Source organism: Solanum verrucosum, unplaced genomic scaffold (assembly GCF_900185275.1).
Source record: "Solanum verrucosum unplaced genomic scaffold, falcon-dt-bn FXZP01000072.1, whole genome shotgun sequence".
NCBI lineage: Eukaryota > Viridiplantae > Streptophyta > Magnoliopsida > Solanales > Solanaceae > Solanum > Solanum verrucosum.
Genome location: NW_026020208.1, coordinates 1182156 through 1254244, shown reverse-complemented (window position 1 = coordinate 1254244; position 72089 = coordinate 1182156). Strand labels below are relative to the sequence as shown.

General features: G+C 31.0%; 3 protein-coding genes and 1 non-coding gene across 4 annotated transcripts; all 4 read right to left on the bottom strand.

Moving 5' to 3' along the window:
* Positions 1-28871: 28871 nt before the first annotated feature.
* Positions 28872-50440, bottom strand: LOC125830174 (uncharacterized). The gene is made up of 10 exons (XM_049509371.1): positions 50336-50440; positions 49396-49938; positions 47844-49232; positions 47435-47759; positions 46862-47340; positions 46363-46724; positions 46044-46187; positions 35419-35572; positions 34864-35157; positions 28872-29006 (listed from the first exon to the last, which is right to left on the bottom strand). Exons 1-10 carry the CDS (start codon positions 50438-50440, stop codon positions 28872-28874), a joined length of 3930 nt encoding a protein of 1309 aa, XP_049365328.1.
* TRNAS-AGA (transfer RNA serine (anticodon AGA)) lies at positions 45783-45864 on the bottom strand. Its single transcript has one exon. It is a non-coding gene; the product is annotated as a tRNA-Ser (tRNA).
* Positions 50441-53512: 3072 nt separating the features above from the next.
* Positions 53513-58302, bottom strand: LOC125830282 (uncharacterized). The gene is made up of 10 exons (XM_049509499.1): positions 58291-58302; positions 58059-58178; positions 56997-57578; positions 55529-56908; positions 55118-55442; positions 54765-55026; positions 54469-54685; positions 54016-54377; positions 53745-53891; positions 53513-53639 (listed from the first exon to the last, which is right to left on the bottom strand). Exons 2-10 carry the CDS (start codon positions 58170-58172, stop codon positions 53531-53533), a joined length of 3498 nt encoding a protein of 1165 aa, XP_049365456.1. The 5' UTR covers positions 58173-58178; positions 58291-58302; the 3' UTR covers positions 53513-53530.
* A 2762-nt stretch (positions 58303-61064) lies between these two features.
* Positions 61065-67704, bottom strand: LOC125830247 (probable metal-nicotianamine transporter YSL7). The gene is made up of 6 exons (XM_049509460.1): positions 67299-67704; positions 63549-63712; positions 63117-63214; positions 62882-63016; positions 62459-62648; positions 61065-62377 (listed from the first exon to the last, which is right to left on the bottom strand). The coding sequence occupies exons 1-6, from the start codon at positions 67702-67704 to the stop codon at positions 61271-61273; spliced, it is 2100 nt and encodes a 699-aa protein (XP_049365417.1). The 3' UTR covers positions 61065-61270.
* Positions 67705-72089: the final 4385 nt, after the last annotated feature.

Genomic DNA, 72089 nt, shown 5'->3' with positions numbered 1-72089 from the left:
ACAAGGTATATTGGGTCCTCTCGATGGGACGTATACATCGGACTCCATGTTTAGCTCACGTGATTTTATGTCGGTTAATAGTAGCTCCCATAGTCAGACTCTAGTGCATTTGACAGGTTTCAGATATATTTCAGTATTCAGTTTCAGCATGTTTGTACTTGGTCATTGCATTCAGTTTAGTTCATATTCAGTATATTTCAGTATCTTTATCATGTTCATATTATATCATTTTGCAGTATGCTTTGTTCAACTTTATCCTATCATGTATGCTCAATACCTTTCAAGTACTGACGCATACTTTGTGCTACATTTTTTCGTGATGTAGGTTCAGGTCCTCAATATTTAGATCATATGTAGATCGGTTTTCGATCCGTATTCAATAGTATCAGTGGTGAGTCCTCATTCTTTGAGGACAACAGACATGTTTCTTTTACATTCAATCTTTCATTTTAGTTTCAGTTTTGCTAGAGTTAGCTGGGGGCATGTCCCAACATCTCTAGTCAGTTAGAGGCTTATTTCAGACATAGTATTAGATTCAGCTTTAGATTTGAGTTTGATCTTTCAGTTGTTTATGAGCTCTTAGTACATTTCATATATTCAGACTATTATTGGGTATTCCCCATAATTCAGTTTAGCTTATGATATTAGCTTCATCACAGTATCTCCTATCTTAGAAAAATGTTTGTATGTTTATGATATGCCAACTCAGGGTTAGCTTAAGGTCACTCGTGATCCTAGGTCCCGTGTTTACGTCAAGGAGGTTGCCTCGGGACGCGACATTTTCAAAATAATATTTGTTTCAAATCAATATATGTTAAATGAGAATAGAGAAAGATAGAACTGCATTAGATGTCCTCAATACAAACTTGATGCCTTCCATTGTACAAGACTTTGAAAATGTATACATATGAAAAAAGTTCAAATGTATACAAATATTAAGATCATACTCATTCTAAATCCGCCTTCTATTATATAACATGAGTGATTATGCAAGAAACACAAAATGCTTTCTACAACTGAAAAACAATGGTCGATTCTCGTCTAGCCACTAAGGCAATACTAGCATCTGATCTTGATCAGTACTCCCTTCGTTCATTTTATGTGGCACTAAAGCATAAAACACATACCGGAAACCCAAGTGGGGGATAGTGTGCCTAACTAGTAAGGCTATTGTGTGCTTTAGGTGTTGCCATGATTTCCTTATGTGCATGTTCATGGAGGTGCTTAGGTCTTGTTAGGAAACCTGCAGATACATAGCTCACGAATTGTGAATGATACATTACGTAATGGGAGGGATGTATGTGAGAGGGGATTTAGATATATCTGAGAGGAGGGAAATGTATTCTAGAGAGGATAAGAATGTATCTGAGAAGGAATTTTTATAATTTTTTTTAAAATGGTAGGAAATTTTAGAAATTATTGTATTCTTTTTAAAAGAAGACTTGGGCTTTGGACATGGATCTTGCATGACAATTGAGTTTATAATGTATTTTTTCTCGTCATGGAAAATTGACATGTAGGTACAAGTCCTACCTATATATAAAATTGACATTCTTTTATTTGGGCCGTTGGAGCACTGTTAAGTTTATATGTTTCTATCGTAATATCCACAAGTTTTACCCATAAATGACTTCATTTTCTAAATTACTTATGCATTATTGTTCAAGGGCAAAATTAAAATCCAGCTCATTTAAAGGATAAAAAATAATGATCAATCTATTTAAAAGACAAAAAGAACAATTTTATGAATAGGATATATGGGGCTATTTACATTGTTATGGATTTGGCAAACATGTAACAACACTTCTATCAACAAAGCATAAGACATCATCCATAAGCTCAAAATCATGTAATTGAATGAATACAAGGAGTATAATGATGGATTATTGTGATAATTAATGATGGATTACTGTTATTTTATACATATAAAAAATAATGATAGGTTAAAAAATTTATTACGAAAAAAAATATGTTAAAAAGAATAATATGATTATTAGAAAAAGAACCTTTTAAACCCAAAAATAACAATGGGGGCGTTTTTGGATCAATAACAACACGTACACATGCACTTCCATATGATTTGAAATTAGGCTTTTTGTTGTTTTTTAAATGGGCAAACTACATAAATCCCACTAGTTTAGATCCTAATTACTAAGATTTCCGATAGTTTCAAATATTACTTTCTCTACCATATTTCAAGTTTAGGATACATGATTTTGAATCCGACAGATACATGTATATGTCGAATTTTAAAACTGAGATACGTATTTTATTTTTAAAATTAATTGATTGTAACTGATTTCCTTAGAGGAGTAATTGATGATATTTAGAATACATGGACAATTAATTCTGGAAATTAAATTAATCAAATATCTTAATATAGGACAAAAATCAAGGAGTGTATTTATATTTAATTAATTTCATTTATTATTTATTTATTATTCTTTGAAATAATAAATTTATCAATATTATTATTAATAAAAAAACAAAAACATGTATATCTTGATCATGTAATTTGATTAATTTTATTTTATAATAAATTCATTAATTTAATGTATCTATTATTAATAGATGATGTATTCTATAACTAACACTTAGATACATGAGTATCATACAAGTACATTCATATGTATCTTAGAAGTATCTAGTATTAATTTTGTGTATTTGTTATATGTGTCTATTATTAATTTTATGTATCTATTTATATGATCTAATTTTAATTTCTTGTATCTTTTATATGTATCTAGTATTAATTTAATGTATCAATTATCAATTTCATACATTATATTCAAAAACATGTATCTCAAATAGATAGTAAGTATATACATAAATTATGTGTATCTAAATATGGAATGTAATTGAAGCGCACGAATTTAGGACCAACTCACGTATTTGTCTTATCATTGATCCAAAAAAAAGTAAAAAAATTCAACATTCTTCCTTTTTTTTTAGCATCTTTTTTTCCCCTCACAGATAGATAACACCTTAACTCAGATACATCAACTCTTAACTAGATACATGTGCACCTGATGTGTATCCAACATTGTTGCATATCTAATAATGTATTTGTTATGTTAAGTAAAGCTTGACGTAATTCTTCCTTTTTGATTGAGTAGTTCCTATACTTAGATCTATTCTCGGCTTGAATTTTAACGGATGAAGAGTCAGTCCCTGCAATGAGAAACTCATGAGTGAAAATAACAAATAAAAGTTGTTTGATTTAGTATAATATTGTTAATGTGTAGTACATTTAACAAGAATAATCTTATTTTGAGAATAACCAGCCATTAAAGTATTTGAGAAACAACAAAATGAAAAAAATATAAAACCTAATTTGTAAAACTTTTTAAAATTGAACCTGAGAACATTATGAACTTTAACTCATATACAAAATCAAGATACGTGAGAATAATAAAATAATAGAAACAAACATATATGTATAATGTTGTTTTGAACATGCAAATATGTATTGAGAGGATGAAGGAAGAAAGAGGGAGAAGATGAAGAAGAAAAAGGGTTGGTGGACGTGTGGGGAATGGTAGATGTGAAATGTGAATATAAAAAAATTGAGTTGTTAATGTGGACCATTAATTAAGGAGTTTAAATTTAAGATAATTATCCAATACCATATTTAAGGAATTTGTGTACCTAATTAAATTTTTTAAAATATATGGTATAAATATTAAAAGTGGTAGTATATGTAATTGTTTTAAACTAGAGGTAAATATAGTATATTCGGTACTGATGTATGTGTAGTTATGTAATTTTATCTTTTAAATTAGGCAAAAGGCATAAATTGCCCCCTAAACGTATACCCAAAAGTCATTTACACACTTTAACTAATGGGGTGACCTATTACACACCTTAAGTACATAAAAGTATATTTATTTCCCCCTTCCGTCACCCAACCCAGGACATTATGTCTAGAGTGAAAGCCACTCGCCTCTTAGTTAAGCCACGTAATAAAAGACCCCAATCCGATTCATTTGACCCAAACCCGTTTCTTTTGACCCAAACCCGTTTCTTTTCACCCAAACCTGATTTTTTTCACCCAAATCCATTTTATTTTACCCTAGTCCATTTATTTCACCCACCCGTTTCCTTTCTCTAAGAACACCAAAACCTAATCGAAAAAATTCATCTGTAAATCCTAATTTTAGCTAAAGATTTCTTCGATTTTGTGGTGTTGTTGAAGCATCCTTGTAGTTATATTTGAAGAACATTGTCGATCGAGGCGTTCATCGTTTGGTGGAAGCAAATCGGTGGTTACTAGGGTTTAGTGGGTACAATCGAGGCGTTCATCGTTCATAATTTGTTGTCGTCTCCATATTTGAAAGGTCAGTCAAACATTTCTAGGGTTACTTCATAGTTCATACTTTTTAGCTTAGGGTTATTTCGTCTTTATTTTTTTTTCAAGTTTACTGTATGTCGTCTTTCATTCACATGATTCCCCGTTGTTGTTGTATGAATTTTGTTGTTGTATATGTTTTGTCGTTGTTGTTGAGGGTTAACTAATAACATTATTTTCAGGTTAAAATGTCTTTTGAATTGATTACTTTGAGATTTTACCACGGTGGTGTTATTAAGATTGGAAAAAAGTAATACAAGGGGAAACCATATCATAGTGGAGGAGTTTATGAGGTTTTAGATGTTGATATAGATAGGTTATCTTATTTTGAATTGAGGGATTATCTGAAAGAGTTGGGGTATGAACCTGGACAATGTGTGTTGTATGTAAAACTTCCTAGAAGTACTGCTATGTTAGAAATCAAATTTGACTATGATACTACTTTAATTGCCGAGTGTTTGAGTCATGGAGATATTTTGGACTGTTTTGTCTGTCACTTTGTTGCTGATCCTGTTTTGGTCCCACCTTTATTGGAATATGGGGAAAGTGGAGTAGGTGAGGGAGCATCTCAAAACAGTGGGCCTAATGCATCTTTTGATGCTGAATTAGAACCAACATATGAGGCCCAAGAAAATGCCACACATGAGGCCCAAGAAAATGCCTCAAACCTTGCCTCAAACCCTGCCCCTGCTTATGCCCCTGCCCCTATCTATCCTTCTACTGATCCAACTCTTGACCATGTTCATCCTTTCTCTGATCCAATTCCTGACCATGTCCATCCTTCTAATGAACAAGATTCAGATAGAGAATCATTGAATGGGGGGGGGGATTTAATGGGAGTGATGTAGATGATGAACTAAGAAGTTTTAGGGAGGAAAGGAGTAAAAGAAAGAGAAAGAAAAAGGGAGAAAGAGCTCCATTGCCTGATCATGTCAAGTTAGGAACAAAAAAAACGGGCCAGATGCTGGGTATGATGAATCTACAGGTGGTAATAGAAATAACTTAGAAGGCAAGTTAGCTGGTGATGAGCCTTATTATCCCTTAGATGAAGCTGCCAGTTTTGAAACAGATCCAGATGCTTTCAGTGATGATGAAGAAGAGGTTCAACAAAGAGAGAGAGTTAAGCCAAGAAGGAGAAAGAAGGTGAATAGAGTTGTATTTGATGCATCTTCTCAGAAAGTAGTGTGGGAATTGGGTCTTGTATTTGAAAGTGTTAATGAGTTTAGATCTGTTGTTACCAAATATGTTGTTGCTGAACATGTTGCAATTGAAATGTATATTAATGAACCAACAAGGGTAAGGGTTAGGTGTACAGTTGGTTGTCCTTGGGTTTTATTTGCTAGCTTTGATTCTAGGACATATAATTTTGTTGTAAAGACATACAATCCAGTTCACAAATGTGATCCTACTAATAGGAACAAGCTTTGTAATAGCAAGTTCTTATCTATTCACTACAGTGAAAGGATAAAGGAACAACCTGACATTAGAATCTTTGAGTTTCAAGGGCTTATTAAAAAAGAATTGGATTTATATGTTGGAAGAACAGTGTGTAGGAGAGCAAGAAACAAAGTATTATAGGACTTAATGGGTGACTATGTTCTTGAGTTTGGGAGGATTTTGGACTACAAAGATGAGTTGCTAAGAACTAATCCAGGTAGTACATGTGTAGTCAAGCTTCATGAAGAAACATTTGAAAAAGGTAGAAAAATGTTTCAAGGCTTCTACATATGTTTTGATGCAATAAAGAAGTCCTTTTTGGCTGGTTGTAGGAGGTGCATTGGTTTGGATGGTTGTTTTCTAAAAGAAGTATCTAAAGGTCAATTATTGGTTGTTGTTTGTAAAGATAGGAACAATCAAATGCTACCACTAGCTTGGGCAGTAGTTGAAGTTGAAAATAAGTTTACTTGGGCTTGGTTTGTCAAACTTCTAAAGGAAGATCTTCAGTTGGGAGATGGTACAGACCTCACAATCATATCAGATATGCAAAAGGTTAGAATATTTATTGATTTTTTTGATTTATTTCATGTCTTGAATGCCATTTATTTATAAATGTCTTAGTTTCTTAGTTTTATGTCTTGAATTATCTTATAGGGTCTTGAAATTGCCATAACTGATCATTTGCCAAATGTTGAGCATAGAATGTGTGCTAGACACATTCTTGCTAACTGGTCAAAGAGATGGAGAGGTCTTGAGAGAAAGAAATGTTTTTGGAGGTGTGCAAGGTTTACTTTTGAGGCTGAGTTAAAAGATAACATTAGTTATATGAAAAGGTTGGGCAATAATATAGTTGATCACTTGTTGTATTATAATCCTGAAATATGGAGCAAGCTTTACTTCAATTTTACCTCAAAATGTGATGTTGTAGACAATAACATGGCTGAATGTTTCAATTCATGGATATTAGTAGCAAGGCATAAGACTATAATTACAATGCTTGAAGAAATTAGGGTGAAAATGATGAAAAGAATAGGGCAGATGAGAGAGTTTTGCAATACTTGGATATGCAACATTTCTCCAATGGCAATGAAGGTTCTACAAGATAACACAGCTAAGTCTATGAAATGCAGCATTGAATGGAATTCAGATACAGGGTATGAGGTACTTCATGGACCATACAGACATGTAGTTGATATTCAAAGGCAAATATGTAGCTGTAGAGCATGGATGTTGAAAGGCATACCATGTCCTCATGCAATAACTGCTCTTCACCATAGGAAATTGGACCCAATCAACTACATTTCTCATTGGTATAACAGAGAAACATACATGAAGACATACAACTACTTCATTCAGCCAGTTATGAATCTGAAAATGTGGCCAGAATCACAAAACATCTCTGTGATACCACCTCCTGTTAGGAAGATGCCAGGAAGGCCTGACAAGAAAAGGAAGAAAGAGCAAGGTGAAACCAGTAAAACTGGAAAATTATCCAAAAAAGGAATTGAGATGTCATGCAACACTTATCATAACAAGGGTCACAATAAAAGAAAGTGTCCTCTTGGTGCACCTGCTTCTGGCACAAGCTTTACTGCTGGACCAAGTTCAAGACCTGCTGCTGGACCAAGTTCAAGACCTCCTTTTGGCCCTGCTGCTGCACCAACATCAACACAAACTGTTGTCCCTGCTGCTGCACCAACATCAATACAAATTGTTGGCCTAAGAGCAACACCTAATGCTCCAACTGAAAGAGGAAGGGGTAGACCAAAGGGTTCAACAGAAAAGGTGATATAGTTTCCTTTATTTACTTCATGTATAAGTTTTAAATAAGTTTCTTTACTGAATATTTTGTTATTTTTTAGGGTAGTGTTGCTAGCAGAACAAGAATGGTTGGAATAGGTGCACTACACACACAAAGTGGTGCTACTATTATTAATGTAAGTTCCCTATTTCTATACTTAAATATCATTTTTTATTTTTTCTTTAATCACAAATTAAGATTATTTATATTCATTTGAACAGCCTGGAATGCCTAGTGAAAGATTTAGAAATGTGAAGTCTTCAGCAGTTGTCACTGGAGATCTTGGACATAAACCACCATGTGGTGTGAAATGGAAGGGAAAACAAGCTATGACATCAAGCCAACTTGAAGAGATGAGGGGAAGAAAACAAATGGAGACTAGGTCTAAGACTGCACATTTGAGCCTAGAGAGCTCTAATGCAGTCTAACTTGTTTTGGTAGATTTTTGTTGGTAATGCAATGTAGACATTTGTTTTGTTGGGTGATAGACAATGCAATGCACTTTATCCCTATTCAGTACCCTTATATTTAAGACAATGAATTGCAGTTGTGACTGCATTTTGATTTGTGGTGTTTGGTTATGTAACTGCTTTGACATATATTAACTTCTATTTTGATTAATGATTATGCAGTTATGAATGTCTGTTTATGTAACAATATTGCTTCTTTTTTAGTGATGGTTTCTGTGTTTATGGAGGGCAATAAGTGACTACTTAAATAGTGGCTACACAAACGTATAGTTTAGACAGTTGAGCAGATAGTTGTACACACTAAATATATAGTTTATGACCAAATACAAAATCAAATACTTGCAACAATAAATGAGACAAATTAAGCTAAGGGAAGCTTTGTAAATTCTTTTCATTACACAAAAGCCTTACAAGTTCAACACAATATTGCAATTTTTTGGTACAATAAGAGATCATGACAATTTCCTTGAATGTCCTTCTCCTTTCAGAAACAATACTCTTTGAAATACTAAACTTACACCTAAAATACAAACACACAACAGAGCAATCCAAAGTTGTTTCTCCCTTTTCTTGGACTTGGCCAATTTGTTTTTCCATTTCTTTTCAACTGCTTTCATCTTCTTCAAATCATCATCAAAATTGTCCATTTTTGACTCCTTCTTGTTCATATCTATTTTGCTTTCCATGGATTTGGTCGACTTAGTAGGCTTGTTGATTTCCTTATCCGAAGTTTCAACTTTTCGAGAAGATTCAACACTATGTTCAAGCTCCGCAATTCTTCCCAACAACTTGGGAATCACAAATTTGGATCTTGGATCAATATAATCATCTTTCCAAAGCCAAAATCGCATGATCTAGCATTCTTGAAAAACAAAACGAATCATTCTATGGCTCTTGAAACAACAAAATGAATTATTCAACTCTTAAAAAAGATTAACTTACCCCATAGTAAGGACAACCCCAATATCTTCTACTAGGATTTCTCGAGGTCTTAGAGGTCAGCAAAGGCAAAACAAATCCGTGTTTGCATCACACCTCTTCCAATTCATGATCTTCCTCTTGTAAACAGAGCCTAGTCAAGCTTATTCGAGCCATTGTAGCACCTTAATAAGAATTACCGCGAATCAAACAACTAAAAATTCAAAATACGAAATAGATAGAAACAAATCAAAATGAAAAAGAGAGAAATGAATCAAAATGGAAAAGAGATGAATGAATAATAATGAAAAAGAGTTACCTTTGATTCAAAAGAAGGAATTTTGAACTATGTTTGAATTTAGGGTTCTTGATTCAGATTTTTGGGTGAAAATTTAGGGTTTTTGTTCATTAGGGTCGGGTGGGTGGGTTATGTGAAGGGAATGGGAATATAACCGTTGGGTTAGATTTTTTTAATTAAAAAAATAAATAAAAATGACTTTATTAGCGTGTTGACGCGCTTAACATGTGGAGCGAAATGCGCCCTGGGTTGGGTGACGGAAGGGGGAAATAAATATACTTTTATATACTTAAAGTGTGTAATAGGTCACCCCATTAGTTAAAGTGTGTAAATGACTTTTGGGTATACGTTTAGGTGGCAATTTATTCCTTTTGCCTTTAAATTACTTGCTAAGACATAGTCAAAGCTCATAATTTATTTTTTTTGTAACTTTAGCAGTGTAAAGTAAAAAAAAACTCACATAGTGTAATCTATATTTATTATAAATATAAAAGAGAAAAAAGGTCTAAAATACTCTTCAATTTTACAGTTTAGAGTTGATAATATCATTTGTTACGAAAATGGCTATATGAGAAGTATTGGTGTTGAAACTATGGATAACTTGGAAAAACTATTTACTCATCTTGCAACTAATAATGATTCTTTTCTTCAATTTCGACCATTCTAACTTGACTTGACATCAGCACTTCAACTTTGAATACGCACACCTCAACTTTTCTCCATTCTGCGTTCCTCCGCAATTGTGGTTGGTAAGCCAATATTTTTCAAAGGGAAGAGGCTTTCCCTATAACTAAAAATGCTACCAACCTCAGCTGCTTTAAAATATCTCCAACTCTTATTCTTCACATGATAAAACAAATAAGCCCAAACATCACTTGATTTTATCCATATTGCAAATACAATTTCTTCATCACCATACTTGCAAATACAACTGAGATCCAACATTATATCATCCTCATGTTTCCATTCTAAAGGAAATTCAAATATTTGATGTTCCCATTCTTCTTTTAAAATCCATAAATGGATGTCTTTAGTAAGAAAGACCTCTAGAATATACATAATTCCTAATTTTCCATTCACATCTATTAGCATATAGTCCTTATATCCAAATTCGTCAAAATTATACATATCTATACTGTTATGAAATTCAATCGACATTGTGATAGTTGTGAAAATTTCAGATTTAATATCAAACGCAACTATACAAAATTCACGAGGAAAGCTAAATCGATAGAGGATCCCACTAATTATGCAATGTCCATATCCGAGATCAGAAATATAATAATCATGTTCGCCATAGCTAATTATCTCCCTCCATGAATTATCTATACCTAAAGTAAAAACCCATGCTCTTGATAATTCCAGATGATTTCGTTTATTAATAGTCAAAAGAACTTTATACTCGTTTTCTTTAGGTTCAAAACCTATTGAACATATCCCGTACGAACCATCATAACATTTCAAGTAGGGAAGATATCTTACTTCTCCTGTAGCGGGATTTAAAATTGAAATATATTTCTCATCCCACGTGCAAAACAAACCATTATCGTAACCAAAACAATTAGAAACACAATCAAAGTGATGACACAAGTTATCAAAATTATCAAGTTGATAAGACTTGGTGGCGTTTCCATCTTCTTCTATAGAGTAAATACCATCGCCTAGGCATCCAATCATGCGATTAATCTTAGAATAATTGGATGAACGGATATCCCCAAAATATGGTTCCAACACAATTGTATTATAAAATTTTGAAACACACTTAAAACGCATTAAAGACTTAGCAGGAAGGCACGAGAAAATTTGGATAGTAATATCTTGAGGAATTGACATATTTTTTATTTTATGGGTTACAATCTTTGACTTGCTCGTTTTATTAAGTACGTTTTTTCTTTGTTTAGTTTTAGGTTTAGGACTCTTCTTTTAGAATAAAACTCTTTTAGGTTTAGGACTCTTTTAGAATAAAACTCTTTTAGGTTTAGGACTCTTTAATTAGTATATAAAAATAGCTTTTAAAAAAGTCCAAAAATTATTTTTTTGTATATTTTTTTTTCCAATACAGTAATAATTATATAGATGAAAATATGTAAGCCATGATTTTTTTTATCATTTGAGGGAAGTTGAGTCCTAAAATAATTGCACGTGCCTATTTTGTAAAAAATAAAGTAGGAATTAAAAAATAAGAATAGCAGTAGGTAACTTCCCAATTTACCATAAAAAAATATAGATATTTGATTTTTTTAAAATTCAAATTAAATATTATTTACTAACTAATTCTTGTCATAAACTGCCACAGTTCTTCTCTTGGACTGTCATTTGTCTTTATTTGGATTTACTTTATTCCTTTTAATTATATTCCACATGTGCGTTGGTTCGGAGGACAAACATAGGATTTTCAAGTTTAAATGAGGCCCGAATCAGTAAATAGGAATTTTTCCATTTTTTGTGTGTTAGTCTATAATTTTGTGTGATATGTGCGTCTGGTGATTTTTTTGCCGAAATTCTGTGGGAGTGTGACGACTGACTAAATGGCGCGGTTTGGTTTAGAGGCGCAAATGTAGGTTTTTTAGAGTTCAAACGAGGCCCGAAACGGAAAATAAGAACTTTTCCATTTTTCATGTGTTAGTCCATAAATTTTTTATGATATGTGCGATCAGTGGTTTTTTTTTGTTGAATTTTTTTGTGATTGTTCGTGAAGACCTATTAAATATCATGCGTTGGTTCGGAGGGGCAAACATAGGTTTTTTCAAGTTCAAACGAGGCTAGGGCCGTGAAATATAATTTTTTTCATTTTTTCGTGTGTTATAGTGTAGGATATGTGCGCCCGATGATTTTTTGATCGAAATATTTTGTGGACGTTTGTGACGACATACTTAGTGGCCATGTTGGTTCAGATGGGAAAACATAGGTTTTCTCGAGTTCAAATGAGGTTTGGAACGGAAAATAGTGAATTTTTCATTTTTTGTTTGTTATAGTCCATGAATTTTGTGTGATATGTGTGCTCGACGAATTTATGGCCAAAATATTTTGTGAGCATCCGTGAAGACCTACTTAATGGCGCGTGTTGGTTTAGAGGGGCAAACATAGTTTTTTTCAAGTTCAAACAATGCCCAAACCAGGAATATGATTTTTTTTCAATTTTTGTGTGTTAGTCCATGAACTTTGTGTGATATGTGCGTTCGCTGTTTTTTGGCCGAACTTTTTTGGGCGTTTGCGACGATCTATTAAATGACACATGTTGGTTCAGAGAGGTAAATGTAGGCCTTTTCAAGTCCAAACAAGATCCAGAATGGAAAATAGTGATTTTTTAAGTGTTACAGTCCAAGATTTGTGCGTCCGACGATTGTTTGATCAAAAAAATTTGTGGGCGTTCGTGATGACCTATTAAATGGTGTGTGTTGGTTCGAAAAGGGCAAATGTAGGTAATTTCAAGTTCAAATGAGGCCCGAATTAGAAAATATGAATTTTTGCATTTTCGTGTTCTATAATCCATGAATTTGTGTTATATGTGTCCCCGATGATTTCTTGGCTGAAATTTCTTGTGGGTGTCCGTGACGACATACTTATGGTGCATGTTGGTTCGGAGGCAAAAAAACATAGATTTTTTCCAATTCAAATGAGTCCCAGAACAGGAAATAGCAATTTTTTCGTTTATCATGTGTTATATAGTCCATGAATTTTGTGTGATATGTGCACCCATTGATTTTTTGTGGGAGACCGTGATGACATACTTAATGACGAGCGTTGGTTCGAAGGGGAAAATGTAGGGTTTTCAAGCTCAAACAAGGTCCAGACGGAAAATAGTGATTTTTATATTCTTTTTTCATGTGTTATAGTCCATGAATTTTGTGTGATATGTGTGTCCGACGGTTGTTTGATCAAAAAATTTTGTGGGCTGATGACAAACAAGTTAAAATGAGATCCGGACCGAAAATATGATTTTTGTCATTTTTCATGTGTTATAGTCCATGAATTTTGTGTGATATATGCACCCGATAATTTTTTGGCCTAAATTTTTGTTGGGTGTGCGTGACGACCTTCTTAATAGCATGCGCTAGTTTAGAGGGACAAACATATGTATTTTCAATTTCAAACGAGGCCCGAACCGAAAAATAAAAATTCTTACATTTTTTGTGTATTATATGTGAGATATGTGCGTCCATGGATTTTTTGCCTGAAATTTTATGTGGGCGTCCGTGACGACATACTTAATGACACGTATTGGTTCGGAGGGACAAACATAGGTTTTGAAGAGTTCAAACGAGGTTTGAAATAAAAAATATGACTTCTTTTATTTTTCATGTGTAAATAGTCCATAGATTTTCCTTAAACTAGATGATAATTAATAAAATAAACTATTTGGAGCAAAATAAATATAGTTTTAACATAAAGTTGTTAAAAATTTAAATATCATATTAATTTAGTGTTGAATTGGTTCGAATATTTATGATTTCGAGATAGTCTTGATGAGTTGCCTATCTGAAGAAGATATTGATTTTTATGCTAACAAAATTGAACCAATTATTATCCATATGCTCAACTTACTTTTATTTTAGGGACAATCCTTAACTTGGTTTCAACGGACAACTATGTCCTCCAATTTTAAATGTGTACAAGTAAACACTTAAATTTGTCTAAAATTAAACAAGTCGACACATGTGTCCTAGATGACATAATACATGTAGGACACCACGTAGGATACAAAATTACCATGTATGATGTCGTGTAGGACGAATGTGTCCATTTGCTTAATTTTATACAAGTTTAAGTGCCTACTTGTGCACACCCAAAATTAAAAGTCACAGTTACCAGCTGACGCTAAGTTATCGAACAATAGTTAAAACACACGAAAAGTCTAGAAAATCATAGAGTATTAATTTGTTTGATTGGTTTTTAGTATTATTGGAGTTAGAGTATCTCAACTAATAATCATTCTTTTCTTGAGAATATACTAACTAGTCAAGAAATTAAGGCAATTATGATTAATTTTTAAGGCACAAAGTAAAGAAAAATGTATATGACGAGAAAAATTTAATCAAACAAATTTTACATTAAAGAATTATATTGCTAAAAAGGAAAAACAATAGAAGCTCTATTTGTTGTCAAGCGTCCTTTCATATTCTTTTGCAAATAAGAGATAGACTCGACATCAGCACTTCAACTTATCTTCGGTACAATCCTTTAACTTACAAAATCATCATCTAGACCAACATTTCGCATTTCTCCGGGATAGTGGTTGGTAAGCCACTATTTTCCAAAGGAAAGATACTTTCACTATAAGTAAACATGCCATGAAGACCAGAAAATTCTTCAACTTTAAAATATCTCCAACTCTTATTCTTCACATGATAAAAAATATAAGCCAAAACATCACTTGATATTATGTTTATTGCAAATACAATTTCTTCATCACCATACTTGCAAATAAGATAGGTACTCAAGTCCATAACCTCATGTTTCCGTTCTAATGGAAATTGAAATATTTGATGTTCCCATTCTTTTTCAAAAATCCATAAATGGATGTCTTGAGTAGTTGGCTCGAACTCTGAAATAATCATAATTCCTAATTTTCCATTCACATCTATTAGCATATAGTCAAAATCATAAATATCTATATTGTCATCAATCCTGATAGTTGTGAAAATTTCTGATTTAATATCAAACGCAACTATACAAAACTCAGGAGAATAGCTAAATTGATAGATGATCCCACTAATTATGCAACGTCCAAATCCGTACATAGAAGTTAGATAATTAAGTTCGTCATAATTAATCATCTCCCTCCATGAATTATCTATACCTAAAGTAAAAACCCATGCTCGTGATAATTCGAAAGGATTTTCTTTATTCATAGTCAAAAGAACTTTATACTTGTTTTCTTCTGGCTCAAAACCTATTGAACATACACGATGTGGACCTTCAAAACATTTCAAGTAGGGAAGATATCTTACTTCTCCTGTAGCGGGATTGAAAATTGCAATATATTGCATATTCCACATGCAAAACAAACCATTATCGTAACCAAAACAATTAGAAATATGATCAATGTGTGGACACAACTTATCAAAATTATCAAGTTGATGATAAGACTTGGTGGCCTTTCCATCTTCCTCCTCTTGTGTAGAGTAAAAAACGCCGTCTACGAATCCAATCACACGATTAATCTTAGAATAATTGGATGAATGGAGATCCACGAAATATGATTCCGTCACAATTGTATTATAAAATTTTGAAACACATTTAAAACGTATTAAAGACTTAACAGGAAGACACGACAAAATTTGGATGGTAATATCTTGAGGAATTGACATTTTTTATGGGTTACAATCTTTGACTTGTCCGTTTTTTTAAGTACGTTTTTTCTTTGTTTAGTTTTAGGTTTAGGACTCTTTTAGAATAAAACTCTTTTAGGTTTAGGACTCTTTTAGAATAAAACTCTTTTAGGTTTAGGACTCTTTAATTAGTATATGAAAATAGCTAAAAAAAAAGGGTCCAAATTATTTTTCAAATACGATCAGTAATAATTTATATAGATGAGAATATGTAAACCATGATTTTTTTTTTAAAAAAAAAACCATGTGTTTTAATTATTTGAGGAAAGTTGATTCCTAAAGTAACTGGACGTGCCTTTTTTTTTTTGTAAAAATAAAAATAAAATAGGAATTAAAAAATAAGAGTAACCATACGTAACTTCCAATTTACAATAAAAAATAAAGGAAACTACATAAATGTTATAAAACTCAAAATAGTTACATGTTCATATCCCAATCCAAAGTAATTCAAGAAATACTCATTCTCTCAAAAAAAAAATTACATCCCATACCCCATTCATTAAGGCTGATAATTTTCGCTTAACTGTTACTAAATCAGCATCATATACTGTATTGATATCATTAAAGTTGATAATTTTGCTTAACTGATACTAAATCTGTATATATATACTATTCAAGGAGTGCATTATCTTGTAGTTGAATTCCCCATCATTCGAGCCTTAATTAGTGAAGGGATAACATTATGTTTGATGTTTATTCACCAAATTATTGTTTGTTTTTACTCACCAATTTGGTCATATCTAAGGTTGTCATTGAGCAATACAAATGCTTAAGGGGTTTTTACGATTTCCCTAGAAACTCGTAAGCTTCAAATCAGCTTAAGATATTATATATATATAATTGAAAATTGTACTGTGGGATTGAAAATTGCAATATATTGCCTATTCCACATGCAAAACAAACCATAATCGTAACCCCAACAATTAGACATACGGTCAATGTGAGGACATAACTTATCAAAATGATGATAAGACTTGGTGGCGTTTCCATCTTCCTCCTCTTGTCTATGAATCCAATCACGCAGTTAATCTTAGAATAATTGGATGAATCGAGATCCACGAATTTTGATGGTAATATCTTGAGGAATTGACATATTTTAGGATTAGTTGTTTAATTTTTTTGATCTGCCCGTTTTATTAAGTACGATTTGTACATTTTTTTTAAAAAAAAGTACGTTTTGTCTTTGTTTAGTTTTAGGTTTAAGACTCTTTTAGAATAAAACTCTTTTAGGTTTAGGACTCTTTAATTAGTATATAAAAATAGCCAAAAAAAAAGTCCAAATTATTTTTCAAATACGGTCAGTAATATAATTTATATAGATGAGAATGTGTAAACTTGGTGTACAAAATCAAACTGAAAATCAAACCAAACCGCAAACCGAAAAAAAAACTCGACTAGTGGTTTGGTTTTGAAAAAAAAAAACCTGACTATATTTGAATTGGTTTGGTTTTAACTAAAAAAAACCAACCCGAGACCAAACCAACCCGACATTATATATATAATTTTAAAATTTTATTTTATACATAAAAATATTTACTTTGATATAATTTTTAAATATTTCTTATACTTTTTCATAGTTTTTATCTTTTAATATATTATTTCAAGTTTGAAACTTAGAATTATGAATGAGCCAATAAAAATTATAGTCCACAGATGTTGGTAATTATAATAAAGCTTAAATCAAAATCAAATTAATATATACTAATGCAAAAAGAAAATCAATTCAACACTAAGAATGACAATAATATTGAATATTTGTTCTTTAGTTTTACATTGGTTTAGACAATTAAAATACATAATCTAATTTTAATTTCCTTTAAAATTTAGTCATGTAACTAATATTTATTAAACTTAATTTTAGCATGATTTAGTACTTTAAATTATGATCATTTTCATTATGACTTGTTAATTTGCAATATTTGTTTTACGCGATTTCATTATTATTTTTTTTGTTGGATATTTTAGTGTCATTAATCATATCATATTGTGTTATATTTTTAAGAAACAACTTAGATAGTTGTATTTTGGTAGGACTAAAGAAATATTTGAAGTACAAGTAAATTATATGTTTGTATGAATACTTTATCGGAAAAATCCGAAACAACCCGAAAAAACCCGAGGTTGAAAAACCCGAGTTTTATTGGTTTGGTTTGGTTTATAAATTTAAAAATCCGACACAAATGGTTTGGTTTGATATTTGAAAAACCCGAACCAACCCGACCATGTACACCCCTAAAGTAAACCATGATTTTTAAAAAATAAATAAAAATAAGCCATGTTTTTTAATTATTTGAGGAAAGTTGATTCCTAAAGTAACTGGACGTGCCTTTTTTGTAAAAAAATAAAATAGGAATTAAGAAAAATAAGAGTAACCATACGTAACTTCCCAATTTACAATAAAAAATAGAGGAAACTACGTGATGAGCCATAAAACTTAAAATAATTATATGTTCATATCCCAATCCAAAGTAATTTAAGAAATACCATTCTCTCAAAAAAAATTACATCCCATACCTCTATTCATTAAAGCTGATAATTTTCGCTTAATTGATACTAAATTAGTGTATATATATACTATTCAAGGAGTGCATTATCTTGTAGTTGAATTCCTCATCATTCAAGCCTTAATTAGTGAAGGGATAACATTATGTTTGATGTTTATTCACCAAATTATTGTTTGTTTTTTTCCCACCAATTTGGTCATATCTAAGGTTGTCATTGAGCAATACAAATGCTTAAGGGGTTTTTACGATTTTCCTAGAAACTCGTAAGCTTCAAATCAGCTTAAGATATTATATATATATATACACGACTACTATAAGATAGTGGGGAGAGTTGGCAAAATAGCCACTCTCCAAACTTAATTGAACATTTAGACAAAAGTTTTAAAAAATTAGTACTTTAGACACTAATTATGACATCACTCATTATTCTTTCAAAATATGCAAGATCAACTCCAAAGTTTTTAATATTACAATTTAGTTCCCCACCTCCTCCAATAATATTTTATTTTTTCCCATCATTATTTTCAGATTTAAAAATAATCAAAAAAGAATATTTTTCAAGCCCAAAAAAGCTCCCATTTTTCAGCCGTTTTTCACCTATTTTTTCGATTCCGGTGATTTTTCCGGCGAAATCTTCCTCCTCACAACTGAAAATCTCCATTCTTGCTCATTGCCTCTAGTGTTATTCCATTTTTTTTTTTTAACTTTTTGTAAAAAATAGTTTTACACCATTTTTACTAGCTTGAAAAGCTTGAAAATTCCCAATACCTCATTAGTAGATAGATTCCATAGTTTAGAAGCCCTACTAATACATTTCTCCATTGTAGAGCTAGCAAAGTACCTATTACATTCGATTTCATTTATTGACATTTTTTTTGGAGAATTTCCTACTAGTCCTTGCCCAGTTATAGACCTATACCGTAATCTAGGATTGATCATTGTGGTCTATAATGACAGTAGTTACATTCATTATTGTTAATGGTGATTATATGGATGTGTGTGGGAGGAGACTCCTAAATGTTGGTTGAAAATTATCTAGTAAGGTGACAGTGGTCATCCCATTTTATCGCAATGATTTATACACAACATGATTCGAATCGTAATTGAGATGTGAGAAATTAAATTGCGAGTCAAGCGAAGTTGTGATTAGTCATCTAAAGAATATAATGAAAGGGAAAATATACGTCCCACGTTCATAAAAAACTGACAATCTAGTGTCCCTGTACATGTTGGATGTCACCGCCGATCGCACTAGGCCAATATTGAAAATAAATATTGTCGTGAGGTCTTTGGTACTCCTCTCACCCACCCTACAATCGATGATGATGAATCGATTGAAGATAAAAGTTTGGGTGATGATTGATATGGATGGTCATTCCAATGGAATCGAAAGATCCCGAATTGTTTCAAGAAAAGCAACGAAAATGTGGGTCAGGATCATAACTCAACCACAACTTCTCCAATGGAACTAATTTTCAAATAGAACAAACATTTGGCAACAAGAATGAGTTGAAAATGTTATTAGATCATGCTTAGATGAAGAATTCTTTTGATTATGCTTCGTTGAAGAATTGTAGTAAATAGTTCAAGGTGAAATGTGTATTTCCTGATTGTGTCTGGATACTGCGGGCGATGAATTAAGCATAATGCTCGACCACAAAGAAATTCAGAGAATTGTTTTCAAATAATTTTATTATAGTTTAAGCAACTACGAGTACTATTCATATATGCAAAAAGTCAACGTCTATCTCCTTGCGTACTCAAAATCAATTAATGTTATCCTTGTAGAGTTCGAATAGTGTGTGCCACATGAATTGTTAGATGTCTATATTCTTTCACCCTTGTCGATACAAAGTTTGAAAGAAAGAGAGAAAATGTGTTAAGGATGTTGGTGAGACTTTCAAAACCAAGAGGAAGAATAAGTATTTAGTGTGTAATAGATCCGCACACAAGAGAACCACATATAATAACAAGAAATTTTAGATAAGCTTGTCCCACTTTGTTTTTGTAACTCGAGGTAATGTATGTAATTTGAGACTCGCCAGTTTGGTATAATTAGTAGCATGTTAATTTTGTCTTTTTGGTCCATTTCTATAATTAATAGACTAAAACAAATATGTATTGTACATGTTGTCTATTTGATTTATGCACTACTACATAATGTATTGAGAATTCTATTCGATTAGATTAGATCAATTTATATTAAATAAATTAAACGGTCTACAGGGTCTACGCTCAACTGAGACCATTACTGTAATAAAAAAAATTAATTAAAAAATAAATTATTGAAATTTACACGATTAAATGAGCTTAAACAAGTCATAAGATCATATAAGAGTTCACATACATTGGGGACGATAATTAGATCAAGATGTGTGAGGATGAGTAGTGGTTATACAATCAACATCCTCACAATAATGTTGACCAAACACAAGTATGTTGTAAGGATTTTATTTGTTCATCCACAATTCATTCTCATACATCTCTTATTATTTTACCCAATTTACGCACTATTATATGACTTAAACTCATTTAATTGTGTAATTGCAATAATTTATTTTTTTATTAGTTAACTATTCTCTTTTTAAAATTCTACTAGTTAAATTATGTACATGTGTATCATAATCTAGTACGTTTATTATAGATGAAGGTCTTCGTATAGGCTAGACTATACTTAGTTTAGTCCTCGACTTCTTATAGTCTAACCTATCCTAAGACCTTCATCCACAATAAACTTACTAGGTTAGAATATTACATATGTATAGACCATAACTAGTAGAATTTTAAAAAGAGAATAATTAATTAATAAAAAATAAACTATTAAAATTTATACAATTAAGTAAGTTTAAAAAAGTCATATAATCATATAAGAGTGGACATATATTGAAGATAACGATCAAATACGTATGAGGATGAGTTGTGGTTGAACGAATGAAATCCTGACAAAACATACTTGTACTTTAGTAAACATTATTTTGAGGATGTTAATTGTATAACCACTATCCATCCTCATACATCTATGATTGCCGTTCCCAATTTACGTAGATTCTTATATGATCATATGATTTGGTTAAGCTCATTTAGCTACGTAATATTTATTTATTTTTTAATTAATGAATTATTTTCTATTTTGACAATATGCTAGTAAGAGTTATAAACTCATACAGTATATTATTGATAAAGCATGTAGTTTAGATATATAGTTAATTCAGTCGATGGTCTTCAATATGATATAATTTATGTAATTATTTACTTTTTTTTGTTATATACCAATATTTTGGTTATCATTGCACCAACAAACATATACCTTACAAATGATGGAATGTCAATCTATATGATCCATCATCTACCAGTCACATGAGAAATAATTGATTATAGTTATGATGTACGATTAACAAAATTTAAATATCCACTTTTGCAACGGTAGTAAAGTACAACTCAAATTACACCAAATCGTAATATCTAATTATTTTATATAAAAAAGGCAATCTTTGTTTTAATTCCCTCATTTTATTGACTTCATTTTTATTCAATTTTGAATAACTACAATGTCTCAAACATCCATTTTTAAATAACTACAATACAATTTAAATATCCACTTTTCTATTTTTTCGAATCAATCTTCTTCTTTAAACAACTCTATGTTAGTCCAATCGACTCTTTTCCTAATGGATAAATTTCAAAGAAATTTTAATCAACCACTATTTTGATTTGGTTTGAATCCGCTTTCTCCGTCGAATCCCTTGCCAGCAGCACCAAAGGCACGAACCAAACTAAAACGCACTTCAACATTTGCTCCTTTCTCAATTGACTTCATTTGATCAAGCTTATCAGTCTTTCAATAGTGATGTTCTTGTACTTGCTCACCTTGAAATAAAAAAAAATCAAAATATTGAAGAACTTTGTTCTTTTTTGATTCACAAAGTATGCTAACAATTCAACCCCATAATCAAAACAAATTTCATTAAGTTGAAACAAGTTGACTTATCGTTCACATAGAACTAGATGTCATGTAACTTTTTTTTATTCTTTGCACATCGCAAAAACATATAACGAATAATTTATTTATTGTATTTAAAATGCTTCAGCAAATATCTCAAGCGTTCAAAACAGATTTACTTGGAATCAACATAGAACTTTTGATCAATTAGATTTTTTCCTAAAGTGATCACAATAAACCGTCATTCTTACTCTTACAATTTTTTTTGTAAAAGTGATCAACTTCTTTAGTTTTACGTGTCTTACTGCTGCAAGCAGTAGAAACAAATTCTTTAAGGATTTTCTATGTTTAGCCATACTTTACAATCTATAAGAGAAAACTAATTTGTAGTGATCAATCTATCGACCACTAGTCTATTAACTGAAACAAAAAAGTACTCTATCAAACATGCAAAACAAGAAGCAGTAATTCTAGAAAGGAAGAATGCAAAAGACAACAACCAAAACACCACTAATGTCTACTAAAACGTAGAAAAAAAAATCAAAATCGATATATAATATAAACATAAAAGTTCAAAAAAATTCTGTCACAACCCAAAAATAGATGTGATGGCACTCGTCGTATCCCACCAAGACAAGTCAGCCTAAAACTCAATCATTTCTATAAAGTGCGGAAATAAAGCAAAGTTCAATAACAATTACTATTACGAAAACAAGTCAACTTAATTCAATCCCCAAAACCTGGTTGTCACGTGCACAAGCCTCTAATGTAAATACTAGAATTGAAATAAAATACGCAAGTCTCAAATGATGTTGTCTTTCAAGTAAAAACAAAATCATAAACAGGAGTAAGGAGGTTCACTGAGATGACAAACAGCTAGCTCTCAGATCTCCACAGAAAGCCTCGGAAACGAAGAGAATGGAAGGTATCACGAAGATCCGGGCTCGTAACCTACAAAAGATTGTAGAAGCAAGGGGTGAGTACCAAACCACACGGTACGCAACAAGCAAACCTCTAAACACAAGCTAAGGGTACAGAATACGGGTACTCTTTACACCCCATCCTAACCTCCATAGCTACAACCTGCATAAAACCAGCCCAGCCTAACAATTCACAGTTTACAAATCATACAGCTCAACAACAACACTCTAACAGATTATATATTCTCAATAACTACTCAATATTCATCAATAACAAGTTTCACAGAAAGGCACTCACAAGATCAGCAACACACAAGATCAAGTTCATCAATAATAAAAAGGTGCAATGCAATGAAATGCAATGTCAAGTATAGTGATGCATATCTGACCTAATGATACACACCCACTGTCTCTCAGTTCGGGACCCATGGGGGACATATCTGTCCATGCATCCATCGCGGCGCGCGATACGACCCTCTATAATAGTAACCATCACGGCGCGCGATACGTCCCTCGAAATATAGTATCCATCGCGGCGCGCGATACGACCCTCGATAATGGTACATCCTCTTATCACATAACACTTATCACAACCATGTCTCAAAACAATGCAAATGACATGTTCACACAAATAATGAGAAGATGACCAATTTAATATCAATGTACAATTCATAACAATACAATCGTGACACAACATCAACAATTAAACAACAAGCCTTTTTATTACCCTTTTTCCATCACTAGAATTATTCAACATGGACAAGTCAACCCATCACCAATTCCCATTACTCCCAAACATATACCACAAGGAAATACACGAATTCCATACGCTTAGCAAGGGTTTAGAAATCCACTTGCCTCAAATAACCGAACAATCACTCTGAGACTTGAGCCTTCCCTTTTCGTTGAGCTTCCAAATCAATACAATCTATTCAAATGCATAGTCACAATAAGATTCCGAGACTAACAACACTCATGTCACTATAGGTTTAACCTAGACCCAAAAACTCGCCCAAATTCATAATCAAGTTTCAAGCCTAGGGTTAAGCTTCAACTTCTCCAATATCACAAGTCTAATGATATTTATACAATTCGGTAACCCAATATTTAATTTATAATATGATACTTAAAATAAGAACAACTAACTATGAAATCTAACCGGTCATGCAAATTCATGGCAGAACCATGAAAACTCATGAAATCCCAATAAATTATCCATTCCTGCCAATGATTGAATAATGCCATTAATAACAATCACACCCACTATATTTTCACTTCAAATTTCCCTTCAACAACGTACTGACAACTATTCAATTCTCACCCTTTTGATTTATTTATTTAATTTATGTTTTCAACCCAATTAACAAAACTATACTACAGGTTCCATTCCACTTCAATCCCAATATAGAATATAAAAACCTAAATTGTAATGTAACAATAAGAAAGAAAATAAGAGACAAATCTGGGATCGGTAGTTTACGAAAAAAATAATAATAAAAATAATTCGCAGACCTACTAGTCTGCATCCAAAATTTTCTAATGTATATTGGATCATATCCCCAGGCAATCATTGCCTATGATTAGATTTTTGCAGCAACCAAATAACTATAAAATAACTAATAATCTTAAAGTAGATAACTCAATTAATTTCATGACCTTAAATCAATTCCTCTTTCTCTTTCTACCCATCATATACTAACATTCCTACATATCTATTTATAATATTGAGTGCATGCAGGAAATAAATCAACAATTTTCCATTTATGAGAATCACATACCTGCACTCGTTCGTTGACGCCGCCACAGGTCAGTTTTCTTTCCGCTACTCTTTATTTTCTTTTCTGAATTACTTATGCATTAAAAGTAACATTCCTATTCACCTATTTTAATATTTCAGACTTGGTCCATTATTTTAAAAAAATAAACAAATTACTCGCAACTTAATTAACTATAGATAAATGACTATTCAAAATTATCAAAAATGACCTTTCGGGTCCGGGTCATTACAAATTCTAATCATTATCCAAAGCAAAACTCAATTAAAGATGCGGAATCAAGAACATTAACTCAAAACATATCAAATTTTGACAAATTTAATCAAGAAAAATTGACTTTTTGTAAAAATTCAAAATTCACTAAACTAAAATGCAACAAAAAAATAAAAAAACGAAGCAAAAACTGTTCGAAAAAGAAAAATAAACTACTTGAGCACAAGAGGATGATGTTTCGACTTGGGGAAGAAGATTGAAGAAAAAAATATTTCAAATCTTTAAGGTACTCAAGAAAATAGGGAAGAAGAGAGGTTGAGAAGAGAGAAGAAAGTTATTGAATAATTAAATGACTTTAAAAAAAAACAGAATATTTAATAAATATAAAAAGGGCTTGGTTGTATTTTTATAAACATCTATTTTATACCCAAGTTTCTAAAAATGTTAAAATGGTCCATGACCCCACAATCATACCCCACTTTTTCCCACTTTTTCATTTTTTTCTAACCTAACCATAAAAATTAAATTAAAAAAAATTAAATGGCTATTGTGCAAATTAAATTTTGAGAGTGCCCCCATTCCAACTATTCTCAAGATATATAGAGGGACTATGGAAAGATACAATTCCATTATTTTGTATGACATTTGTGCACAACCAAATTAAAGACAAAAGGCTACATATACTTATAATATATATATATATATATATATATATATATATATATATATATATATATATATATATATGGAAAGATACAATTCCATTATTTTGTATTACATTTGTGCACAACCAAATTAAAGACAAAAGGATACATATACTTATAATATATATATATATATATCGAAAGCCAAAAACCTTACATAAAACAACAAACTACATGGTCAATAAGCCATACATTTGTTTGTTTTCGAACATGAAATTGGAATTTTTTCTTATTATTTCACATGTCCGCGATAGAATTACCATTCACTTTGCTACAAACATCGTGAATTTCCAACTGAACGCCACGAGATGGGAGCAAGTTCCCCATCTTTATCATGGTATATCGTTGAATTCACGTAAAAATAGAGCAGGGTTACTATTATAGGTCCGAACAACATTTGCAGTTGTCGTGGTAAATCCCATCAATACTTGGTCTAAGAAAAGAAGTTTGTTAGGAGGAAATTAGTAATGTGTTTTGAAGAATGTCAAAGTGCATAGAACAGGTTGTGACAGTGTGATACAATGTTCATCTAAGTTGCATAGGAGAAGAAGTTCGTAAGCAAGATAATTTTCTTAATCAAATAGGAAAACTAGACAAAGTAGGAAGCTAAAGTAAAGAAGGAAGATAAGCAAAGTAGTTGTCAAAGCCAAGTCGAGAAAGGATAAGTCGAGAAAGGAAACTACAAAAAGAGAAGCGGTCAAATCATGTTCAAGTCGAATAAGAATTTGTGGATACTATGTAGACGACCTCGAGCAGGAGTCAGAGTTGAGATAGGTTTTGGATTCAAGTTCAAATTTATAAATAGGGTGAGAACTTCGTCAAAGAAGTTTGCGCACTTATATTGAGAGAAACAAATTATGCGTAAAAGAACAAATCAGTTTGAGATAGATTTGCTTATGCGTAATTATATAGTTTAGTTTAATTTTGATTATAAATAGTTTTAAAAGTATTTTATAATAATTATATAAATGATACATTGATAAAAAAAAAAAAAAAACAATTTCATGTAAAGCAGTTTCATAACTTCCCATTATCGATCTAATACTATATAAGTCTTATAATGAATGAAAAAATGTGGTGATAACATTTTGTTTTAGCAGTAATTATCTTAAATTAAAATTTAAAAAATCACAAAATAAATAATTACGATTATATGACATATTTACTTTTAATATTTATGTTTAAAAAAATCAATTGAAAAATTGATTGTCCAAAAATAAAATAATAAATATAATAAATTGTATTCTTCGTGGAAATTGGATAGTCTTTCTAGGATCTTTTATCCTTCTTTTTTTAAAAAAAAAATTATTTTTGTTTTTACTCATGTTTTTTAGATAAAAAATGCTTAAATAGTTTTTATTTTATTTTATTTAAGTTCATTTAATTGTAGGAAATTTTTAAAAAATATTACAAATTTAAGCAATTGCTTGAATTTATTATTAATAATTTGTTTGATTAGTAATTGTCTGTTTTTTTAATAAGAATAAATCGAATTATTTAAATTTTGAATTAAGAGTGGTGGATTAGTTTTACAAGATAAAGATTTAAAATTTAAGTTTAACACTTATAGTTTTGGAGATGATTACAACTTCTTCACTTTGTCGTAATTGTATGAGTTTTCAAAGTTTTAGTTATTGAGAAATATATGTTTTATATGTTGCTCTTACAAATCAAGAAGAAACGGAATGATAAAAAGTACAGAGAAATTGAACAAAAAATTTGTGGGAGGACATTTAAAAATATTCGCGACGCACGGATACAAATACTAGTGAGGTAAAAAAAAACTTTTTTTGTTTGAATTGTTAGTTGTAGTTGTAGTCGTAGTATTGCTTGTGTAGTTTCTTGTCCTTTAATTTGATTTATGTTATTATTTGTTTAATTCGTTGTATCTCGATTATCGTATTGTTTTGTTACTATATGTTGATTCATAGTGCCTTGGTTTTCGCTCCAATGTGTTGATTCTTTATAACTAGATTATCGTATTGTTTTGTTACTTGATATTCAACCGGTAAGATTTACCTTTGTTAGGATACACTTTACCATATTACTTTCCGACATGAATCTAAATTTAATTGAACGCTAAGACAAATATCAACCACCAAATATTAGATTAAAAGATGACACCGAATTTGGATTTATTTTTCCTATTTAATGTAAAACTATTCAATTAAAAAGTTGGTTACCATAACTAAAGATTTAATGAAAAATAAAAAATACTCGAGTAATAACTTCATTAAAAGAATAATACTCTCACAATCTCAACTTATATAATTTAGTACAAATTTCGAGAGTTAAAAGTAAAAAAATTGGATCAAATTTATTCGTATATTTTAAAAAATGTTAAATTATTAGTTATACATTTATAAATATTTTTTTACGTAGTTCTTAAATATATAAGTTATTTTTCAAAAACCTTAATATTGTTTATTCGAACGCAATATAAATCTGATCCTCGAAATTCAAACTACGTTGTATAAATTTTAAAAAAAAAAGAAAAAAAAAAGAGAGAGTAATCTTCCTTCCACTTTACAACCATGACATGAAAATAAAAAAAAAAAACCAAAATCACCTTACCATCCAACTAAGAAAGTAACAAGAATTTTGCACCAATTAAAAATTGCATTTTGCTCTATAGAACCCAAAAAATGAAGCATTCATATGTAGCTTGTTCAAATAGGGTAATTTGGAGATTGTGTTTGAAAGGTTTGATTAATCGAAGTCAAAATTAAATGGAGTTCAGTGTTTGAGTTTGAGGACAGTAACAATGGAGGGTTGCTCGTTGAGGACAGTAAAATTAATTTAACATGAAAAGAAAAACAATAAAGAGAGACAGTCAAATATATAATACATACCATATAATAATATTTTTTATTATTATTATTTAGAATATATGAAAATATAATAACCAAGAGGCGGGAAGGAAGATTTCAGTATGACCTTGACAAACGTTATTTTGAGTGGTTTGGTAACTAATAAAGTCATCGAATCTGCGATTCACACAAAGTCCGAATCAGTAGATGATTAGTCGCATTTATATAACATGAGATGTGTACATTAGTATAATCTCCTACTAGACGGGTTATAGCCGATCTTATCTTATTTATCTCATATGATTGGTGATCTGATGGGTTTATTTCTTCATCTTTTAAATAGGTAAGTAGATTATCAATCATCAGCTCATTTATCGTTTTTGCTAAATTGAAGTAACCAGTTACGTCGAGTACACTCTCAATACTATAGCCATGTTGCCTCCACTCGTGCATCCATAACCACTCATCGAACGGCCAACTTTCAAATTTGGCCACATAGTTCGGAGTTTATCCCTCAATGAGTGATTAGCTTGCATCTGCAGAAAAAAAAAACAATTATAAAATCATTTACACCATATATATATATATATACTAGATATTAAAACTTGTGCTAACGTCCCAATATATGTTATTTGCTTCCCTAGCCTCTTCTATATATGAGTAATAAATAATAGAAAAATACGTTTTAAAAATTGAGTATTTTCTACTATATCATATCATATCATCATGAAAAAGTTAAGTAATTTGTGGGAATTATTAAAAAAAAATTGTATTCTGAGCTTAAAAAAAAACAAAACTTACGACGACGTATACTTTCATGTCCTCGTGATGTATAAACGCATTATGTGATATATTGGTAGGAGGTTTCCCATACAAGGTGTTTCCATTAGACATCGAAGGCCAGAGACCATGTATCGTAAATTCGAATAGTGGAGCACTTTTGCAAGTTTGGATCCTGCAATAAGTAGCCGGCCACTGCAATACGTATTGAATATGATCATATTGGCTCTTTACATGAATATTAATACTAATAAGTAGTAAAAGTATCAAAGCGTATGTATTCATTTTTATGTCAATTAATTTGATAAAAGTGAATGCTAAATTGTTAGTCTTATATAGGCAGATGAGAATAGTTAGGTGATGGCATGCATGCAAAACATATGATGGAAGAGTAGTTAGGTCATGGCTTGCATGTGTTGACACCCAATTTTTTACCCTTCCGATAGAAATTAATTTTTAAGCTTCTTTAATTCCAAACAATTTGAAATAATTAATTTTACAGAGTTTAAATATTTTTCAAGTTACTTTTAAGAATTTTAGTCACTTTTCATAATATTTTAAATATTTTAAATAATAACAATACTTTTTATATATAATTTTGTATATACTAGTATATTTTTATAAATGAAAATCATGTCAAAAGATTTTACATTTTTAGCTAAGTTCTTTATTAATTTAGTTTAAATCATAATTACAATTTTGAAATGATTAATTTGTATTTTTAATCAAGCTGATTATTTTATATCGTTAGAATTAAGAAGCTCATTAATTAATTTCTATTAATTCATATTATCTATTTATTTTTTAGCCTAATCACCAACTAAACTCATATGGCTATACTATTAATTTCGATTGGCTACGATTGAAATTCATATGGTCATTTTCTTAATTGCAATTTTAGTGATTCTTCAACTAAATTGTAAAACCAAAATTTTGGGCCAGCTTCTATTCGATTCCTCCAGCCCATTCTCAATTCCCATTGCAGCCCACCTAATTTCAGCCGACCCAAGTGAAGAACCCGACCCGGCCCATTCCAAAGCAATAGAAACCCAGGTCTTTCACTTCCTCAAATCTACACACAGCAGCGATCAAACGGAAAGAAACCCAGCGACGTCTCTTTCGGCGTTAATACACGGAGACAGACGGAAAGCAGCGATGGACGCGTACAACAGTACGCAGTACACTGCGCTCTTTGTCTTCTTCCTCAACGTCCCTGTCATACAGCAGGAGCAGTTCGCGTGTTCGTCCTTGAGGCTGTGAGATCGAGACACGTTGCTCGCCAAGGACAATGGAATCGATCCATCCATCCGTCTACCTTTCCTCTTCCGGAATGGTTTGAAACCTCAGGCAAAAATAGCCATAAAGTATCTAGAAATACACTCAAGAAAAAGGGGAGGCGACTAGTTTTGGTCTGGGTGTCATTCTCCCTTTTTGCTTGCCATCGTTCGATCGAGTTTCTAATTTCTGGTTCGTTGATTCGTGTCCGAGCTTTGTGGTAGAAGTCACGTTCCTCTGCTCGAGTTCCTCATTCCAGTTCGCTGCCCGGAAGAAGGTAACGATTTCTCCTTTTGTAATATTTTCATCATCTTTCCTGTTCCAGCGTGATGTCTTTAGCCATGCTTTCGTTTTGTTTGCTAATATTTATTATTGAGTTCTTGATGGTTTGTTATGGTGTGACTTCTTTAAGCGATTTTAGTGTAGTTGGATTCCTCTGTTTCGAGCTTATTTCATCGTTTTTGTTGCTCGTTTTGGATATTCGAATCTATATTTCCTTGTCTTTGATGTCTTAAGGTGTCAAAATGGTCCTTCATTTCTTTAATGTTGATGTTATAAGATTTTTCTTCTTCAATCAAGGAATAATTCCTCACACTGTTGATTGTTGTCTTCTATGTTGTTTATTAACTGCAGTCCCGTTTTCTCCATTTTCTTTGCAACTCTGTGTTTGCAAGGCATATTTTAATCAAATTATGTCTTCATATTTGTCTAAGTTTCAGTCGAAAACACCTATAATTACAAGTTGAGTCGGTAAAACTTTAGTTTCTTGTTTTCATTTACTAAGTCTTAGTTTTGTTGGAGTTTCGTCTTTAAGATCATTTAAAGCGTGATTTCTTTGGAATTAATCCTTCATGGGTATGGTGTACTGATTTCTCCAACTTCCAGTGATTTAGTTATGCCACCTTGTGACTTTCATTTTAAAGCAAGGAAGCTAGCTCATGCTTAGTTACTTTCTCGTAATGTGCAGTAAAAGATTTTGTAGACCATTGTATCTGATAGTGTTGTTATTAAATTTTATCGGCCTCCACCTGTTGAATGCGGGTGCCACCTAATTTGCTTACTGTTAAATGAATAGGTGGGCATTAATAATTTTTCAGCTTGTCAGTACGTTTTAATGTTGTTATTTTATTTTTTATGAATTCTCATTTCTTTGATTGAAAAGTTGTCAATTTAGCATTTGTTTTTCTTAGGAGTTAATAACTTGTACCTACTGTTTGTGTGCATTATTTTATCATGTTATTTGATGTTGGTTGGATCCCCCTCATCCCCATTTATAAGTGTGCTACCAAGCTACCATACTGAATGTGCTTGTGTGAAATAATCATGATTTTCCTTAGTCATTTATTGTGAGATTCGCTAATTTCCAGCATATTTCTACGATCTCCTCGTATGCTTGTTAATTTCCTTGAAGTTAGTACATGTGTTCTTTTATAATTCGGCATACTCCTTTCATTATTCATTTTTTATTAGATCTCATATTAATCCTTTGAAATCTGCTCGAGTCCTCATGGACTCTATCCTTGCATTTTCTTATTGGGCCACTGAGGCCCAATCCTTTGTTCGAGTTAGCTAGCCATTAAAATCGAAGAACAGGTCCTTCAAAAATTGACGAACAGGCATTAGAGTTGATACAGATTTCTATACACTAGGTGTATACGAAAAAATGAAAAAGGGGGCTTAAAAGGCCCACTTCTTATTTTACAAGTTGTATTTTGCTACTTTGGGCCTAAGGCCCAAACGAAAATGTCTTATGTATATTAGACTAGGACAGGTGCAGGTAACTCGAATGGGCCAAAGGCCCAAAATGAAAATGGGCCCAAGTATTGGTCCAAGCGGACAGAAAAATCAAAGTTGACCCAAATCTCTTTCCCTTCTTTCTTTATTCTGTTTGTTTACTTGTCAATACCTGCTATTAATCTTAAGTTTATCACGATTCTATTTTCCGACAAATAGTCATTCTGAACTAATCTTCTAAAAGTTAACTAATTAAATACTCACTTCCTATAATTTTGAAACATAATCTGTCAAAGTGTTTAACTTATATAATGTCCCAATACTTTTCCTCTTAACCTTTTAAAATGGTTTTAACTATAAAATAGTTCAATTTTGCAATTCAAGTTAAGTTAAATTATTTTAGCCAAATAATTAATTGCCGGATAATCGCGTATTAGCTGGCATTTCGGGTGATTTCAAATCCTTTCCAAAATGCTAATAAAAACCCTGAACCCCTTTGAATATTTTCATTAGATTTCTGTTTTAATCTTTTGAAAAAGTAGTTTTCTTGATTTTTCTTGAAATTTAAATGAAGACTCTTAAAATCAATCTAAAATAATATTTTTTTTAATAAAACAACATGCATAATATATAATGGAAGAGGAGTTAGGTCATGACATACTTTCTGTTAGGTAAGTCATACCCATTGGTATAAAAAATAGCCCAAATATAGGCTTATATGTCTAGTCCAATCAGTTCAATTTAATCTCTGTTTTCAATCTGTTTATAACTTTTTATTTGCATTGATATAATATATATTCTATATTTAAAATATGCATTACTATCTATTTTATATATTTTAGGATTTATCCATCCATTTATAACTTTTTTAAAAAGAAATTCTTGAGTTTAAATTCAAATTATGGTAATAAAACTTAAATAAAAATATATTAAAATTATTGAAATTAAGCGGGTCAAATTAGGCGGGTAGACCCAACCCGTTTTTAAGCTCATTCGAGTCCAACCTGTCGCACCCCATTTCAAACTAGCCGAAACAGTTCACAACATAATATGGTTGACACTCTAATTTTTGAAAAAAATTGTTTTGTGTTAAAGTCGTCACCTAAATTTTAAGGGAAAATATTAGGAAAATCATTTTTTAAATATGTAAGTGTAAATTCTGTTTTAATCTGCGAAACCAGTGAGATTCTGAGTAAGGGTTTTGGTTACTCGAGGGGAAGGTATTAAGCATCCCTCAGAGCCTATTCGAAGATAGTCCTTAAACTCAATTTAGGAAAATATAATTAGGAAAATGTGTTTATTTATTTGTTTAAAAATCAATGGTAAGTAAATTTTATTATTTTAAGAAAATAGTAAAATACAAGGTACGACATATATATGTCTATTAAATAAACTAATGGTAGTATGTTTATCATATAGTAAAAAAAAAGTACTAAAAATGCATGACAATTTTATATGTTAAAAAATATAGATGTGTCTTATATAAATGTATCCAAAATAAACGTTGAGTTTAAAGGATATGAAAATTTATCGTTTTATTTATAAATATAGAATTAAGACGTGAAATAAAATAAAATGAGATAGTAATCGGGTGCAAATATGTTATAATGTGTATATTAAAGTGTAGATATTTATAAATTATAAAAAAAATAAGTAACATTTGTAAAAGTGATAGTAGATAAATATAATAGGTTATGTAGCTAAAAATATAAAATTCATATCTTAATGTGTATGACATATATATGTATGTACCTTGTATTTTGAACTTGTTGACATATCTAAAATCTTGAAAATAGCATGTCAAGAGATCAAAATATTTTAGCAATAAGTGATTTGTAAAATAGAAATAGTAATAATAGTAAATATAATTTCTTCATAAAGGGGTGATGTCAAAAGAATATAAAGTAGGCATAACTATTATGACTTATCTAACAACTTACATTCATATTTTACAAGTTCTAAAAAATATATATTCTTGTCTTCAAGGTAGTGATTTTTAATACATGACTTGCTATACTTTGAAGACCCTGAAACGTGATTGTTTAAAAAAAAAAAAAAGGAGCAGTCTTCCTTCCACTTTACAACCATGACATGAAAATCAAATAAAACCAAAATCACCTTAGCATCCAACTAAGTAACAAGAATTTTGCACCAATTATAAATTGCATTTTGCTCTATAGAACCCAAAAATTGAAGCATTCATTTGTAGCTTGTTCAAAAAGGGTAATTTGGAAATTGTGTTTGAAAGGTTTGATTAATCAAAGTCAAAATTAAATGGAGTTCAGTGTTTGAGTTTGAGGACAGTAACAATGGAGGGTTTCTCCTTGAGGACAGTAAAATTAATTTAACATGAAAAGAAAAACAATAAAGAGAGACAGTCAAACATAATACACACCATATAATAATAATTTTTTTATTATTTATTTTGAATATATGAAAATATAATAACTAAGAGGCGGGAAGGAAGATTTCAGTATGACCTTGACAAACGTTATTTTGAGTGGTTTGGCAACTAATAAAGTCGTTGAATCTGCGATTCACACAAAGTCTTATCTCTCGAATCAGTAGATGATTAGTCGCATTTATATAACATGAGATGTGTACGTTATTATAATCTCCTATTAGACGGGTTATAGCCGATCTTATCTTATTTATCTCATATGATTGGTGATCTGATGGGTTTATTTCTTCATCTTTTAAATATGTAAGTAGATTATCAATCATCAGCTCATTTATCGTTTTTGCTGCATTGAAGTAACCAGTTACGTCGAGTACACTCTCAATACTATAACCATGTTCCCTCCACTCGTGCATCCATAACCACTCATCGGAACTGCCAACTTTCAAATTTGGCCAAATAGTTCGGAGTTTATCCCTCAATGAGGGATCAGCTTGCATCTGCAAAAAAAAAAAACAATTATAAAATCATTTACACCATATATATAATATACTGGATATTAAAACCTGTGCTAACAGCCCAATATATGTTATTTGCTTCTCTAGCCTCTTATATATATGAGTAATAAATAATAGAAAAATACGTTTTAAAAATTGAGTATTTTCTACTATATCATATCATATCATCATGAAAAAGTTAAGTAATTTGTGGGAATTATTAAGAAAAAAGTTGTATTCTGAGCTTAAAAAAACAAAACTTACGACAGCGTATACTTTCATGTCCTCGTGATGTATAAACGCATCATGTGATATATTGGTAGGAGGTTTCCCATACAAGGTGTTTCCATTAGACATCGAAGGCCAGAGACCATGTATCGTAAATTCGAATAGTGGAGCACTTTTGCAAGTTTGGATCCTGCAATAAGTAGCCGGCCACTGCAATACGTATTGAATATGATTATATTGACTCTTTACACAAATATTAATACTAATAAGTAGTAAAAGTATCAAAGCGTATGTATTCATTTTTATGTCAATTAATTTGATAAAAGTGAATGCTAAATTGTTAGTCTTATATAGGCAGATGAGAATAGTTAGGTGATGGCATGCATGCAAAACATATGATGGAAGAGTAGTTAGGTCATGGCTTGCATGTGTTGACACCCAATTTTTTACCCTTCCGATAGAAATTAATTTTTAAGCTTCTTTAATTCCAAACAATTTGAAATAATTAATTTTACAGAGTTCAAATATTTTTCAGGTTACTTTTCAGAATTTTAGCACTTTTCATAATATTTTAAATAATAACAATACTTTTTATATATAATTTTATATATACTAGTATATTTTTATAAATGAAAATCATGTCAAAAGATTTTACATTTTTAGCTAAGTTCTTTATTAATTTAGTTTAAATCATAATTACAATTTTGAAATGATTAATTTGTATTTTTAATCAAGCTGATTATTTTATATCGTTAGAATTAAGAAGCTCATTAATTAATTTCTATTAATTCATATTATCTATTTATTTTTTAGCCTAATCACCAACTAAACTCATATGGCTATACTATTAATTTCGATTGGCTACGATTGAAATTCATATGGTCATTTTCTTAATATAAAATTCATATCTTAATGTGTATGACATATATATGTATATACCTTGTATTTTGAACCTGTTGACATATCTAAAATCTTGAAAATAGCATGTCAAGTGATTAAAATATTTTAGCAATATGTGATTTGTAAAATAGAGATAGTAATAATAGTAAATATAATTTCTTCAAAAAGGGGTGATGTCAAAAGAATATAAAGTAGGCATAACTATTATGACTTATCTAACAACTTACATTCTTATTTTATAAGTTCTAAAAAATTTGTATTCTTGTCTTCAAGGTAGTGATTTTTAATACATGACTAGCTATACTTTGAAGATCCTGAAACGTGATGTTTTAAAAAAAAATTTGCACCCTTTTAGAGCTAAAATGCATCACTTGGAACCCAAAATATTGCCTCTCAAACAGTTTTTTTTTTGGTTCCAAATACACACATTTTTTGCACTAAAAATCTGCACTGTAAAGGCTGTTAAGAGGTGCAGTGTTTTAACTTACAGAACCAGCAATTTTCAAGTAAAAATATGCACTTTTGAACCTAAAGATCTGCATTCAATAAGTTGCTAAATTTTTTTTTTTAACTCTTATTAAAAATTCTTAAATGAATACATTCTAATTTTTTCAAAAAAAAAGAGAGGGTATTCACAAGTTCATTCTTTCTGAAAGGTTAAGCTTTCCCGACCAAAAGATATGTTAAATAATAAATGAACACTTCGTTAGAAAGCGTCGTCCTAAGCAAAATGGTCATACTAAAACCCAATATCTAGAGGGTTATGAGATGAATGACTACGTCTTATTACATACAGGTCAACATCCATCTAAATTAGTTTACTTTAGTTAGACTTAAAGTTCAAGCTATGAAGGGATCCTAACTATTTACTGTAGCATAGGAGCCTTTACTCATGCACAACAATCATATCACATATAGTTTCTGTGGAAGACACAATTGGTATTTACACCTAGTTTCTAAGAAGTAAAGTGAGGATACTATGGATACTTCTACACAGTTATTAAGTAAAGCTACAATAGACTTAATCCATCTAATTCACTATCTACCAACTGTAGCGTGCAGCAGCATACTTAAACATTTCAAACTCTTATAGGTATATTCGTAATTTAAGATCCCAAGATATCTCGTTATTTAAGATCATAGAAAAAGGGAATATTCAAATAAAGAAAAATCTGGTTGTGTGCAGATCTCCCAGTAAGTAAGTAATGCACTTTTAGACTTCAAAAATAATTCAAACAACCAACAGAATGTTATTATGTGATCAAGAAAGATTTTTTTTTTTCAACTTTATGGATAAAATGATGTCTTCCTACCTGCATATAAAAAATGTGCATGCCAAGAATGTGTATTTTGGTTCATGTTTATTATTCTATATGCTTAAGCTTGGTAATCACACATATATGCAATAAAGAGCAAGGTGTAGGTTCAATTGAATTAATCACCCCAAGATAGGCATAAAACAAAAGATGAGAGGAGCTAGGAACGTTCAAACATTCTTACGTTCATTCTGTGAACCAAAACAAAATAAAGGAGGCAAGTAACGATCTGATTTGACAACATTATAAAGCAAAGAAATACTTCCAGAGTAGGTGAAACACAAACAACGAAGTAGATCAAGATTATACTCGAGCTGGTTCGGTCTGCCATCAAGCATTCATAGTGTTTTATGCCTTTGGGAGTCCCTTTCATGTTAAACTAAAGGTTGCCAACATTAAGGTGCCCATACCAAAAGAAAACAATCGGATAACCAAGAAGATGTACAAATATTTCAATGATTCTGCAATTGGCAGCTGGCCATGCTTAAAATAATTTTCACACTTCATGTAACTTATACAATCAGGGACTGTTTCGGTATAGATACCCAGAATAGGCGTTGATCAACCTCAAGCGTAAAGATTTAATCAATAAGCACGTCCTAGTAGGTTATAGCTAAAATATTTTTTTAAAGTTGTAGTGTTACTGCCCTGCTTATATCTAGGAGTGGTAGGACCTGACTCACGATCTTTTTATAGAGACATGAAAAGATTAACTAAAGTGCAATTCTATACTCATATGAAATAAGAGTTCTCATGAGTTACACCACCACTAGAAAGCAAGATAAGCATCAGAACAAAAAAAAAAGGACACTAAACAGTATGTGCATTTTAAACCAGACAAATCAAACTCACAAAATTTTGAAAAAAACACAAATGGCCAAACAGATCATACAAATGCTCAAGGAAATATGTTTTAGAATAGGAGATCATGGTAACACAAAAGTATAAACGATGAGAATGTTAAACCAAGTGACTACGAATTCGGAACAACTAAGAGGATAAGATTTTAAAGTTTAAAACGACAAACAACAGTCTTTGAACCAACAATAACTACAAAGAGAGGGAGAAACGTTCATAATCGGAAATTAAACCATGACTTTTCAGAACTAGATTAGACTACATTGCAGTCAAGAAACTCGAACGAGATTAACATTTTCAGCGATTCATATATACATATCCTAAATCGTATTCAAATTGAATAAAGAATAAGGGAGATGTATATTATTGTTAAACAGAAACTTAACTGTAGTCAAGTAAAAGGCAAAATCTGAATAAGCAGATTAAGAACCTTAATTGAAATTATCAAAAATCAACCAAAAACGACCAACTAGAGTTTGAACAAAATAAGGGCGAGGCACTGTACCTTTTCGAGAGCAGCAAACAGGAGCTTCAACGTCAAGATTCAACTTAGAACTTCTTCCAACTCGAATTCAACACTAAAACAGACTCACTGGATTGTTGTTGGATCTTTTTTTTTTTAATCGATTCTTAGATTTTCTTGCTTGTTTTTCTCCCTGTTTTCTGAATGATCTTTGGAAGAGAACCAGAGGTCTGTTTTTATAGCCGAATTCAAACTTCCACTTGGCTTCAAGAATTCAAATTTTGAATTCTTGGGATGCCAAGTCTGAGGAAGAGCAGAAAAAAATAATGAAGATGGCAGGAAATCTTTCAAGAATCGACCTTTTCAGGTCGATTTGAGAGGATGAGTGATTGAGGGAGCGCTTTTCCGGCGGCATAGAGTCATTTCTCTGACACAGGGGGATGGGGGATCACGTGGGTCGGCCATCGGCGCCGCTTGCTACAGCTTTTTCCGGATTTGCCGGATTGATGCGACCTCTCCCTTTTCTTCAAATTAAAAATAATCATTTTGCAAGACTAGCTTGTTTGTTAAAATTAGTGATTCTAAAAATAAAATTAATATAAATTAGCAACTCATTAATTAATTAAGTCTTCCTAATTTTGAAAAAATGTCGAAAAATATTTATCACTATAATATAAATTATATTTAATTAGAAAAATCGAGTTAACCCTTAAAAATAATATTTATTTGACGTGAAATTTGAAAAATGAGAAAGTAAGTAGTAATATTCATATAATATATTTAATTTTTTATAAAAAAATAATACTTATGAAATAAATTTACCAAATAAAATAAATAATTAAAAATCTTTTTGGTATTCCTACAAAAATTTCATAACATATATATGTATTCTATTATTATTATTAGACTTAAGTCATATACGGCCCCTTAAAGTTGTCTGCATATTTCAGTCAGACACCTTAACTTAGGTCAATACCTATTGACACTTTAATCTTAACAAATTTATATCTATTAAACACAAAATGAAAATCCAGTGAAAGGCAGAAGTGTGTGTATCTCAAACACAAATACATAGCAGATAGACCAATAAAATGATGACACGTGGCAATTAGATAAAAAAAGAATTAAAAAAACAACAAATTATTTCCAATCAACCCACGCCCCTCTTCTTCTTCGTCAAAATCTGCTGCCATTTCAAAGCTTTTCACCATTTTGGATGTATAATCACTTACTACCATAATTATCTAATAAAGAATAACGACTTCTGCTGAAAAAATAATCAATTTATATTAATTTTATCAAAAAAATGGAACTTTAAAAAAAATGCAAAAGAAGAATAAAAAAGGGTTAGAGAAAGAGAGGCAGACGTTTAGAGGGTGGTGCATTGAAGAAGTGAAGGAAGAAGACAAGGATTTTCCATTTTATTTTTTATAATTTTTTTTAAAAATAAGTTGAAAAATATAAAAAAATAATATGATTTTTAATTGCTATACGCGCTCAAGGAGTGTGGAACACATTTTTTTTGCCATGTCAGCATTTTGTGTCTAATAGAAATGATATTTGAATAAATAAGGTGTTCAATAGGTACAAGCCCAAGTTGAGGTGTCCAAGTGAAATATGTGGACAACTTTAAGTGGATGTAGATGACTTAAGCCTTATTATTATTATTATTATTATTATTATTAAAACTTTTGTCAAATAAATGTGGAGAGCCAAAATTGGGTGTCAACACAACCCATTTGGGCCCAAAGTAAATTTGGGGGGGCCAGGACCCAACCCAATTTCTATTTGAGAATTTTTCACATATAGCCACTCAAAAATAGTCTAATTACTCTCCATAACTATAGTTTGATAATTACAATTCGTAACTACATGTTATAGGGAGGAGAGAGGCGAGTGAGACTGGGAGAGAGAGAGGAGAGAGGCGAGCGAGAGAGGGTAAAGAGTTGGAGAGATGTGAATTGTATATGTATATCGGTTAGATAATTGTATATTATACAAATGCATTTGTATATATGGCGAGCGAGATTGGGAGAGGGAGGAGAGAGGCGAGCGAGATTGGGAGAGGGAGGAGAGAGGTGAGCAAGAGAGGGCAAAGAGTGGAAGAGAGGTGAATTGTATTATGTATATTGGTTAAATAATTATATATTATACATATGCATTTGTATATATGGCAGCGAGATTGGGGGAGAGATGAGAGAGGCGAGCGAGATCGGGAGAGAGAGGAGAGAGGCGAGCGAGAGAGGGCAGAGAGTGGGAGAGAGGTGAATTGTATATGTATATCGGTTAGATAATTATATATTATACATATGTATTTGTATATTCTAGCGAATTATACATATACAAATGTGGTCAGCCCATGTAATTAATGTATAATGTTAGTCGCGAGTGGTAATTATAGCAAACTATAGCTATGATGAGTAATTAAGTAGTATAACTTTGCTTAACCGCGTAATTTTCCCTTTCTATTTCAACCCATGAATTAATTTACTTAGCTAGTAGTCATATACTACTCTTTAACTCCTCAATCCAACACAAAGAAAAAAAAACTCATAATCCCAGAAGAAGAAAAAGGTAATTAATTATTTACAGTAATTTTTCCCTTCTATTTGTTCTTGCATGTGTAAATAAATAATGTTTTGTTTTGATGACTACTAGAAGATGTATAATCCAGTATGATCTGTGTATGATAGTGTATAATCTATGTATATCGACTAGAAAAAAAGTAGATAGTAAATCAGTCCGGCTATTTGTGCGAAGATTCCTAAGAAAAAATTGATCTTTTGTTTGTTTTGATGACTATTAGGGAAAATGATCATACTTGTATAATCCAGTATAATATGTGTATGATAGTGTATAATTATGTATATCGACTATAAAAAAATTAGACATCAAATCAGTCCGACTATTTGTGTGAAGATTTCTAAGAAAATTGATCATTTGTTAGTTTTGATGACTACTAGGGAAACTGGTCATACTTGTATAATCCAGTATAATATGTGTATGATAGTGTATAATTATATCAACTAGAAAAAAAGTAGGCACTAAATCAGTCCGACTATTTGTGTGAAAATTCCTAAGAAAATTGATCTTTTGTTTGTTTTGATGACTACTAGGGAAAATGGTCATACATGTATAATTCATGTATAATATGTGTATGTAAACAGTAAATCTATCTGGCTATTTGTGTGAAGATCCATAAGAAAATTGTTCTTTTGTTTGTTTTAATGACTACAAGGGAAGATGTATAATATATGTATAGTTCATTTATTACCTTTATAGTATGTGTATGATAGTGTATAATCTATGTATACCAGATAAAAAAAGTAAATAGTAAATTTGTCCGACTATTTGTATAAAGATCCTAATTTTTATTTTTTGATGTTTTGTTTGTTTTGATGACTACTAGGGAAAATGGCATTGACAACTACTACAAGAAAGAATGCAGAGAAAAAAAAAACCCAGGGTTGATAGATTTTGTGTTTTCTTGGTCTTTAGGGGATGTGTTGAACAAAGATCTTTACAAAGACAAGGTTTGAATATTTCTTCTTCTTGGAAGTATTGTTTTAAGTTAACGTTTAATGATCGTTGAAAAATATTTATACAATCAGATCACTTATATAACTACACTGACTAAGAGTCAAGTATGCATAAAGTCTTGTACAATGGAAGGCATCAAGTTTGTATTGATGAAATCGAATGCATACAGTTCTATCTTTCTCTATTTCTCACTCGTCTTCTCTAGTTCGTTTGTGATTTGTCAAGTTATTAATCTTTTTTTTTTCCAAAATGTATAAGGTTATGGAGATTCCTGAGACGTTCTTATCGATCGATCATTACATGAAGTCATTCATTTTATTTTATGTCGTCTCTTAAAAACTTACGTTTGATTTGGTTCATGTGCATGATTCATTTAATTTGTCACCTTATTTCTAAATGATTTCAATAACCGATAACAATCAATAACTGATAAATCAATATCTTAATGATTCTATAACGGTTTAGCATGTCTACAAATCGATAACCAATAAGCCAAATCAATAAACTTCAAAACCGAACTGATATGAATCGGTGCAAATTAATTTTATTTTTATTTTTTTTTTGAAAAAAAGGAGAGATTTTCTACATAGTTAAAATGTTGTCCTTCAATACTTGTGATATTTCAAAACGGCTAGTTTGTCCTTCACTTTTAATTGAGATGTGAATTATGTGGTAATATCAAAATTATAATAGTTTTAGATTTGACATCAAATACAATTATATTAAAACATAATAGTAACTCAATTTATTTAGTAACTCATCTATAGAAAACTTGACCTTCAAGAGATCACTTAAGGATACAATGATAAATTTATTTAATTTTTTAAGACATGTGAAATCTAAAATGATGACACATAAATAAAAATGGAGGGATTAATAATTTATTATTAACAAATACAGATCTAAATTAAGTTGTTCAATGTGTACATGATAAGTTTTTGTTCTCTTGTCATCTCTTTTATTATTTTAATTAGTTGAAGATGAACTTATGCAAACTATGATTTGTCAAAGTTTTGTTCACTTTTTGTGTATTAAGCATTAACCTAATGGCTTGAGTAAAAATTTACGTAAAAGTAAGGTATCATTCCAAAAATTCAAACACTTATGTATGGGATAAACATAAGTCTTTTTGTTAAATAAAAGTACATTCAAACTTTTTTAATAATGATCATTCTCTCTAATTTTGTTCGTGAATTTGGACATAAAAATTTGAAGTTACTTTTTAAAAAATAAAAAAGTACTATAAATTACATAGTTAACAAGTTAAAATATCAAAAAGACATGAAAAAAAAAATTGATCAAAGAAAAACTTGATTTATTCTTGAAATTTCAATTGTAATATATAAATTGAGACAAAGTAACATTTTACTCTAACAATTAAGTTTTCTTTATAATCAATTTTTCAGAGTTACCGAGAGATTGATTGTATACCAAAAATTCAAACAGTCAGGTCATGCAATCCAATGTGAAGGCTGCATTGAGTTAGCTTTGATTAATTCACAATTGGTCCACTTTGACAACTGTGTAAGTTAATCCAAATTTGGTGTATTTATTAATTCCTAGTTGTATTTTAGTAACTTTATTTTGCTCTATAAATAGCTTATATTAAGAGAGGATAATATCCTCAAATTAAGCAGCAAATTCAAAAAAAAAAACATACAATGGCCTTTTACAAAGTTGGTATCGTTTCTCTCATTCTATTGTCTGGTAAGGCTTCTTTAATACTCTCTCCATTCCATATTAATTTAATTTTTGAGGTGTTTCACACCCTTTAAAAAAAGTAGATTAAGACAAATTGAACCTAGTGACCAATTAAGTTAATTTAAAAAATGGAAAATCTCTCAAAAATTAAATTAATATGGAATGGAGGAAGTATATATTTTGCTTCATAACCAGCTTTAAGCCAAAGATGTAATATTATACATCTAGGTATCAAATGGTCACGTTAAATTGAATTTGAAGAGTTATAAAATGGGAATGAGTTAATAAGTGGACGGGTTAATGACCGAGTAAAAAGTTACGTAAGCTCATATGGGTTAAATAACGGGTCAATGACCAATCCAAACTCTGATCAAGTTTCAATTTCTATTTATATATTTTAATAATTTATTTAGCACCTAATAGTTTTTTATTATTAATATGGTGGTTTATAAGAATATTTTGATGAAATTTTTCATAGTATAATTTAAGTTATGTTTGGTCAAATCAGCAAAAAAATTTTATGAACAAATTTGTTGGATCAAAATGAGTTGAGTTAATAAATGAGCAGATCAATATATAAGTTGTGTTGACCTTTGAAAAGTCAAATGGGCTGAGTTATTAAATAGATCCTTACTTGAGCTGAGATAGACTAAATCATAATGAGCTAAACAAACGGATAATTTTTAATCCGTCCAACTAGTAAACAAGTTTTTAAAAGATACTTTAATAGAATTTCTCACGGGTCAATTTAATCTACATGTTTAGTCAAAATGGGATAAGCTAGCGGATCACGCCAGTCATATATATTTTCATGAACTAATCTTGACGTCCCTAATTTTGATTTGTTGCACATATCAAGCTTTCAAACTAAATATGTATCTTATATCTTTTTTTTATAGGTATATTTTTGTTGGGAATTCAAGTGGAATATACAAATGCCAAGTCATGTCTCCAATATTGTGATGATGAAGTGGCCTACATGACTTGTCCTTCTTCTGGAGATGAACAAATTAGTCGAGTTTGCGTCAATTGTTGCACAGCAGATGAAGGTTGTAAATTGTTTAAAACTGATGGATCATTAATTTGTACTGGAACTAAGGATTAATATAATTAAGCCATCCTTAATTATCAAAATGTATTATGATAAAAAAAAAATATCTTTAAGTATTTGTATAATTGAACACGTGTGTAATAAGGCTTGAGTTATTTACTCTGGCGATGAATAATATGCAATTCTACTATTTTTCGTTTTAACAATTTAACTTCAGACTTCTCATTTAATATTTAATGTGATGATTTATAAATACACAAATATATAAGGCTTAAATGGAGATTGTAAAATAGACACTTCACTTCAACGTATTTGACTAAGATTGTCAAGTAACTTTATTTATATATATATATATGATTGAAGTTGAGATATTATGTAAAAAGTTTAGAGTTAAACTTTAGATACATATAACTGATGTTAGGATACTATAACGATTTTAAAAACATAAGGGTGTCAAATGAATCGATTAGGCTGAATATAAACAAGTTTAAATGAGCCGAGTTAGTAAATGGATGAGTTAAATAGTCTAAAAACAAATCATTTGTTCAGAAAAAGGGAATAAAAACAAAAGCGTGGACGGCAGGATTCGAACCTGCGCGGGCAGAGCCCACATGATTTCTAGTCATGCCCGATAACCACTCCGGCACGTCCACTTTAATGCTATTATAACATGGTGAAGATACAGAATATAACGTTAAGAAATGTCATATCTAGTCATGATGAAGACACAGAATATAACGTTAAGAAATGTCGTATCTAGTCAAACTAAGACAGTCAAATTGAAACGTTAGGAAGTAATAGATATGCCATTATATTTAGTGTCACTGTTTACTGTCTTGAAGATCCTGGTTTATCCCTCAAATTCATTGCTTCCAATTGACATGCCAAGTTGTCGTCTTGGTCTCTATTAGCTGAGCTTCTTCTTGTTGAGATAAAATTTCCATCAATTAGCCAAGTCATTGGTAATACAATGTTTCTGCAGAAAATGAACACTGGTGAAGTTAGTCATAAAGACAACAACTTAACACGTTGAGACGACTAGACATGTTCATGGAGTATATACTAACACAATTATTAGGTAACCGGAATTCTTTTACTCTGTCAGTGTATAAAAGCTAAATCGAGGAAAAAAGAGATAGACATGTATGTACCGTTCCACACGTTTGTATTTGCAACGATTCATCATATCAACTGTATATTGACCAAAATGGATGTCAAGATCCTTTGCCAACTTTGGTATATAATATCCTGGTAAAATGTCCCATATCTTTAGCACTTGAAGATATCTCGAGTTCTGTTTCTGAATATCGATTGTCCAGATCAACTTTAGGTGCTTTACATTGTAGACCTCCAACAGTACAGAAGAATTTCCGCTCTTGTTGTTGAACATGTTGTTCTTTTCTGAGTTACGCCAACCACTCGAAAGCTTCTCCAATAGAGTCATCACTTCTTTACTTATCTCAGCATCCTTAATTCTGGCAATGGATTTAGTGAAATCCTCACTAAATGTAACCTGTTGAGTTAAAACAGCAAAGAACACGTTATTTCTCTGTTATGTAGAATGTACAAAGTGTCATTTAATGTTCTGTTCTGATCTTAAACAAGCCACGTGGAAGAGTGAAAGAGAAGTTAAATATTCATCATATATACCTTCCACTTGGCTGTTTGGAATAAAGGGGAATCTGTTGTGAGTAATGTTTCTATATGCTGAAGTTCAATAGTCGCGTTTAAAGTTCCTTGATTCAATCGTTTATCATCAGTAACATCAAAGTAACAACCACGAGCCTTGGCGTCAATGACCAAATTCTTCCATATGGAACCACTATTAACCAAAGTTGTTCCATTTCCCAATATCCAAAGACAGTACCTTGCTCGTGTCAATGCTACGTTTGCTCTCTGAAGATTAGAAAGAAAACCAACCGATCCATTTCCATTACAACGAACAGTAGAGATAATTATCACATCCTCTTCACCGCCTTGAAAACCATCAACAGAACGTACATTCACAGAGAAGTCACTCTTAACATCTGTACTATATTTCTTTCCAAGAATTTGTTGAATAGCAAAAACTTGAGCCTTGTAAGGAGATATACAACCAACACGAACTTTTTGTTTCGATGAGATGAATTCTGTAGGTAAGATAATATCTATCAAGTATGCCAACTACAAAGAACAAAAAACATATAAATTTAATCCTTGACAGATAAGTCATGTGTTATGTACCTTTATGAAGGTTGGCAACTATCTCAGCTACAACGAAAGCTTCTGCCTTATTTCTCGTGCTGTGTCTTTCATCTTGCTCTTCATTTCCACTACTTATGTTAATAAATGAATACGAGCCAAAAATATCTCCGGTAAGAAATCTCTTCTCATATCTTTCACATTTCACATTAGGACCATCCATAATTTTCTTCTGATAGAACTCGTTGTTTGGGAACAAACTTATTTTCGGATGCATCCTGTATTGAACATTAAGAAGGTGCTTCTTGTGTCCTAATACTACCAGCCTCTCGAATAAGCTCCTCCCGAATTCAGCCTTCTCGCAAATCTGTCAACAACAGACACTAATTGTAAATAATGAAAGAGCAGAAATGTAATTTATGAACATTCAATACTAAGACTATTTGAAAACCTTGCTCTGAACCATAGCAGGCAATTGTTTTTCATCTCCGATGAGTATAGCATGACGGAGACCAGGGAGTTGTAATGGAATAGTGGATTCACATTCTTTCAGTTGAGCAGCTTCATCAATTACCACCATCTCCAGTGGTGGCATTCCTTGCATGTTCAATTTTGATGAGCTAGACGCCGTGCAGAAAATCAAGCATGCACCTTTCAGACAAAAATTCTGAATAGGGGGCTTAAAATACTTACTAAAAGTGGGAAGAGAGAGATGCTCGTTAAGGAATTTCAACATTCCAAGACATTCTGTTTTACTTTCATGCAAGTTAGCAAAACGCCTCGCCTTATTTGTTGTATGAATACCAAGCAGCACTTCCTTATACCTTTCAAATGTTTCTGTAGTAGCAAACAATGTTTCAAGAGCTTGAAAATTCTTAAGAAGCCTGAACATTACGTTAGCTGTTTCTAGTGGCATGAAAGAAGTAGGTACATGTGTATACAAACTTGGCAGACAAAATAATAAATGGTTAATGAACCATTTGAATTCTTTGATAACAAACTTCTCAAATGTCAAAACATTGGCTTCTTTGTTACTTGACTCCCCTTCTGCTCTCGAGTTGTTCCTCCGTTGAGAATTTTTTTTATCTTTTGAATCCTTCTTCTTGTTCTCTTTTAAGGGTTCAAGAACATATCTCTTCCACAACTTATTCTTCCTATGCTTATCTACTAGTCCATGAGCATTGATCTTCCCATCTTTGTTGCTCAAGCTAGATTCGTCATTGTTAACGCTACCTTTTACTTCCTCTTCGTCATCATTTGTATCCTTATTATCATTCGTGTCATGTTCCTTACTTTCATCTTTTTCTAAGTACTTGCGATATTGCTCTTCAGGATCCTCGAGCAAGCATATCATGGATTGTACAGTACTTTTCCACCCATCTTTTGCTGACAGGCAGCTAGCAAGAACATCAACACGGTTCTCAAGAAATACATCAAACAGATCTTCATGATCACCGATCTTCATTCTTTCCCCGTTTCCAAATAAAACAATGTCTCCTAAACCATACGTGTCATATTCAAGACCGTCTTGTACATGCTGCATCAACCTCTTTGCTACTCCCAAAACAGCAATGTTCGTAGGAGCACATGTCAAAGTTCTGCATTTCATCTTTAACAGGACATAAAGTAAAGAGGCAACTGTTTTAGTCTTCCCGGTTCCTGGAGGACCCCAAATTAGCTTAACCATATTCCGATGATCACATTCCCTTGTTGCGATACAACTTAGAATAGCCTCTTGTTGAGCATCATCTAGACCAAATGACTGAATGATGTCACTTGAATTTGATATAACATCAGTTTTAGTTTCTCTACCGGAGCAACGTGTGCAGTCTACTTCACCCTGCAATTGATCAAAATTTAGTAGAGCTCAACATGAATGCTAGATTAACAAGATTAAGAAGGAAAAAACTGTGATGAGTGTGTTTAGTACGACAAAAGTCATTTTTCATGGAAAATATTTCCCCGGAAATGACTTGTGACATAACACATAGCCGATAACTTACATTAGTTACATCATTTTGCAACACAGTCTTAATGATCTTCCGATTTGCATTATCAGGATCTGAATGCAAAGCATTCCATATTCGAATATTTGTTATCAAATTAGAAAGATAGACCACAAAAAGCTTGTCCCCTTGTTGCTGAAACGGAATAAGATTTGAAGACAGTATAGGTATCCAGTCCTCATCGTCTTCATCGTTCATGTTTTGAACAATGGCAATGAGATAAGATCTCTCAGGTCTGTTCAGATCATCGATTCTTCGTGGTCTCACATCTGAAAATGCAATCAAATCTCCATTCTCTGGTTTATATTGTGTTTCAATCTTCTCTCCCTCTGTAGCTCTCTTGATTAAAATTTGGTAATATAAATGTTTGGGAGCCTCAAAGTTTACTGATTTTACAACATCAAGAACCTCAACGAAAGGGGCTCGCGACACTGTGGAGATACATGAGAGCAAATCAGCATGTGTTTCTTCAACTAGTGGAGTAATGTATGACTTCAAGTAATGATCAATCGATACGAATGTCTCTGGTATTTCTTTCACCTGTCACACACATAGTATTAATTAATAACTTGACAAATCACATACAAAGGAATAAGGGAGAGCCACGATTTGAAGTTTATGGATTCGAGATTATTAAATACAAGATTTGGACCAAAACTATTGGATTTGATCTGGTAACCACTAAAAGTCACAACAAAAAGTTAACTTCTCTTGATGACCATGGGAGGAGCCTCGCGTGTGCAAGGGGTTCATCTGAATTTCCTTCGACAGAAAATTACACTATATATATTATGCTAAATTACTTTATATATAGTAGATGTTATAATCCCTCGACATTTTCTTGTGTTTACTTCTTCATATTTTGAACTCATTAGATGAGCACGCGCATGTTGTCAACGATAATTGGTTGGCTTACTAGAAAAGTAGAAATTCAAACCTTGTCTCTGTAAAGATTTTTGTTGAGTGCATCCTTTAAAGACCAAGAAAACACCAAATCCACTAAGCCATGAATTGGTTTCTTCTTTGTTGTTGTTGTTGACATGATCTTCACCTAATTGTCATTAAAACAAATAAATTAATTAAACATCTTAATCTTACACATGAAAGAACAAAATTAAAGAAGAGACTTTAATTACCTTTTACTTCTTCTTATGTCTTTGTAAAAATCTTTGTTCAACACATCCTTTAAAGACCAAGAAAACACCAAATCCACTAAGCCAGGAATTGTTTTCTCTGTTTTCTTCTTTGTAGTAGTTGTCATTTCCCCCTAATATTAATCAAAAATATTTTAAAAAATTAAAATAAAAATAAAATTAACAACATGTACATCATCATCATGATCATCAACATGCAAGAACAAATATAAGGGAAAAAAAAAACATTACCTTTGTATTTCTTCTTCTTCTAGGATTATGATCTTTTAGTTACTAATAACTTTATATTATGTTGAAGCAACAAAATATTCTCTACTGCTGCATTCAACAAAAATGATGAAAGTTTAGTAAAAACATATGTGGAAAATGACAAGTAACTTTAATGTAGAAAAATAATTTATTTCGTACAATCATATGATAGAAAGGAGAAAAAGTGTGGAATAAAGATTATAAAGACCTTCAACAAGGCGGACTAATAGTCAACAACTAAAATAGATGAAAAAAAAACAGAGAAGTTACAAGGAAAACTTATAATATATAGTTTTTTTTTTCATTTTTTTGTTTGCCAAAACTTAGAGGAAATTGAAGTTGTATATTTATATTAATAATATTACATGTTGGTGTCAATATCAGTGTTTATATACTGTACCAAAAGTGACAAAGATTCCAAAGGAAGAAAGAGGAAGATGATGAGAAGTTATAAGGAAGACTTAGAATTGAAGTCTTAAACTATATATAAAAGGCAACATCCTCTGTTATTTTTATTTGTCCAGTATTAATTTATCACACCTTTTAAAGAGAAATGAATATAATCAGTAGTGAAGTCAGAAATTTCATTAAGGGTATTCAAGATTTAATATATACATAAAGAAAATAAAAGATGACATATATAGATCCTATAATTTTCGATATGCATAATTTTACAACGAATGGTGTTCAACTAGTCACCATTTTGAATATAATAAATACAATGTTTTAATTTGAAAATTCTATTGAGGAATGATTATAGTTACTAATAAGAATAAATTAGAAATTAAGTGATAAATAATGATAGATATTTATTTTTAATATATTGAACAAATAAAAGTGATACAAATTAAATACTTAACATGTTACAACAAATTAACTAAGGTTACCGTATATTAAGACTTGTTAACTTAATAAGAATATAGTTCAAGTATGGGTTACTTTACTTGGTACTGCTGGTATAAAAAAATGAGTTTAAGTTTTTATAAAGTGAGTTACGTACGTGTTATAATAAATTGTACTTATATTGATTTGATAACGTAAAAAAATTATATATTAATAATATATTTTTTGTGCAACATAACAAAAAAATAAATAAAGAAATTAAATTGATGTGGAAAAAAGTGAAATCTTATTTAGGGAAATGTAGAAAATAACTACTTTTGAAAGTGATTTTTTGGAGGTCGTTTCGTTTCCTTCGTTGGGAATTAAAGAAAATTCAAATATTTCTATTAACTTTTGTTTTCTCATTTGCCATAAAACTTTGTTATAATGACAAATTAAAAGCTACTATTGTACTATGTGCAACTTTGTTTTCCTGCCGACCTCTTTTTCTATGAGTAAATTGGTTGTTTGGCATGGTGTATAAAAATAACGTTAAATAGAGAGTATTAATAATATTTATATTAACTATAAATAGATTAATTCTTATTTACACTATATATATTATGTTAAATTACTATAAATGTTATAATTTCTTGACTTTTCTTGTGTTTATTTATTCATATTTTAAAATCCTTAGATGAGCATGCGCATTTTGTAAACAATAATTGCTTGACATACTAGAAAAGTAAAAATTCAAACCTTGTCTCTGTAAAGATTTTTGTTGAGTACATCCCTTAAAAGACCAAGAAAACATCAAATCCACTAAGCCAGGAATTGGTGTCTTCTTTGTTGTTGTTGTTGACATGATCTTCACCTAATTGTCATTAAAATAAATAAATTAATTAAACATCTTAATCTTACACATGCAAAAACAAAATTAAAGAAGGGAGTTTAATTACCTATTACTTCTTCTTATGAGATTAGGAGTTTCTACAACAAGTGAATTCATTAAGAGTAGTTTTTTTTTTTTTTTGTTCAAAAGTCTCCTCATTTTCTTCCTTGGGAATTATAGAGTTTACACAATTTCCATGCATAGATGGGATACCTCTATTGACAACATTAATTAAAAGTTACTATTCCATATGTCTCAATTAATTATGTAACACTGTTCGGATGGTAAGAGTCAAATCTTTTTATTTTGACGGTAAATTCAAACATAGATTCGTTATGTTATTTTTCAAATATTTCATCCGTCCATTTTTACTTGTCTAGCACTTTCTTGTCACTTTTGCATATTGCTTCTATCATGTTGCACTTAATGTGGTTGAGCCAAAACAACTTTGTTCTGTCGAAGCTGCAGCTCCACCCCGGAATCTACTTTGGTTGATGAATGATCATATAGTTTGCCATTGTCATACTATGTTGAGGCAAACAAAATCGTTATATTGTCCAAGTAAATAACTTAAATTCATTGATGAAATACGCGCGTTACAATTCTAGGAACCATGGTATATATGGTATATGAATATATGACAGAATGGAATTTTCACAATGTAGGCACAATCAAATACTAAGACCTTCAAGTTGTATATAAATATATATAGGGTCTTTGCTACATTTTAAAGAGCAGGATGCCATTTCACTTCAACGCGCAGATTCAAAAACTATAGGATCATCACCAGATCAGTTGCAGTATTAACATGATGAAGGCAGTGAATAGCACCAAAAAACCAAGCTTTTCAAGCAACAAACTGCCAAGAAAAAACAGAATTTAATGTTAAGAAAGTTCGTAGATAGTCAAACTAAGAAACTTACATTGAAATGTAGTAAGTAGTAGATATGGCAATATATTTAGTGTCACTCTTTTCTGTTTCATGTTTTACCTGTATTACGCGATGTTTAGACTTCTATTTGGACTTGTTGCGTGTATATTTTTCCATGAAATCTTCAGCAAGTTGGTTCTGTTTTGATTCGCGGAACACTTCTCCTTTCTTCTTCTTGGACTTTTGAAAATTACTGGTATAACAATTGAGTAAAGTTAGTAACTAGACTAATCTAACACAAAAAAAAAAAACATATATCAGAGTTCTGTTTTCGCTTTTTTCGTGTAGTACTACTCACTTGGAACTTCTCGACGATCCTGGTTTATCCCTCAAATTCATAGCTGCCAATTGGCGTGCCAAGTTGTCGTCTCGGTTACTGTGAGGTGAGGTTGTTGTTGAGACAACATTTCCATCAATTACCCAAGTCATTGGAAATACAAAGTTTCTGCAGAAAAATGAAGACTTGTGACTAAGACATGTACGTGGAGTACTAATTCGATTATCCTAAAATGTACTCGTAAGAATCAGCAGAAATGTAGACCAGAGAAACAATATAAGACAGTTTGTACCGTTCCACACGTTTGTATTTGCATCGATTCATCATATCAATGGTATATTGACCAAAATGTTTGTCGAGATTCTTTGCAAATTTTGGTATATGATTTCCTGGTAAAATGTCCCATATCTTTAGTACTTGAAGGTATGTAGAGTTCTGCTGCTGAATATCTATGGTCCAAATCAATTTTAGGTGCTTGACAACATACTCCTCCAACCGTACAGAAGAATTTCCGCCTTTGTTGCTGAACATGTGGTTCTTTTCTGACTTACGCCAACCACTCGAAAGCTTCACCAAAAGGGAAATCACTTCTTTACTTATCTCAACATCCTTAATTCTGGCAATGGATTTTGAGAAATCCTCACTAAATACAACCTGTTAAGTTAAAACAGCAAAGAACTCATTATTTCTCCGTTTGCAAACAGAACTCAAATATTCATATTATAGGCCAAATAAAGCAACATACCTTCCATTTGGCTGATTGAAATAAAGGTGAATCTGTTTTGAGTAATGTTTCTAGCTTGCCAAGTTCAATGGTTGCGTTCAAAATTGCTTGACTCAATCGCTTGTCTTCAGTAACATCAAAGTAACAACCGCGAACCTTGGCATCAACGACCAACTTCTTCCATATGGAACCACTGTTAACCAAAGTTGTGCCATTTCCCAATATCCAAAGGCAGTACCTACATAAGAATCGAAGTAAATAATTAAGAATACCGAAAACCATTTTGAAATGTAAAATGCTGTTCACAAAATTAGTACCTTGCTCGAGTCAATGCTACATTTGCCCTTTGAAAATTCGAGAGGAAACCAACCGATCCATTGCCATTACAACGAACAGTGGATATAATTATCACATCCTCTTCACCACCTTGAAAACCATCAACGGAGCGTACATTCACAGAGAAGTCACTCTTAACATCTGTGCTATATTTGTTGCCAAGAATTTGTTGAATAGCAAAAACTTGAGCCTTGTAAGGAGATATACAACCAACACGAACTTTTTGTTTCGAAGAGATGGATTCTGTAGGTAAGATAATATCTATCAAGTATGCCAACTAGAAAGAACAAAAAACATATAAATTAAATACTTGAAAGATTAGTGTGTTACGTACCTTTATGAAGGTTGGCAATAATCTCAGCTACAACGAAAGCTTCTGCCTTATTTCTCGTGCTGTGTCTTTCATCTTGATCTTCATTTCCACTACTTACGTTAATAAATGAATACGAGCCAAAAATATCTCCAGTAAGAAATCTCTTCTCATATGCAGCTGATTTCACATTAGGACCATCCATAATTTTCTTCTGATAGAACTCGTTGTTTGGGAACAAACTTATTTTTGGATGCATCCTATATTGAACATTAAGAAGGTGCTTCTTGTGTCCTAAAATTACCAGCCTCTCAAATAAGCTCCTCCCGAACTCTGCCTTCTCGCAAATCTGTATATAACGGATACTAGCTGTCAATGACAAAAGAGCAGCACAGTAAATTAAAAAAACAAGTTATAAAGAGTTTTACTTATAACCTTGCTCTGAACCATAGCAGGCAGTTGTTTTTCATCACCGATGAGTATAGCATGGCGGAGACCAGGGAGTTGTAACGGAATAGTGGATTCACATTCTTTCAGCTGAGCAGCTTCATCAATAACAACCATCTCCAGTGGTGTCATTCCTTCCGTGTGCAACTTTATCGAGCTAGAAGCCGTGCAGAAAATCAAACATGCACCTTTCAGACAAAAACTTCGAATTTTGTAGTCCTCAATGAAATTGGGAAGAGAGATGCTTTCATTAAGAAATTTCAACACTTTTAGGCATTCTGTTTTAGTAGTACGAATATTTAGACGTCTTGTCTTATTCTTTGTAGCAAATCCCGGTAGAATTTCTTTTAATCCTTCAGATTGTTCCACAGTAGCAAACAATTTTCCAAGAGTTTGAAACATCTTAAGTAGTCTGATCATCTCCTTAGCTACTTCTAGTGAAATGATAGAAGTAGGTAGATGCGTATACAAGCTCGTTATGCAAAATGTTAACTGATTCTGGATACATTTGAATCTTTTGTTGACAAACTCATCAAGTGTCAACACGATGACTTCTTTGCTGCTCGCCTCCCCTTTGTTCTTAACCTTGTTTGCTTTTTCACCACCTTTCGAGTTGTTATCCCTTTGAGAATTTTGTTTATCTTCCTTCTTGTTCTCTTTTAAGGTATCAACAACAAATTTCTTCCATAACTTACTCTTCTTATTTTTGTCGAGTCCTTGATCATTGCTCAAACTAGATTCTTGACTAGTAACACTTCCTTTTTCTTCCCCTACCTCATCATCTATCTCCACATTATCATCACTGTCATGGTCCTTGTCCTTTAGTTTTTCCAAGTACTTACGATATTCTTCTTCAGGATTCTCGAGCAAACATGTCATGGTCTGTATACCAATTCTCCATCCACTAATCGGAGACGAGCAGCTAGCAAGAGCAGCAACACGGTTACTAAGAAAGACATCAAACAGATCTTCATGATCATCGATCTTCATTCGTTCCCCATTACCAAATAAGACAATATCTCCTAAACCATACGTGTCATAATGCAAACAACTCTGTACATTCTGCATCAGCCTCTTAGTCACTCCCAACACAGCAACATTCGTGGGCGCACAAGTCAAAGTTCTGCACCTCATCTTTAACAGGACATAAAGTAAAGAAGCAACTGTTTTTGTCTTTCCAGTTCCTGGAGGACCCCAAATTAGCTTAACCGTGTTCTGATGAGCACATTCTCTTGTAGCAACACAACTTACAACAGCTTCTTGTTGAGCACTATCTAGCTCGAAAGATTGAGCAATGGCTCTTGAACTTGATATAGCAATATTAGTTTCTGTTTCTCTAACGGAACAAAGGGAGCAGTCTACTTCACCCTACAAACGAAATGTACATTAGATGTTAGACTAATAATTTAATTTCACGTATGATCACTATAACAGTAAAGTTGAAAAAAGTACTTACAACATTCAAATCATCACCTCTCATCACAGTCTTAATGATATTAAAGTTTGAATTTTCCCGGTCTGGATTCAATGCATTCCATATTCGAAGGTTTGTTGTCAAATTAGAAAGATAGACAACAAAAAGCTTGTCCCCTTGTTCACCTGTTGCCCTATCCGGTTTCTTAAACGGAATAAGCTGTGAAGACAAGATAGGTATTCTATAGCCATCATCATTCATACCTTGAACTATAGCAATTAGGAACGATCTCTTAGGCCTATTTAAATCCTCGATTCTTCGTGGTCTCACATCTGTTAGAGCAATCAGATCACCAACTTCTGGTTCATAGTTCGATTCATGCTTCGATTCACTATTCTCTCCCACCTCTATTTTCTGATTTCTTTTCAACAAAATATTGTAATATAAACCTTTCGGAGGCTTAAACTCTTTTGATACTTTAACATCAACAACCTCAAGAGCAGGTGCCCGCGAAACTGTGGACACATTTGATAGCAAATCAGCATGTGTTTCTTCAACTAGTGGAGTTATGTATGACTTCAAATAAAGATCAATTGACACAAATGTCTCTGGAATTTCTTTCACCTAACATATCAAAACAGAACCAATTACAATAAATTTGACACAAAAGTTCAAAACTACAATTATAGTACAATTCATGATACTACATGAGACATGAAATGTTAACAACTTATAATGCTGCTCGGACTCTCCAAAAATGTTATTGTACCTATGTCAGATCATCCAAAAATGCACTATTTTAAGAGGATCCAATATGCACCTAATAACATTTTTAAAGAGTCGGAGCAACATAGCTTTCAAGTTTCAACCAACTAAACACATTGATTTTGACTCAAACTATGTAAAAACAAAAGAAGATGTGTTCATATATAAGTTAACACACTATAGCTAGCTATCATATATTGCTCAGATTCTCCAAAAATGTTATCGTACATGTGTCTGATCCTCTAAAAATACATTATACTTTGTAAAGATCTAACAAACACTCATCAACATTTTCAAAGAGTCCGAGCAACATGAACAAAAAGAAAGATGAATTCAAACCTTGTCTTTGTAAAGATCTTTGTTCAACACATCCTTTAAAGACCAAGAAAACACCAACTCCACTAAGCCAGGAATTGTTTTCTCTGGTTTCTTCTTTGTAGTAGTAGTTGCCATTTTCCCCTAATATTAATCAAAATTATACAAAAAATAAATAAAAAAAAACAACAACATGTACATCATCATCATGATCATCAACATGCAAGAACAAATAGATAAAAAATAAAAACTTTACCTTTGTATTTCTTCTTCTTCTAGGATTATGATCTTTTAGTTACTTATAACTTTATATTATATTGAAGCAACAAAATATTCTCTACTGCTGCATTCAACAAAAATGATGAAAGTTTAGTAAAAATATATGTGGAAAATGATAAGTAACTTTAATGTAGGAGAATAATTTATTTCGTACAATCATATGATAAAAAGGAGAAAAAGTGTGGAATAAAGATTATAAAGACCTTCAACAAGGTGGACTAATAGTCAACAACTAAAATAGATGAAAAAAAACAGAGAAGTTACAAGGAAAACTTATAATATATAGTTTTTTTCATTTTTTTGTTTGCCAAAACTTAAAGGAAAGTTGTATATTTATATTAATAATATTACATGTTGGTGTCAATATCAGTGTTTATATACTGTACCAAAAGTGACAGATTCCAAACGCTAAAAGGAAGAAAGAGGAAGATGATGAGAAGTTATAAGGAAGACTTAGAATTGAAGTCTTAAACTATATATAAAAGGGCAAATAGTAAGTCGTCCGTTCATTTTTATTTGTTCAGTATTAATTTATCATACCCTTTATAGAGCAATAAATATAATGATCAGTAGCGAAGTCAAAAATTTCGTTAAAGACATTCAAGATTTAATATATACATATGAAAAAAAAAAACGACCTATATACATTATATAATTTTTAATATATTGAACAAATAAAAGTGATCGAGATGAAATACTTAACATGTTACAACAAATTAACTAAGGTTACCGTATATTAAGACTTGATAACTTGGAAAGAATATAGTTAAAACAATAGGTAACTTTACTTGGTAGTACTAGTATCATATATTACTAAAAGTGGGAACGAAAAAAGTTAAAAGTTGAAATACCAAAATACCCCTATAAAGTTGAGTTACTACAATAATGCCATTAATATATTTAATAAGTTAAAAGTTATAATACCAAAATATCCCTATAACTTTGAGTTACTACAATAATGCCATTAATATATTTAATAAGTTAACAGTTATAATACCAAAATATCCCTATAAAGTTGAGTTACTACAACAATGCCATTGAAATATATATATATATATATATATATATAAAATTAATAATAATAAATTTTAGCTGAAATTTATAGACATTTTTACTCTTTTTAAAACTAAATTAGTTATACTTTTTTAATCTTTATTTTTAAAAAATAAATAAAATATTTTCACTTTTCACCAGTTTACTTAACATAAAGTTTATCTTTTTATTAAAATAAAATTTCTAATTATTATAAAATTGAATGTCCTAATTATTGTAATTAAGAAGACTAAAGTTAGTCTTTTTGCCTACCATGCATGACTATTCATTTTCTTGCCTAATCATATTTGACACCCAATTTTGACCCCCCGATAGGAATTAATTCACGAACTTCTTAATTCCCAAACGATTTAGAATATTAGTTTTATAAAATTTTAAAAAAAAAATGATTTGCAAGTTATTTCTAGTAAAATAATAAGTTTAAATTTATATAATGTAAGTCACCTGCTATGGTATATTGATCTGATAACGTAAAAATTATTATATTAAGACTAATATACTTTTAGTGCAACATAATCAAAAAGAAAGAAATTAAATTGGTGTGGAAAAAAGTGAAATCCTATATAGGGAAATGTAGAAAATAACTATTTTTGAAAGTGATTTTTTGTGGGGATCGTTTCGTTTCCTTCGTTGGGAATTAAAGAAAATTCAAATATTTCAATTAACTTTCGTTTTCTCATTTGCCATAAAACTTAGAGGAGTGAACTTTGTTATAATGACAAATTAAAAAGCTATTATTGTACTATGTGCAACTTTTGTTTCCCTGCCGACCTCTTTTTCTCTATGGTTAAATATTTTTTCTACGAAACACAAGCTATTTAAAAATAAAGAAAATGAGCTTGTTAGTAGGAAAAATAAGTTTTATTGACGGTCATTTAGTAGAGTATATGAAGGAAAATATTTTGTTTATAAACTCAAAGTTCTTGAATCTTACTTCAAGTTCTATTTATTCTGTATATTGAAAATAACTAACAACATCTATATTTATAATAGTAAGCAACCAAATTAAATTAGGACTAGAAAATATATATTCTATATGAACTAGGACAAACAAATCATAACTAGACACTAATTAAATAAATTTCAAAATAACAAATCCTAAACAACTTAGGATTTCTACTCCAACTTTGAATTATTATTTCAACCGTATATAAAAATAGTATAAGTGTCACGTCCCCAAATTGCAACGGGATATTATCATTAAATTTAGGGAAAGGGACAAATATACTCCCGAACTATTGTAAATGGTGCGCAGATACCCTCCGTTATACTTTTGGGATATTGATGCCCCTGTCATCCAAAAACTAGAGCATATATACCATTTATACTAACGGACATACACGTGTGATAATCTTATCAATCAACCCGACATTTATTAAATATCGGATCTATGGATAAGATTGTGTCACGTGTCCCTATTTAGTCTTCCGTTAAAGTGAGGGGATATATGCTCTAGTTTTTAGACGGTGGAGGCACCAATGTCCCTAAAGTATAACGAAGGGTATCTGCATACCATTTACGATAGTTCGAGAACATATTTGTTTTTTTCCCTTAAATTTATTAAAAGGAAATATAACAACTCGACCCTTAATTTTACATAAATATTTAGTTTAGACTGTATTTTGTAACTTTGAATTAGTTACAAAATGCATATTATCTAACCAAAATATGAAGTTGTGAATGTGAGCAATGACATAGTACAATAAACTTATGTAGGGTACTTTAAATATATCACATTTACAACTTGACATATGAAGATCAACATGTTCTCTACTTAAATTTTACTTCTATCTTTATGGCACATTCATAGCAATATAAACATCAAACAATCTTCATGGAAAACGCGAACATACAGAGGAAAAACAGAACAATAAGAACGCGATAAAACCTACACGTTAACGTCTTCAATGTTTCATGAGCTTATCTACTCTGATATTGTCCTTCCTTGATAGAAACTTCATGCAAATTGGTGGATTCACACCTGATAAAGTTAGGATTGAACTAGGCAAGGTCCAGATTCCATCGCCACAAATTAGTCCAGACGCGACAGCTGGTCCAAATGCATCGGCCTTAGCCTTGTTTATCTTTGTCCAGATGAACAAAATCAGGCTCCCGAGACACATATCAATGACGAAGTATGATCCTAGATAGAACGGTATAGCCATTGCCATCGGAAGAGGAATGTACTTTGCCTTGTTCTTTCCTAGAGCATCCCTTAACGCGTTGATTGCAATAGCTCCGATGAAGAATATGTAACATAATGTGAGACAATTCTTTGGTAGAGCTGAGAAGCCTTCCACTCCCAATATAGACATGTTACGATAGACTAGAGCGTAAGGTGCAGGGTACTCTGAACCTGGAACCCCTAAGTCGTGGAACGCCTTGTAGAATAGCCAAAATACACAAGGGGAAATGACACACCCCATTGCTGTTCCGATTATCTGGCTTATGAACATCGACCTAGGAGAAGCCAACGTCATGTAACCCGTCTTGAAGTCTTGTGTTAAGTCAGATGCAGTTGTGGCTATGTTCATCATGACACCACAAGCAGCTAATCCTGCAAGAACACCACCATGACTAGCCCCAGCCCATGCCCCAATAGTGAAGATTGCCAGCTTCCCGTACGTTGATGCCAATGACCAGTCAGTCAGACCACATCCGTAAGCATTGCAGAAGGCTAGTACTGGTGCAAAAATGTAGATCACCACGATGTAGTACCAGTTAAGTTGATGGAAAATGTGTGGAAGCGTTATCGTGGAGATGATGGCAATGCTAACATAACCGACTATAGCAACCCACGTAGGGATTTGATCCTTGAGGAAAAGCTCGGTTCGTATCTGATCATCATAAGACAGAGATGCCTCTGCAGGGGATGCACGGGCACCAACAGGAAGGACTGAACCTGTTTTTTTCTCGCGGAATTGGCAATATATACCATACAATGTTCGTCCAAGTACTTTGATGAAGTTGTAAAGACCATCACCAAGGATCATAGCTATTGCTATAAACACCTGCATTACAAGAGCATCGCGGAAAATCCATTAGCTTCATTTTCAATTAAAAAAACATCGCGTGTCATTTCGATTACGTACCCTGTAACCCTGTATGCCGTGAAGGCTGCTAGGACTTTGATCAGCAGGGTACCAATGACCTTTTCTGTCTTCAATAAGAGGCCACATTATACCCCACGAAAGGATTCCTCCGACTAGCAACGATACGTTGATTAGATATGGACATATCATCCCAACACCAACATATGTCGCGGAGAAGTCAAAATAAAACCTGGTTGATCAGAGAAATAAGTCGATAACATTGAAAAGTAGTGCTTCCAAGTTACACAATTGAGTACAGAAACATCTATATTGTTCGGGCTCTTCAAAAAATGTCACCAGGCGCGTACCAAATACTCCAAAAGTAGTGCATTTTTGGAGGATCTGACACGGGTGTGATAACATTTTTGGAGAGCCAGAGCAACATAGCTAAACAAGTAGATATTAATGGAAATTCAAACGTACCTGTTCTCGAAGGCTTTGAGACCAAAAGTGGGAAAGCTCCCGAATCCACAGTTATCCCCTCCTGTAAAAAACCACTGGAAGAAGCCCCATAAGAAGCTGAAGGTGAAAAACTTTCCCAAAGCTTTTACTTGTTTCCTGCAGTGACGAGCAATTAGAACTGTAAGTACAATCATCGCTAAGAAACAATCGTTGATGGTGTATGTACTAACAATCGTGTACGAGATTAAAGACTCACTTGGCTAGCTTAGCTCCTTGTGGAGTATGGAAACTGTTGATCAGGTGAGCAGTTGCAGTACCACTCGGATAAATCAGTTTGAAGTCAATGATCATGATCTAAGAATATATTCACATTATCTCAAACAATGCAACTCGTATGAATAAAAGAAGAACAATTGCATCAATATATCGCAGTTACTGATGTTGATAAACAGTTTGAACTATCACAAACTGTTTATCAAAACACACCTCAAAGCTAACTAGACCAAGTGTTTGAATATGATCGTCAAAAGGTGCCTAACAACTTAACTTGCCTATCAAAATTTCGTTCACATGGCAACTGACTCATCAATTTCGAGGTGTGTTTCTAGTGTTACAAACTCTACATACTAGTGTATGTCGTCGTGCTAGAAAATATGTCATACATATGCATTAGAGATGTCGAATTTACCTTACGAAGCGGAACAACAGAGAAAAGCCCAAGAAAGCTAACAACAAAGAGGAAAGTTATCATCCATCCCAAAGAAGGGTTCTTGACATTATCTGCAGCATTTGCTTCTGTTGATTGCTTAGCAATAGCTTCACTCATGCCAAAAAGATAGCTTCCAAAACCTCCTACTCATGATCAAAAGGTAAAATGTAAACAAAAAGGAATTAGAGTTATTGAATTTTACTATATGCTATTTATCACATAAATAAGGTACCAAATTATTCTAAAAATCCAACAATTAATAATGCATTGCCTAAGGAGAGAGCACACCAATTTAAAATAACGCTAGGTGACTTCTTTTCATCTATCTATCTAACTCTTCGTAAACAAAATTAATGTTTGTAATGAGTATAGAGTAAAATAGTCCAAGTTGCATGCAAACTGGTATGAACATCATATTAAAGAGGGGACCAATTCATAGTGTCACTTGTATTCACTTCGGGGCGGTGCTAGCCTCAAAGCTACAGGTTCGATAGAACCTCAATATCTTTGGCTCAAACGTTGTATTTGTATTAATTCAGAATCCAATAGACAAAATTAAGAAATATGATTCAAAACTCATAAACTAAAAAATTGTACTTTTAAGATTATTTTTGTTATCATATTGATACTATAAAAATTGTAACTTATATTATTTTGTATAGTTTTTGAATATCTAAATTGTTAATTTTAAATATTGCATCATCAGTCAAATTAACTCTTAAAAAGTGAAACATGACAACTAATATGAGACGACCCAATAGCGTATATTTGGAGCTCAATATGAAATCCTATTTTCTTGCAAGACCCGTTAAGGGAATAATTATTTTCAATATATTCTAAAGCGATAATGATTTCCCTGGAATTTTTATTTCAATTAATTGTGGAAAATGATCATCAACATTATTATAAATTGATCCCCACCACTTGCGGAGACAATAATTCACACACAGACTTTATAAAAAAGAGTTCATTTCGTCTCAATTTATATAACATACTCTAGATTTCAACCGTCAAACTTCTTTATTCTGACCATGCATTCAGACATACAATTTTTAAGACTTACGAAAAGTTATTCACATATATGAAAACTACATAAAAATTATAATAAGTCACAAAAAATAATAATGTAAAATATTTTAAAGAAATAAAATAAATCATGATTAATTTATTTTTTAATTTAACTCTCAAAATTCAAATTATATCATATAAATTGAAACATAAAGAATACGTCTTATAATTTTCCAGCTTGCGTAAGTGTTTATCAGATTAGTCTAACAAGTCAAATATGAATAGCTAGTCACTCCAGTTGTCTTTCAAAGAATTTTAATCTGTCATGTATTCACACACTATAATTGACTAAACTAAAAAGATCTTGCGTTAATGAAATTCATAAAAAGGTCATACCCAAAAAACGATGATATAGATAATATTTTAATACAAATATTAGTGATAGATTAATTATATATTATTATTTTTAGATTTCAAGATTTCTAAGAGTTCTTTAAAAGGTTTTATGGAAATAGGACAAAAATATATATTTAAAATGAAAATATTTAAATTCATGTATCTTAGTTTTTTTACTAATATGCTACCTAAAAGAATGTCACTTAACCTTCCTATATTTGGTAAAAAAAAAAGAGTTTAAACTTCTAAGTTCTATTCTCATTTGACCTTTTAATGACAATCTCTTAATTATTATAGTAATAATGATAATGACAAGTTTAAAATTTTAAATTTCAAAATGTAATAGTATGCACACTTTTATTTGAATCACAAGATCTTTAAAAAATAAAATCAAAGTAAAATATTATTCAAAATGTAATAGTATGCACACTTTTAATTTGAATCACAAGATCTTTAAAAAATAAAATCAAAGTAATATATTATTTACATTATTTTAAGTAGAATAAAGGACAAGGACTTTACATCTAGAAAGTAGAAATTCACATTTAGATGGGACCACCTCCATAGGGCTCGGCTCACACACCTTTTTGCCCGTGCAAAATGATAAAAGTAAATTAATGAATTTCGTGTATAAAACATCTCGTATTAATTGAATTTAAGAAAGATTTGCACTTTGAAGGATGAATTGACGATTTATCCTAATGTATGTTCGTGATTATTTTCACGAATCAACTATGTAACTTAGAGATTACACAAAGATAATTTCATTGTTGCTCCTAAATCTCCTATCATATATAGAGATATTAAAATATTATTTAAAACTAAGGTTACATATTTAGATTTTTTATATATTTCTTAAAAATAAATTTCACTTGATAAAAATATCTAAATTTATTTGATATTTTTTTTATACAGTGTGGTGTCCACAAATCCACCAAAAATCCCGTGGACTAAATAATATCACACACAATGTATATAGTCCAACATTTTAACAATATTAATTTTCTATTTAATTGCAAAATGAGAAAAAACACATGATTTGACAAAAATACAGTTCAAACTTTTTCATTTTTTTTCCCAACCCTACCTTCATGAAAAGTTGCTTCCACATTATCTAATCATCCCAATTTACGTAACATATTTTTTTAGTTTTTTTTAAAAAAGAATTACATAATTTATTTTAGTTTTTTATATTACCTTTAGTGATATACTTCTATGGTCATGATAATAATTATTGTTATATAATGTAAATCAGAAAATTTCAGAATTTTTTATTTTAAAAAAACATATTCGATTAAATATCGTCTTATAAAATGAGATAATATGGAAGAAAGATCACATCACATCAGCTAAATCAACACCTTTTGTGAAGTTAAACTATAAGACTCCAAATTTAAATTGAATTCTCCTTTAGTCCCAAGTGGAAATTATGATTAGTGAACTTTTCATTATTTATTTTTAAAAAATAATTTAATACTTAAAAGACTAATCTATATAAGTTAATCATAAAAGTTAACCATAATGAAACTCATAACTTTTTATAATATGTTATAATTAAAAATATAATAAGTGAAACTAATATTTATATCAAACTAATTTAACTTTCTACTATAATTAAGTAATTTAATAAATAAAAATATAAAATATTACAATCAAAAAAATGTTTTTTTAATCATAATCTTTTAAATTTCTAACTATGACTTAATTGAACAAACAACAATGGGCAAAACATTATGGGTTCAAAAATTAACATTTATATATTCAAATATATATCATGCCTCTATTCCACCTAACATAGATTAAATAAATGCAAGTAAGTTTTATTTTAGTAAGAAAGAATTAATAACCACTAAAGATTATGCCTGAGGTAAATTGACTTTCAAAAAAAGAGAAACACGATGATAAATACAAAACAATATAAATATATATAAACAACAAACACATGTCATATAACTATTCATTTGACATAAATATGCGAATGCAAAGAAGTTTTTACCTAGATAAAAAAAAAAAAAGGAAATCAAGAATTATTAACCACTAAAGGTTATGCTAAGGCAAATCAACTTCCAAAAGGGAAAACATAACAACTAATACAGAATTACAAACATATATCTTGCATCAATCGAATTGAAATAAATACTCGATGCAGATAAGTTTATGCTAAGATGAAAAGGAGAGGGAAATCAAAAATTACTAACCATTGAAGTCTACCTTTCAAAAAAAAAAACATAACAACTAATACAGGAAGCACATATCATGCATCTAATTCATCTGACATAAACACTCGATACAGATAAATTCTTACAGAGATGAAGAATTACTTACCACTGAAGGCTATGCCTGAAGATGCAACAACACAAGTCTGAATAACAGTATTTTCTTGTCTTGTAAATGGTTGTTTCAAAAATCCAGATTTGTCAAGAAATTTAGTCCAAGTCTTGACAAAAAAGAATCCCAGAAGTCCAGCAGAGACATTAAGAGAAGGTATAATTCCAGTAGTAAGATTCAATTTCATAACAATAAAAGTAAATAAAATTCCCAATATTAAGCTCACAAAAAATGCCCTTAATGTTAATTGACTTTGCCATGATGGCACTTGTTTTGATTCAAATATCCTTTCTACTGATAGTACTTCTTGCTCTTCTTCTTGTACTAATAATTCTTCTTGAGTTTTTTTGGTACCATTTGTTGTGTGTCCTTCTCTTCTATTAACACTATTGGATCTATCCATAGCTCTAGTGGTTTATGAAAAAAAATTGGATTTTTTTACAAGTTGGGATTAGGGAAATTGGTATTTATTGATGATGAAAGAGGGAGTACTAGTAGTGGGATAAAGGCTCATACTGTGTAATGTGTGTGGGTGAATATTGTTGTTATCATAGACAAAATGGGGCCAAGGCGATGAAAGAGGCAGAATTTTTATTAAGGAGATATGTATGAGGAGGGGCGGAGTCGATATTTTTTTTTTTACAGTTTGGTTGGGTTCAATAATTTTTTTGGGTTATTATTGTGGATCGATAATTAAGTATGTTTTCTGTTTTAATTTATGTGATGTAGTTTGATTGAGGACGAGGTTTAAGAAATATGAAAAGGCTTTGAGTATTGTTGTTATTAGTTGACAAAATGGGGCAGGGGTGTGTGACAAAATTTTCATTAAGGAGATTCAAATAAATTGAAGCGGAGTCAATATTTTTATTACAAATTTTGTTGACTTCCGTAATTTTAATAAATGATTATTGCTAATAATTAATTAAATAAATAAAAATATATTTTCTCAGTTAAAATCTTAAATAAGACACCTATTTTAATACGATGGTAGAACAAACAAAAGTCCTCAAATGGTCACACGATATTTTCTTGTGACAAGTTTACATAAGAAAATAACATAGTTTTTTAATAAATTAAAAAAGTTAGTTGATTCCCTTTTAAAAAATTCAAGGATAGCTCCACTCTTAGGTAGGGGTCGGCCTCAATACGATCATCATCTAAATGTATGGCTACTATAATAAAAATAATCAATTTGGATATTTGAATGTATTTTTCTTGATAGAGAAATGGATAGTTTTGTTGGAGTGAGGAACCAATTAGAAATGTGTATATCCAAGACGAAATTAAAATTTTAATTTTATGAATTATAAATTTTAAAATAGTAATTTCAAATTCTAGTAATTAAATTCTAAAATATATATATATGAAAATTATTAATATAAATATATTATTTATACAAAAAATATTAAATTCGATTAAATTTACGGTCCAACTTTTATCCCAAGTTGTGGGGGGTGGGGTGCCTCAATAGAATTCAAGACCTCATAATATTGGTGTATAAAAGGGGGTGATGTTGTCTTTATCAATAAGAAAGTGGGTGTGTGGGGTTGGCCGCTATGTATGACCATTAAAATGTGTACTAAAAGTTCGATTAATTGGAAAATAAGTTATTTTAAAATTAATTATTTTAAAATTATTCAATTACTCTTAATAAGATATACAAACAATATTATAATTTTGAGATAAGTTATTTTGTAATTATATTATAATTCAATATAGAAAAAATATATTCTAAAATTAATTATTCCTTAGTTGTCGTACCAAACGATCATGAGTATTACTCTCTTTGTTTCAAAATTAATAGTTATTTTAGCTATAAAAAATTATTTTGAAATACTTAATTATTGCTTTTTAGAATTTAAAATAAAAAACTGTTGATTATTTTAATTATATTCTTAATATTAAAAGGTACATGTACAATATTTTTTAAGAAAAAGTTAATGTACTTTATTAAATAAAAATTATTTAATAAATTATACTTTATATTATAATAATCTGTCCCTTGATATTAAATGCTTTCTTGACAGACATGGACATGAATCTAGACATGGTTTTATAGGTTTATTATTACTCCCTCCAATTCCTTTTTACTAGTACTTTAGTCATGGTAATTAAAAATAATATTGATTTAAAATATTTATCAATTGAAAGAATTAAATGAATTAAATATTATTTTTCACTATTACTTTGACTTTTAAAAATATAAAAAAATAAATATAATAAAATTAGAATTATTTTAAAATTATTAAGTTTAAATTTTAGATTCCACTTCCGAAATAAGAAGAGAATCCTAAAGGTATTCCGTGAAGAGTGAGAGAGTTGACATTATAGAGTTTGTGGTGCTCCGCCTAAGTGTAAAGGCACGATCTAATAAAAGAGGCAGTAATAGCATAATATGTTCCGATTTTTTAAAAAATGTTATCGTATTTATATGGATATTTTTAAAATTTGATATGCATCTAACAATATTTTTGAAGAGTCCGAATGAAAAAGATGAACACAATCGTTTAAAGTTCTAATGAGTGATAAGTATTCCTCCATTCTAAATCAGAAATCATGAGTCGAGCCTTAGATATGAAACTGTCTATGATAAGGAGTGCATTACCCTCTAAAATGAAATTTTGATGACATAAATTCGACTTAATCAAATTTCAAAATAAATATAAGATGTCGAAAAAAAAAAAAACATAATGTGAACTAATTAATCCAAATGGCTAAAGTCAGCTTTGGCAAGTTGTTTTTTTATTCAGTCCAACTTGCAAATTAATCATACTGTCAAAAAACCAGATTCCAAATCATGCATGCTATCCAAACACAACGTACTTTTCAAGAAAATTTATTCTTATAAACAATTACTTACTTCTTTTTTTTTTTTTTTTTTATAAAAAGGTGATGGTGATTCTTTTGGATAATATCAGTTTTAGTCCCGTTGTTATTGTATTATCTCGGTAATATTTGACTTTGACGTATTTAAGCTTTAATTAAGTTATATACTATGCTTTTAGTCCTTTTACTTCTCTCTGACTAATAATACTTGTTTACTATTGATTTTACACACTTTTTAAAAAATTATAAATAGAAAGGTAATTTTTACTATATCATTATTTGAATATAATAAATACAATGCCTTGAAAAAATGTAATAGAAAAATGACTATAATTAATGATGAGGGTAAATTAGGAACTAAGTGTAAAATTATTCATTGATTTCATATAATGGACAAGCAAAGGCGGAGCCAGGATTAGGAGTTTGGAGGTTCTGGAAAAAGAGAATTTTGTTGTTGATAATGGAATTCAAACTCACAACTCTAGTGTGGAAAGTATTTCCACGATCCTTCTTTACCACTAAGCTATGAATCAGTTTTTATTAGAGATTTATAAGTTATATATGTGTATATATATATATATATAGTATATTTAATTTTTTAGTACAAATACATAAAATTTACGAAAAAATTATTGAATTCGTCTGAATCCACGAACTCCCACCTAGTTCTGCCGCCGTAGACGACTATAATTGAACGGAGAAAATAATAACCAGATAGAAATAGAATGACGTCCCCTAAGGTCCTAGTCTTATTAATCAAACTTATTGTGATTGAAACTTGAATGATGAGCGGAGACTTCTTCAAGTCAATGATAGTTCTCAAAGGATACATAAATCCTTTAATATATCTTTAAAAATCAAAAATGTATTTAAATTATCATGTTTTATTAAGTTTTTATGTGAATTATCATCAATTATTTATTAAATCATATATTAAGTATCAGTTGTTAATTTTTCTATCCGAAAATATCAACATTGTTCAAGTAGGAAAAAAGAACAGCTCATGATAGTTGAGGTGTAATTTGATAAATAGGTGATGATAATTTAGACAAAAAAAGTGAACACATGATAGTTCATGTATGTAGAAAACTCGCAAACATGTGACACTTCAAATGTGTTTTTGATCATAAACTACATCTTTATTAAGGTGTATTTGGTATGAAGGAAAATATTTTCCTAAAAATATATTTTTGTAAAATAAGTAGATTTCTTACTTATATTATAGTGTTTGGTAAGGAAGCAAGAAAATATTCTCCAGAATTATTTATATGTGATAGCAAAACACCATGGAGGCAAGATGAGATGGAAAGTGAGGGTTCGAGAAGGGGGGTTAGTCAAAGGGTTGGGATTGAATAGGTGGGAAAGAGATAATGAACTTGGAAGATCACTTATGCACCTTATTTTTTCTATTTTCATTAAGAAAGTCTTTTTTTCCTTATTCTTAAGAAGGCATAATACATAAATATACCATTTAAGTTGGCCTCATTTCATATTTATGCCCCCAACTTTAGGTGTGCACAAGTAGACACTTAAATTTATATAAAGTTGAACAAATAAACACACATGTCCTACGTGGAATCATACATGACAAATTATATCTTTTGTGGTGTCTTATGAGTACTATGCCACATAAGACTCATGTATCTACTTATTCAACTTTATACAAGTTTAAGTGTCTATTTGTGCACGCCCAAAGTGAAATGGTATAACTATGAAATGATGTCAATTTAAATGACACATTTATGTATTATGCCTTTTAAGAAGCTTATTTCCGTAATAAATATATTTTTCAAAATATTTTAATCAACCAAACATAGAGAAAAAAATTATTTATTTTTTAAAAAAAAAAATTCCTTTCATACTAAACACACCCAAATAAAGACTTTTTTTCTTCTTTTCACATCCACACAAAATTTCTTCGTTAATAGGAAAAATGGTGCAAACATCTAAATCTATAAATTG

What these genes read in the sequence shown, in the direction of transcription:
- LOC125830282 (XM_049509499.1), bottom strand. Translation starts at nt 58,172, where the DNA reads ATGGCAACTACTACTACAAAGAAGAAACCAGAGAAAACAATTCCTGGC. An exon ending in TTCAATCAGCCAAATGGAAG is followed by an intron (nt 54,378 to 54,468) that starts GTATGTTGCTTT and finishes TTAACTTAACAG; the next exon opens with GTTGTATTTAGTGAGGATTT. An exon ending in AAATACAAACGTGTGGAACG is followed by an intron (nt 53,892 to 54,015) that starts GTACAAACTGTC and finishes ATTTTTCTGCAG; the next exon opens with AAACTTTGTATTTCCAATGA.
- LOC125830174 (XM_049509371.1), bottom strand. Translation starts at nt 50,440, where the DNA reads ATGTCAACAACAACAACAAAGAAGAAACCAATTCATGGCTTAGTGGAT. An exon ending in AAAATCTTTACAGAGACAAG is followed by an intron (nt 49,939 to 50,335) that starts GTTTGAATTTCT and finishes TGTGTGTGACAG; the next exon opens with GTGAAAGAAATACCAGAGAC. An exon ending in ACATGAAAGTATACGCTGTC is followed by an intron (nt 35,158 to 35,418) that starts GTAAGTTTTGTT and finishes TTTTTTTTGCAG; the next exon opens with ATGCAAGCTGATCCCTCATT.
- LOC125830247 (XM_049509460.1), bottom strand. Translation starts at nt 67,704, where the DNA reads ATGGATAGATCCAATAGTGTTAATAGAAGAGAAGGACACACAACAAAT. An exon ending in TTCAGGCATAGCCTTCAGTG is followed by an intron (nt 63,713 to 67,298) that starts GTAAGTAATTCT and finishes GATCATGAGTAG; the next exon opens with GAGGTTTTGGAAGCTATCTT. An exon ending in CAAGGAGCTAAGCTAGCCAA is followed by an intron (nt 63,017 to 63,116) that starts GTGAGTCTTTAA and finishes TCGTCACTGCAG; the next exon opens with GAAACAAGTAAAAGCTTTGG.